Source organism: Palaemon carinicauda, unplaced genomic scaffold, assembly GCF_036898095.1.
Source record: "Palaemon carinicauda isolate YSFRI2023 unplaced genomic scaffold, ASM3689809v2 scaffold66, whole genome shotgun sequence".
NCBI lineage: Eukaryota > Metazoa > Arthropoda > Malacostraca > Decapoda > Palaemonidae > Palaemon > Palaemon carinicauda.
In genome coordinates, this window is record NW_027171938.1 from 112,501 (window position 1) to 177,500 (window position 65,000).

The 65,000-nt window shown below is 42.4% G+C and overlaps 1 pseudogene; it reads left to right on the top strand.

Moving 5' to 3' along the window:
* Window positions 1-31,083: 31,083 nt before the first annotated feature.
* On the top strand, window positions 31,084-31,202 carry LOC137637326 (5S ribosomal RNA; annotated as a pseudogene).
* The last annotated feature ends 33,798 nt before the right edge of the window (window positions 31,203-65,000 follow it).

Genomic DNA, 65,000 nt, shown 5'->3' on the forward strand with positions numbered 1-65,000 from the left:
AAATAAGGTAAAGTTGGAGATATTATTACAAATTGTTTAATCAAATCTTTATCATTTGTTAAGATACTTTTGACCTTCTTATCAAAATGAGAAAGCACACGTTCAGATAGATTTGATGTCAGTATTTACGGGGTTCCTTGCATGAACTGCATGTGTTTTTATCTCGGACAATCTGGGAAGGGACTGGACGCCAGAATTAAACAACACAAATATAGTGTGAGAACGGGACACATCTCGAATGCTTTGTTTTTACACATTAATAATTTTACTCACATGATTTATTGGGAGGGGGCAAAAGTTGTTTTATATTGTAATAATATAACTCGTAGGAATATAATTGAATCTACATTTATCAAATATCACAGTGACTTAATGAATGTAAGCCAGGGTATGTACAAACTGGACCCATTTGTTGTTAACGAGATTTGTAAGATTGTTTCTTTTTAATCTCCTGTTGAACTGTTCTGTATCTGCTGTACTAGTTTTAACTGGACTTTGAATACTTGTTTTCACTTTTTTTTTTTTTTTTTTTTTTTTTTTTTTACTTTGTTAGATGTTCTCTGTGTTTTTAGCATTATACCTCGAAAATGTGTTGAAATAACACGAAAGCGCTCGGTACGCCTTCATTTATTTTTCCTGTGGCCTTGCCTGGCTATATTGTCACGCGCTATTTAGTGACTTATAAGGATATATATATATATATATATATATATATATATATATATATATATATATATATATATATATATATATATATATATATATATATATATATATATATATATATATAATTATTGCCATATAAATGACTAGGTTTCAGAAGAACAGATACTTCAAACTTTTTTCTGTGTTACGGGCTTTGAACTTATGAGTTTTTACGCCGCGCCAGAGGAAGAAACTTTACACTCCTACTAAGCTATCAATATGTCTGATGACGACATTCAGAATTCATCAGTACAATTTGAATGTCTTTTGATAATCAATGACATATAAATGACTAGCATGAAGAAGAAAAGCAACTTGAAACCTACTTCACACTGGCGCTCCTGTCCGCTCTCGCTCGGACGCTCCAGGGACAGGGTTTAAACTTTTAAGTAATTACCTTAGTTTGAGGTAATTTGCATGGTTTCAAGGTAATTTTAAGATTCTAAGGTAATTTCGGGAGTAACTAGCTTCTAATTAAAGGAAATTGGAAAAGTTTTAAGGTAATCTAAGGTAAAAATTAGCAGCATCTAAGGTAATGGCTACATGTTCAAGTTTAAACCCTGCTATAGTCGAGTTGACCTTCTGCTTTAAAAAAAAAAAAAACATAAATGGATAATTTTAAAAAAAATACCATAAAAGGGAACATGTAAAAGATATGTTAACAATGAAAAGATATATGGCAGTGCCATAGCATCTGTACCATGGTCTTCCTCTGTCTTGGATTAGAGTTCTCTTGCTTCGGAGTACACTCGGGCACTCTTTTTCTATCTTATTTATCTTCCTCTTGGGCTTATAGCACCCAGCTTTTCCAACTAGGGTTGTAGCTTAGCAAGTAGTAATAATAATAATAATAATAATAATAATAATAATAATAATAATAATAATAATAATAATAATAATAATAATGATGATTTTGTGCTTCCAGATGATATTCTCAAAGAATTAGTAAACCAGGATTGCAGCAGCCTGGTGGTAGCGTCCTTGTCTGATGATTCCCAGACTGGGGTTCAAGTCCCGCTCAAATTCGTTAGTTCCTTTGGTTGGTGCAACCTCACCATCCTTGTGAGCTAATGTTGAGGGTTTTGAGGAAGCCTATAGATCTATCTGCTGAGTCATCAGCAGGCATTACCTGGCCCTCCTTGGTCCTAGCTTGGGTGGAGAGGGGTCTTGGGCGCTTATCATAAGTAATTATTATTATTATTATTACTATCTAAGCTACAACCCTAGTTGGAAAAGCAAGATGCTATAAGCCCAGGGGCTCCAACAGGGAAAAATAGCCCAGTGAGGAAAGGAAAAAAGGAAATAAATAAATGAAGAGAACAAATTAACAATAAATCATTCTAAAATAAGTAACAACGTCAAAACAGTTATGTCATATATAAACTATTAACAACATCAAAAACAAATATGTCATAAATAAACTATAAAAAGACTCATGTCCGCCTGGTCAACAAAAAAGCATTTGCTCCAACTTTGAACTTTTGAAGTTCTACTGATTCAACCACCCGATTAGGAAGATCATTCCACAACTTGGTAACAGCTGGAATAAAACTTCTAGAGTACTGCGTAGTATTGAGCCTCATGATGGAGAAGGCCTGGCTATTAGAATTAACTGCCTGCCTAGTATTACGAACAGGATAGAATTGTCCAGGGAGATCTGAATGTAAAGGATGGTCAGAGTTATGAAAAATCTTATGCAACATGCACAATGAACTAATTGAACGACGATGCCAGAGATTAATATCTAGATCAGGAATAAGAAATTTAATAGACCGTAAGTTTCTGTCCAACAAATTAAGATGAGAATCAGCAGCTGAAGACCAGACAGGAGAACAATACTCAAAACAAGGTAGAATGAAAGAATTAAAACACTTCTTCAGAATAGATTGATCACCGAAAATCTTGAAAGACTTTCTCAATAAGCCTATTTTTTGTGAAATTGAAGAAGACACAGACCTTATATGTTTCTCAAAAGTAAATTTACTGTCGAGAATCACACCTAAAATTTTGAAAGAGTCATACATATTTAAAGAAACATTATCAATACTGAGATCCGGATGTTGAGGAACCACCGTCCTTGACCTACTTACAATCATACTTTGAGTTTTGTTAGGATTCAACTTCATACCCCATAATTTGCACCATGCACTAATTCTAGCTAAATCTCTATTAAGGGATTCACCAATCCTAGATCTACATTCAGGGGATGGAATTGATGCAAAGAGAGTAGCATCATCTGCATATGCAACAAGCTTGTTTTCTAGGCCAAACCACATGTCATGTGTATATAGTATGAAAAGTAATGGGCCAAGAACACTACCCTGTGGAACACCGGATATCACATTCCTATAATCACTATGGTGCCCATCAACAACAACTCTTTGAGATCTATTACTTAAAAAATCAATAATAATGCTAAGAAACGACCCACCCACTCCCAACTGTTTCAGTTTGAAAACAAGGGCCTCATGATTAACACGGTCAAAGGCAGCACTAAAATCAAGGCCAATCATACGAACTTCCCGACCACAATCAAGGGATTTCTGTACAGCATTGGAGATTGTAAGAAGGGCATCACATGCTCCAAGGCCTTTACGAAAACCAAATTGCAAACTAGGGAGTAGATGATTACCTTCAGCAAACCTATTAAGACGTTTTGCCAGAAGACGTTCAAAAACTTTAGATAATATGGGAGTTATGGAAATTGGGCGGTAATCAGTGGGACTTGAGCTACCAAAAACACATTTACATAGAGGAGTAACATTACCAATTCTCCAACTAGTGCTAAAAGCTCCTCTTCTTGCTAACTTGCGCAAAATAACAGATAACTTTGGAGCTAAGAAATCTGCTGTCTTTATAAAAAACAAAGGAAAAATACCATTTGGGTCTACACCTCCATAAGCATCAAGGTCCATCAACAGAGCTTTAATCTCACGAGATCGAAAAGCTAAACTAGTTAGTTTAGCCTCAGGAAAACAGGAATGAGGAAGTTCAAGTTTTTCATTACTCTGTTTACTGTCAAAAACATCAGCCAAAAGGGTTGCCTTTTCCTTTGGACAGTGAGTGACTGAGCCATCTGGTTTAAGTAAAGGAGGAACTGTTGCATCTACACCAAAGAGTGCAGATTTAAGGGTAGACCACCATTTATGTTCCTGAGTTGTACCAGAAAGTGTTTCTTTTATGGTTAAATTGTACTCCTTTTCAGTAGAGGCATAAACTCTCTGAGCAAAAGCTCGAAGCTGAGTATAGTTGTTCCAGGTCAAATCTGATCTGTTACCCTTCCAAAGTTGATAGGCCTCCTGCTTCTCCAATAAAGCACGTCTACAATCATCATTGAACCACAAACTATAAAAATAGAAATAAAAAGAAAACTAGAGGAAGAGAAATAAGATAATAGTTTGCCCGAGTGAACCCTCAAGCAAGAGAACTCTTTAACATCTCTGCCATTAGGCCTACGGATTCTGCTGATGTGGCATAATTCTCAAGTGTCCAAAATTAAAATGAACGATTCTAATGTTTCTCAGCTTTCATCATTATCATGGCAGATGTGGTAACGTCCCTCACAGGTGAACATCAGACTGGGGTTTGAGTCCCGCTCAAACTCGTAGGTTTCTTTGGTCGCTGCAACCTCATCATCCTTGTGAGATAATGATGGGGGGTTTGGGGGAGCCTATTTGTCTAACTGCCGAGTCATCAGCAACCACTGCCTGGCTCTCCTTGGTCCTAGCTTGGGTGGAGAGGGGGCTTGAGCTCTCCCCATAATTATGTATATATGGTCAGTCTATGGGGCCTTTTCCTGCTTTGCCCCTGCCTTTCATAAGCGGCCTTTAAAACTTTAAATGCTATAAAGTATTCACAATTATAACAATACGTCAATCTATATATGAGGCACATTTATTATATTGGCACCATCTGTGTTAAGCAACTCTTCTAGGAGAAGAGCATTCTAAAATCAAACCATTATTCTCTAGTCTGGGGTAGTGCCATAGCCTCTGCACCCTGGGTCTCCTTCCATTGTCTTGGATTAGAGTTCTCTCGTTTGACTGTACACTCGTGCACACTATTCTATTTGTTTACTTATTTCCTTTCCTCACTGGGTTATTTAACCTGTTGGAGCCCTTGGGCTTTCAGCTAGGGCTGTAGCTAAGCAAGTAATAATAATAATAATAATAATAATAATAATAATAATAATAATAATAATAATAATAATAATAATAATAAAACATATAGTTACACTGTTTAACTGCTTCTTTAACTCGTTAAAGCTATTAGATGGGTAATTACATAACATTTCCTTCATTTAAAAGTAATATAGATATTTTTTAAACATAGTTAAAAAAAGCATAGGCTAATATTGGTTTATATGGAGTCTATAGCCAAACTATATCCTATATCCTAGATTTTAAGATACTAGATACTATCAGTTTATGGTGATAGTTTTAGTATTCTTAAGTAAATATTATTCATTTTATATCACACAGTTATATAAGTTATGGAAGATAATATTCCTAAAGGTATTAACTCATAAATTTGCTAAGATGGCTTTATAACGAAAAAACAGAAAAAAAAATTTGCTTTGGTGGTTAAATATATTATAGTCACCCCTAAATTGAGCTTTCTTGAAATAAAAAGTTGTATCGTTTTCTTTTCCCTCAGGCCGTTGATCTAGGGGTAGCTATCTTATACATTTCCCTTGTATATATCCCTTAAATGTTAAATTATACTCATACGAATATCTTCTGAACTCCTATTATAATTCAAATAATTTATTGGAATTATGGCTAAATATATCCTAAGCAAAATACAATAACTTTAGCTGATGGAAAGGCCATAGAACGCAGACTATGGTAGAGGTCTCTGATTGGTTGGAACAATTCTATAACAAGACGGACAATTTTGGGGAGAATTTTTAGAGGTTTCTGGGGACTTTAAGTGTGGGAATTTCCTTACGCCTGGTAATTCTAAAACACTAACTAAATACTCATTAATAATTCAGTCTTCAATAAGATTTATCATGAATGAGAATGACTTAGTTTTCCTTTGGTATGACATTCATTACAATTATAATTTGATTAATATATCTTTAAGAGCACAAACTGAAATTAAAACTTGAGTTCATCATTCAAAAACTAAATTTTACTGTTTTACAAATAACATAATTAAAATAAATACAGAATATATAATGATTATAGAAGATACAGGAGTGGGCTACATAGTACTGTATTTAGTAGGCTACAGATTTGTGTTAAAAATGCCTGGAGAAATCACTTCTGGTCTGGAGAACTTTTAGGGACCGTCTAGGGATGTTCTTGATAGTGTAAACAGTAGAAGAAGGTTTATTTCTGTCCCAGACACAGAGAGAGGAAGAAGGAGCTATAAGTCTTGTGATCCTACAAACATTGAAGGCTTTAATGGGTAAGGAGGGATGCATTTTCTCACTGTTGTTTTATTAATGAAAATACTGGAGATTCGAATATCTTGTAGGTACTGTATGTTTCCATGATTGATAGTAAACCATCGAATTTCTTTAAGGTTATTTTATTGGCGAAGAATTTTTATGAAAAGACATTTTCCAAATGCTCTTTTAGCATGTGGTGGTATATATGGTTAGTCTGTAGGGCATTGCCCTGCTTGATGTGGCAATGTCACTATCCTTTAACCCTGCCATTCATAAGCAGGGGTAAATTACTGAAAGGTTATTAGAAGATATTTTTTTCCAGATGTGGCTTTAATTTTTCAATTAACAATACGATGGTGTATAATTGTAGCTGTGTGGTTTGTGTTCCAATTGGGAACATTGTAATTGAAGTTACTATGAGAGTGAATGGGAATGTTACCAATGCCCATAGCCGTAGGCCTTGATTTTTTAATGGAAATCAAATGTCGGTAATAGCTACTTTCTATGGATTTTTTGTTTTCGTGATTATAATAGAGGTTTGTATCATCGGAAAGTCTGCTCAATGTTTAATTTGATAAAATAGAGAACTCTGTTTTAATCGCATGCTTTGATTTGATCTGGTGAGAAATTTTATTAGAGACTTTTTCACATTTTAAAAGTTGTGAATGTAATAGTGTAAGCTATTAGGAAAACTGTGTAATTTGTGCAAATTATTTGCATTACTAAAGTGTAAATAGGAAACGAGAGTTTCAGGTGATGTGTGTTGGAAAGTTATTCGATTGTTGACCAAAAATATAATTCAGTGAACAACTCAACATTCTCACAATCATTATTTTACTAATACACAAAATGAATTCTTTGTTATAACCGGTATATACATACTGTATAAATAATCTTATATCATTCATTTGAATACAAATGCATACAATCCTTGAGACAAATATATAAGCTAAAGTTATTTTGCTTTAATAAACAACCATTGTCTCACTTTACATTAGTTTGACAACTAACAGTATCAGCTACGCCTGCCAATTAGGCTACTCTCTCTCTCTCTCTCTCTCTCTCTCTCTCTCTCTCTCTCTCTCTCTCTCTCTCTCTCTCTCTCTCTCTCTCTCTCTCTCAACTAAATACTGGAAGGTAGTAAGCCTCAAATCCATTGCAATATTAAATACTCGGAAGTGTATATAAGGTAAAAATTATTGGTAAGTTTAGATTAAGTCGGCCTAATGTCAACTCAGCACATGCAATTACACAGAAGTGTTTGGTAGAATAAGAGGCTTAGTTTTGATTCTGTACCACCAATATATTGAAATCTAAGTTAAAAGAAATCAGGAAATTAGTGTGATAAAAGCTTAAGTAGGAACATGGCTTCTTATTTAGATTTTTAGAAATTATTCTTGTAAAAACCTTTATAGAGATGATTTACTTTGTATGCAACTCTTATGTTTGTTAAAGTTTTCTCATATTCCAATAATGGACGTATAATAACCTCATTAGCAATGACTAATTAACTATTACTGTAAGGTGGTGGGGGATCGTTGCATGTTTTTCGACCATCCAGACAGAAATGGTTTTTCTGCATATTTGTTCTTCGTCTAAGAGGACGGGCCTATTCGTTGTCAGTGAATTTTCAAAAAATCAGTTTTTAATCTGTAAATGGGAAGCCTTATTCAGTAATTAATACTAAGTCTTCCCTCAGTATCAAGGTAAAAAGTTGAATGTGTTTTTCATTAAATAATTTTGTTATTAAATTATGATTAGCTTTATTTGCAACAATATCTTTTTATGAAAAAATAAGTTTTCTTAATGATCCCCATCATCATTATTATTATCATTATTATTATTATTATTATTATTATTATTATTATTATTATTATTATTATTATTATTATTTTTATTAACTGCTAAGCTACAACTCTAGTGGGAAAAGCAGGATGCTATAATCCCAAGGGCCCCACCAGGGAAAATAGTCCAGTGAGGAAAGGAAACAATTGAAAATAAAATATTTAAAGAACAGTAACAACATTAAAATAAATATTTGCTAAATAAACTATAAAGACATTAACAAAAGAAGAGGAAGAGAAATAAGACAGAATAGTGTGCCCGAGTGTTTCCTCAAGCAAGAGAACTCTAACCCAAGACAGTAGAAGACCAGGGTACAGAGGCTATGACACTTCCCAAGACTAGAATAATTTTGGAGTGTCCTGCTCCTAGAGGAGCTGCTTACCATAGCTAAAGTGTCTCTTCTACCTTTACCAAGAGGAAAGTAGCCACTGAACAATTCCAGTGGAGTAGTTGACCCCTTAGGTGAAGAAGAATTGTTTGGCAATCTCAGTGTTGTCAGGGGTATGAGGACAGAGGAGAATCTGTAAAGAACAGGTCAGACTATTCAGTATATGTGTAGGCAAAGGGAAAGAACCGTAACCAGAGAGAAGGATTTAGTGTAGTACTGTGTGGCCAGTCAAAGGACCCCATAACTCTCTAGCGGTCGTTTTAACGGGCGGCTGAATGAATGAAATGGCGATGCTGTCTTTGATACTTTGTGGATTGGGCAATTCGAATCGATGGCGTGGCTGTAACTCTGTAATAAATACCAACATAAGTATTTTGACTTTAGTAGTGGTTATAAAGGATCAATTCTGTTTTGTAACCATGTTAAATGAGTGGAGATACTTCAACAATCATAATTTTAATCTAACGGCGTAACAAATTTTAATTGATTGTTTACATCTTAAATTGTGGTATAGCATGATTCAAAATTACTATATAGAATGATTCAAAATTACTATTTATGAACCGACTTCAAAAATACGTCTTTGTTAAATCATGCTTGTGTTTCCAGGAGACATAGGCAGTCTTGCATGAGTTGCTCAACTTGCTCATTATTATTATTATCATTATCATTATCATTATCATTATCATTATCATTATCATTATCATTATCATTATCATTATCATTATCATTATCATTATCATTATCATTATTATTATTATTATTATTATTATTATTATTGTTGTTGTTGTTGTTGTTGTTTTTGTTGTTACATATGTTAATAACCATGGCTTTTCCTAGAGTAATGCATAAATCTATTTAACCAACTACTGTGAATAGCTTGTCATGTAATTTGGCCCATACATGAACTTTACTTTCCATTTACTTTCCATTTACTTTACGGTCTGCTTTCATGGCCCGACAAAGTCAGTTTATCGTATACATATTCTAAGGTATTTTCCATAACACACAATTCATGTTTGTTGTCAAATGCTTTTTTTTTTAGCTTTTTTTTTAGCTTTTTTTTTTTTAGGTTTCGTATTTTTTCCTACAACTTTTAATATGTTGGTAACAACCGTAAGAAGTTATGACGAATTTCTTGTGTAATTCTGATTTTTATGAGAAAATATATTTAGGAAAGCATTTATTGATACGATTTATTGTCTATTAAGCTCCAATCAATGATGTCTTATCATTCAGTAAACTCTTAGTGTAATTAAAGAGAGAGAGAGGGGGGTGGGGGGGGGGAAATTTCCTTGTCTGTTTTTCGACCAGCCAGACAAAAGTGGTATTCTAAATATTTGCATTTTGTTACGAGGACAGGACTGCTGGTTGTCTGTGAAGTTTTAAAGAAAATCAGTTTTCTATATGAAAATAGGAAGTCTTATTTTCGTCTGATACAAAGGGAATAAGTTAATTTTATCCTACATTTATCAATTTTCAATTACTATATAAGGAGTTTTATATGGACATTTCCGGCATTAATATCCTGTTGATGATTGCTTAAAACGTCAATACTATCTGACCATTAGTGGACTAAAACTTTATTCGAAGGCCCAAAAATTTATATGTAACTTGTATCGATTTTTGTCATTGTTTTTGGTTGTGGCAAGATGAGAGAGTTTAATAAAAAAAAATATATTTTGATATAAAGGTATTTTCTGTATAAAGAAATGTGTTGTTTTAACTGATCTAGAATAACCAACCACAAAAATGTTTGACCTGTCTGGAGGTGGTTATAATGGACAATGCTTCTGTTGAGTTCTAATCCTGAAAGACTTTTTTTGAGATGTTATAATAGTTATAAATGTTAATCCATCTTTACGTACAAATTTGACAGCGTGCAGATACTGGGGTACGTTATGAACTGAATGTTCACATTTGGCAATGTGGTACAAAACTAATAAAAAAAAATGTTCTTATCTGAGTATTGGTTCCACAATAATGGAATTCTATAGTACGTGTCTATGCTGAATCACATATTTGTGGTTATACATTATGTTGGCGATCTCAGATGTGTTGCTCATCTTGCAATAATCATGGTTTTATCTAGAACCTATTCAAAAATTGCCTTTGTTTATAATAATCCTTTTGTTTGTGGTCCAGAGTGTGGTCTAGCCCGTACTGATGATTATAAATGTCCTCTTGTTTAGTTTGGTCAATAAGTGAATTTTCAATACTTTTCGTTTTGGTTATGAAACTGAAGTACAATTTACCTTTAGTACATATTCCTGTTTTATGTTCATTGGGATATTTACTATTATTTTTCAGATGTTGGTTGCAAATTCGTAGTATGTTAGCAAGAACTTCTTACCTAATTCAGATGGGTTTTCACCTGGGTATTGGGTAGACATCTATGGACCACACCAGGTAAGATTGAAGCCACACTATGATCGTTAATTGGAATTCCTATTGTTAGATAACAAAATCCATACCCCAGTTGAGTCATTATTCCATTAACATGGAATTGAAAGTAAGCACGGCGAGTTTTTTTTTTCTTTTTTAATGGTTAAATCTCTATTTTTGCTTTTTCATATCTTAAGCACAAAATGTCTTCAAATACATCATCCTCACCATCTCCTCCTAAATCTATTGACGGAAAGGGCCTCGGTTAGATTTCGTCAGTCATCTCTTATTTTGAGCTTTTATTTCAATACTTCTCCATTCATCATCTACTTCACATCCCTGACTGGTGAACGCAAGTCTGGTATTCGAGTCCCGCTTAAACTCGTTAGTTTCCTTGGTCGCTGCAACCTCACCATTCTTGTGAGCTAAGGATGGGGGTTTGGGGGAGCCTATAGGTCTATCTGCTGAGTCAGCAGCCATTGCCGGGTCCTCTTTGGTCCCAGCTTGGGTGGAGAGGGGGCTTGGGCGGAGAGGGGGCTTGGGCGCTGATCATATGTTTATATGGTCAGTCTCAAGGGAATTGTCCTGCACAATATGGCAATGTTACTGTCCCTTGCCCCTGCTATTCATGGGTGACCTTTAGACCCATGTAGGCCTGGGTCTTCCAACTCATCTAGTGCCTTGTGGAGCCCAGGTAAACTTTTGGTGAACTAATCTCTCTTGGGGAGATCATGATGAGGGGTAGATGGAGAGGGTTTGGGCATGGTCTTCAGAGACATCAGGGAAATATAATTTGCTTCATATCTTTGTTAAAGAGAGTTCATTTGTAGTAACGCTGTTTATTGATTCAAATCATAAGTGACATAAGATCAGAGTTAAATTCTGTGATGTATTATAAAGCATAGAGAAACCACGGCAAAGGGTGGAAATTTCTACTTTAGTTATACTTATTGCTTTTGAAAGCTCAGGGAAATTGTGCATCGGGAATTGTGTTATTCAGAGGATAGGGAAAAGTTATGTTTTTGAATGACGTAGAAATTTGTAAAGAATGCATTAGGAGCGTTGAACCGTCATCAAAGCTTCATCCAAGGATTCAAATGTTTTGAAAGAGAATCGATCCTAGATTACAATTCCAATGACTCGACTTTTCGGTCAATGACACTGGGAAAAGATTCAGTTATTTTGTTGATCTTGCTAAGCAGGTGACTTTGACGGCTGCTTTTCCGATCCCATACAACAAGGGAACCCTACTCTCTACAGTCATTTTATGTTGTTCGTTCAGAGTATTCAACATTTCATATCACATATTTTTCATTTACTGTGAATAATGAATTAAAATGTCCGCTGGACACTGTGAATGTGCAAGCCAATATTCTAAATCACGTCTGTGACGATATTATTGAAATGGAATTTAGATATTTTTCGGTTTCATCATCATCATCTCCTACGTCTATTGACGCAAGGGACATCAGTTATTTTTTTGCCATTCATCTCTATGTTGAGCTTTTAATTCAATACTTCTCCATTCATCATCTCCTACCTCACGCTTCATAGTCCTCACCCATGTAGGTCTGGGTCTTCCAACTCTTCTAGTGTCTTGTGGAGCCTAGCTGAACGTTTGGTAAACTAATCCCTCTTGGGGAGTGCGAAGAGCATGCCCGAACTATCTCCATCGGGATACGACCCTTTCGTCTAAAGCACTTTCGTCTAAAGAACTTTCGTCTAAAGCACTTTCGTCTAAAGGCACTTTAGTCTAAAAGCACTTTGGTCTAAAAGCACTTTAGTCTAAAAGCACTTTCGTCTAAAAGCACTTTAGTCTAAAAGCATATTCGGCTAAATAATTTTTTTGGAATTTCCTTTTACCTAATGACTAATTTGGCATAAAGGAATTTCGGGTAACAACCATTCTTCCTCGTTAAGTTTTTTTGGTATAAATACTTTCTTGGTTATTTAGTTTCAGCGTGAACCCCCAAAATGGAAACTACGTTAAAACCATGCGAGGAAAAGATAAACTATGTTACAACGGTTATTATTACACGAGGAATAACGCAACCAAAACAGTTTCTTATTGGCGATGTGAAGATCGGATGTGTCCCGGTTGCCTTATTTTAGGTAGAAATCGTGAAGTTATGAAAACCTCAGATCATAACCACGCTGGTGGTGCTGAAAAAGAGTATGCGTTGCAAGCAAAAAACAAAATTACAGAAAAGGCTAGTACAGCATCTGAAACACCGGCAGCAATTATATCTGAAGTGATTAGTCAGCTTTCTTTATTTTGTCGGAAAGTTAATGCTCTGGCCTTTCTGCCTATTGATGATGTACCGAGAGGAATGCAATGTTTAAAACAAGAAGTACCAGAAAATGCATTGCCGTTTATTGAATACATAGACAATACTTTTGTAAACGGGATGCAAAGACGAAATGGAAGACGGTCCAAGCCATTATTTTCAGTACATGAATGAAATGTGTATGAACTTAAACTCGCAGGTAACGCTCGTACGATAAATTCAGTTGAAGCATGACATAGACGATTTGGTGTATTAGTTCGATCTCATTCAAATTTATATAATGTTCTGGATGCTCTAAGAAGAGAAGAACAAGTCGTCAAAACAAGAATATCTCAACTTACCATAGGAGCAAACCCAAAGAAACCAAATACCAAAGTAGCAAGAAGAGAGCAAAGAATTTACAATGTTGTTGCTGATTACCAGAATCGTTTATTGGAAGATTACCTCAGAAGCATTGCACATAATTTGAGTTCTTTTTAAATACTGTCTCTTATTTACATTTTTATAAATTTTTACTTGTTTTTATTTCGCAATTTTTTGTATTGCATTATAAGTATTTTTAATTACTTTTCTTATCATAGTTAAGATTTTATCTTTAACCAATTTTTTGTATTGCAATTAGTATTTTTAATGACTTTTCTTGTAATAGTTAAGATTTTATCTTTAATCATATGAATTTATATCTTAATAAAACATTTTTATTACTCTTGACTTGTTATCATTTTACCTTTTTATGCATTTTATGTATTTTAGACCAAAGTGCTTTTAGACGAAAGCGCTTTTAGACGAAAGTGCTTTTAGACCAAAGTGCCTTTAGACCAAAGAGCTTTTAGACGAAAGTGCCTTTAAACCAAAGTCCTTTTAGACAAAAGTGCTTTAGACGAAAGTGCTTTAGACGAAAAGTCCTAGACCCCTCACATACCCCTTAGTGACCCCGTCCCCCTCTGCGCTGTATAAATAAATACCGTCAATTATGTTTTTTTACATTTTCCTTCAAAATATATCACAGTTCGTCGTGATTAACTTTATGAAATAACATGAGTTGGAGGGAAAAGTATTGCACTAGTATACTAGGTTTACAAAATTCTTCAGCCCAGCGAAACAAAAGCAATGACCTCATCATTGATTCATTTTATGAATGAATATTAAATTTTTACCTCCGATATAAAAAAGCTTTGTAATTTTCTAAGAATCTTGAAGAGTCGATTCATTAATCACCTGGATAAAACACCCCAATTTTACTAATTCATACATTTTAGTTTTGGATTTAATATGTCAACGAAAATCTCTTTTGATTTAAACACTCGACTGCTTCAACTTACTTAAACAGTTGTTTCTAATTTATCCTGTATTACACGGAAAATCCTCGGTGCACTGGGGGACCTACAAGATTTGTTTGTTGTGAATATTCTCAATTACTAAGAATATCATATTGCGTAATCTCCGTTGATTGTTAGATTTTAAGAATTTCAAAAAGTCTTCATCTTCTTTTGAAAGCCTTAATATCACCTGCTCTTTGGATGTAGATTGCGTACTTGGTATATAAACTTGAGAACGCATATTTGAAAGCTCAACAACTCATAAATATTCTTGTGCACATGATTTGTTACCTGCACGATGTATAATAATTATCTTATTTGTGTTGGACGTCCAGTTATGATAATTTGATGAGTCTCGTGCAATATCTTCAATTTATTCTAAGGTTAATAGGCAAGGCAGTGTTCTTTAATCAGTAGTGTGTTTTTAATCTTTCTCCTCTGTTTATTATGATCTGTTGTAGTAGATAGTTAGTGTAGACGATCCTGACAACAACTCAGTTAATCCAAGTTTCTTAGCAATGCCCTTCCAGATATTTCTGTACGAAAGCATTATTTCTAAGGTGATTTCCACTGAGAGATAAGTTACAGTCTAGTGATACACCTATGTAACGCACTCTACTGAATAGCTAAGCCAAGATGCCATTAAGCATAAAATTTATTAATATGTCACCGAAGTTTTAAAGGTTTTAAGGCCAGTCATGCATGGCAACGGAAAGTGACAATGTCTTGTTATATAATCTCACTCTCTCTCTCTCTCTCTCTCTCTCTCTCTCTCTCTCTCTCTCTCTCTCTCTCTCTCTCTCTCTCTCTCTCTCTCAATGAGAAGAACGATCATCGAATTCTGAGAAACATTTGAGATTCATTCAATCCCCAAATTCATCCCCAAATAGTTTAACTCAAAATGTATTTGCATTTAATCACAAATCCTGTAAGCATATGACAGTGTGGACGCACTGTCTCAACCCCTCCCCCCCCCCCCCCGATCAAGACGTGCAAAACATGCGTTTACGAAATTTACTTTTGAATATAAAATGGAAACATAATTATATTTTGATTTCTAACCCGTAGAAATTTTATCGAAAATATACTTAATGTGGTGAAATTGTCATTAACTACGTTTTTCTTCGTTCTGTTATTAACTGGGGCCTCACCTCTAACTCCCAGCACCCTATTACTACCTCCGCCAACGAAGTTGGAAGGAGGTTATGTTTTACCCCCATGTTTGTGTGTGTGTGTGTGTGTGTGTGTTTGTGAACAGCTTCATGGCCACAATTTTCATCGTAGAGTAATGAAACTTTCAGGGATTAACTGTTATGTAAAAAGATGGAAATAATTAAATTTTGGAAGGTCAAAGGTCAAGCAAAATGTTCAATTCCCGTCATCAGCCATAAGTTTGGACATCGTTGCCACAGAGACTTTAAAACTTGGTTCATATTTGGGTTTATGAAAATCCACTCTAATACATGTTAAGGTCAAAGGTTGAGAAATAAGCTACCGTGACGGAGTTCTGCGCTCTACTGAGTGCCCCTCTAGTTAGTTGTGCTTTAACGACTACGTAACACATGATCACGTAAGAGTGGGGAAAGTTGGTTTTAGTGCACTCCACGTGGTGTACTGTAGGCATTACTAAACAGACTTTAAAATATCACGTTGGCGCTTAGCTAAACCCACCTTTTAACTTCCTACTCTATCATCATCCCTATTTTCCAATCTCCTTCAGCCTTTGTCTCATTCAGCTTTTACCTTTCAGCTTTTACCTTTCTGTTTTTACCTTTTAGTTTTTACCTTTCAGTGTTTACCTTTCTGTTTTTACCTTTTAGTTTTTACCTTTCAGTTTTTACCTCGGAATATAACTTTCGTTTTCTCACATTTACTCAGATTTGAAGGGCCATCTCGGCCTGAGAACAGGGCCGTAAATCCCAAATTCAAAAGATGAGAGAGAGAGAGAGAGAGAGAGAGAGAGAGAGACCTGTCGAAATGAACCCTGTAAATGTTCCTTTTTTATTCGAGTAAGGAGCTGACTGACTGATATAAACTTAATCACTTTGCGAAGGTATTTTTGGTATTTTTGCAAGTTGATCCGGGGAACCAATGTTTACCTAATTCTTATTTTTCTTTGCTAAGACAAGGCAGAGATGATGATTGTCGATTCTTTTAGTGTTTTCTTTTTCTTTAGGGTAAACTATATTCAGTGAACTTCCATAACACGTTGAACATTATCCCATTTTTTTTATATATGAAATTCGTCTGAGAAAACTACCGTAACAACCAATCACGGCTGATTACGATATTATTATTATTATTATTATTATTATTATTATTATTATTATTATTATTATTATTTCTTACTAAGCTACAACCCTAGTTGGAAAAGCAGGATGCTATAAGCCCAAACGCTCCAACAGGGAAAATAGCCCAGTGAGGAGAAGTTTAAGAACAACAATAATATCAAAATCAATCTTCCCTATATAAACTATAAAAACTTGAAAATAACAAGAGGATAAAAACTTCAAAATAACTATAAGAAGAGAAACAGGACAGAATAGCTTTAATAGAAAATGCATAAACAAGAATGAAAATGATAGGCTTTGTGAGTTTTACAAAGAAACAAATAATACAACAGAACATTTGTTTAGCTGTGAAGAGTCACGAAAATAAGCTTTAGCATAGTGTTAAGGAAATTAGTTTTGCCAACTAAAGAACTTGTCCCATATATTAGTTGATGATGAAAATGCTAGAGATCACATTGCCTTACACCTTGTGACTTTAATCAGTGTTGAGGATTGAGCAACGAGGAACATGGAAGTTGGTTGTTGTAGTAAATTTAGAAGTAGTGAATATGTTGAGTCAACTGAAAAGGAACCTTGAGTTTATTTGGGGGGAAAATGAGTTTCTTTATACATTTGTTTCCCTTTTATTTGTGATAAATAGTTAAATACTAAAGCTCTCTCTCGCTTTCTCTCTCTCTTAATACTATAAATGTTGTTGTATATGAGATGATTGTATTAATAAATAAAATTACTAGAATATTAATTCATTTCCTTTTTTTTTAGAGGTTGGACACAGTCGTCAAGATGATGATGATCTTTCTAAGCAGTATCTCAAATGCCCTTCTAAAGACCACAAGACTCTATGCGAAGATAATCATCATCATCATCATTGTGCAGGTGTTCCCATATCCCAAAGAGATGGGCAATCATGGCTCTCCATTCCCTTCTCTCTTTTCGACTCTCCTCTGCAGCAACCGAGCTGCAGATATACACTGCAATAATAATAGGTATGTGGTTAACTAAATAGGATATTTTTTTTAGTATGTGAGAACATTTAAAGTGGAACAATGCTGCTTTTCACGCTGTTTAAATATCATTGAATCTTTAAATAACTTTTTATTCCCGTATTCTGTGCTCTTCCTACCAATAGGATACATCCATTTGCTTATAGTATAAAAGATGTTATTCCAACTTCATCCAGGCTTTTGTGTCTCTTCTCACGTTTTCATTCTCACGATTTCACAGACATCTCAACTAATACTTCCCAGAATATCAACACACCCACTCTTTTCACGTTTATTAACTTTATCCAAACTTTTGCCATTTTTCGGCTCTCTCAATATGTAAGTAACTCCCACAACATCCACTTGATCCCTTATATTAATTTTTAACTCTGCACATCCATTTCAACATTCATATTTTTACCAATTCCATTTTCCTATTTTGTGCCTTCTAAATCACTAGTGTGTCAGTCGCCCCAGCTCCCCCTCAGAAAAAAACCATTGCATATCTAATGTCACTTCTATAAAACATTCCTTTAACCTATGCACTGATCCCCTTCTATTTGTATAGTTAATTGTTAATTTGATTCTAGATACAAAATCCAACTTTCTTGATGTCATCCAAGCCCAGTTTCACTGTAGCATGTCTTCCTCCTTCTACCATCCATTGAATTATCTTTTTTCTTCTTATCTAATGCCTTGATCTTCACGTGCTTGGCTCCACATTTCTAGCTTAATAATAATAATAATAATAATAATAATACTAATAATAATAATAATAATAATAATAATAATAATAATAATAATAATAATAATAACAACTTACTAAGCTTTTTTACAGAACATTTAGTATGTGAAAAAAAAAAAACAAGAAATTACTTTTTGCTGGGAATATTTACCAACTTTTATTATGTTCGTTTGTTAGTTCCCGACGGTAATCTACATTTTTTTTACGATATACGGTGGCCTATCATATGATGTTTATTACCAAAGTATAGAGACCAATGAGTGTTTTACTTGGCCAATTTGGGAATAAACGCTTTTGTCCAGTTTTGCTGGAAACAGGTACGAGAGACTAGTGTTACCTGGCTGTTAACTGCACAAAGAAACTTTAGGTTATAAAGGCAATGTTCTCCGTAAGGGGCAAAGTGAGATTAGATGTTCAATTGTGAGATTAAATGTTCAAAAATTGATACGCAAATGTATTCGTGTTACCTCAGACTGTCATTTTGCGTATAGCAACTATCTTTTGGTGTGATCAGTCAGCCTACTCACATGTGTCCATTAATGTAAGGTGAGCAAATATTCAGAATTAGAAATAGCAGAATCTGTGGAAATTATGCGGTTGATTAGAAAACTGAAGAATGTACTTTGGATTTTGTCATGTATTATCTACTCGCTTGCTTGCTTGCATACCTTCCTACTTACTTACTTACTTACTTACTTACTTCACGCATAACGCAGGGACCTACAAGATAAATTTATCTCATCTTAAGTATTTTGTGTATCACACAGCATAATGGATGTTAATTGTTAAATTACCATAATTTGGTTAAAAGATTAAAAAAAACAATACTGAACATTGCTGAATTTGAAATGCTGTGATGATTGTTAAGTTTTAGATTCAATATGAAATATAAAGCTTTGAATTAATTTTTGAATGAGAATTTTTTTATTATAAATATTCTTCTTCTTCGTGGTTTGGATACCTTAGAATAATGTGTCATAAGAAGAAAGATATTTAATTGGTTTTGACATCTTAAATTAATTGTTTTGTGAATCAATGAACGTTGTCTACAGTTACATATTACTTTACTTTACTTTACTTTGATGGCTGCTTTTCCGGTCCCATACAGCAAGTGAACCCAACTCTCCACTGTCGTTTTACCTTGTTCGTTCACAGTATCTATCTTTTCAAGTCACATATTGTTCATTTACTGTTAAATCGTCTGTCAAAAGACTCATGAACCAAGAAAGTCTTCAATTTCCTCTTGAGAGCCTTAATGCCTTCAATTATTCGAATGTTTCGTGGGAGCTTATTATATAGTCTCGGGGCCGCTTATTTAAAGGCTCTGGAGCCTAAAGTAGACATAAATCTAGGGTCCAACAGTTTGAAGCCATCTGTAACTATTCTCGTGTCGACACGATTTGTTGGCTGCGCAATATGTAGCAATTCTCTTGAGTATTTTGAACGATCGGTTCTGATAACTTGGTGGGTTATTGTACATATTTCAAATTCAATTCTCGCTCTAATTGGCATCCATTGTAAATCGATTAGTATAAGGGTGATCCTTTCTCTATGTGAGACACCTTTTATCAGTCTTGCTCCTCTGTTTATTATGTTTTGTAATTTCTTATGTTGCACTTTTGGTAAATTGTAGTAGATAGAGTTGCAGTAGTCAATCCTGGTAATAACACAGTTTATCACAAGTTTCTTTACAGAATTTTCGTCCAGGTACTTTTTTTTATAAACGCAATATTTCTAAGATGATAACCAGCAGTTTTTATTAAATTATTTATATGCGCATTTAGAGACAGGTTAGAGTTAAGAAATACACCTAGATCTCGAACTTTACTAGATATCGGCACCGAGTCATTATTTATGTTCATTTGAATATCACTTAAGTTTCTCACGCTGTTTCTCTTGCTCACCACCATGAATTCAGTTTTGTTCTCATTTAATTTTAGTTGTTTAAATGTCATCCATTCTCTAACACTATCAAGGATTCGGTTTAGAGTTTCAGTAGTGTCATGCATATCATTTACAGAGAAGTAAATTTGTGTGTCAGCTGCAAATAGTTTGAACTTCACGCCATGCCTTTGTAGCATTTTCGATAGACCAATAGTATAGATGCAGAATAAGATTGGGCCAAGTACACTCCCCTGGGGTACCCCTCTGTTTAAGTGTTCATATGAAGAATAAGAGTTTCCAATTTGTACACAGTAATTTTTACCAACTAAGTAGTCTTTTAGGTATTCGAAGGCTTGATCTTCAACGCTGATGGACCGTAGATCATTTAGTAGCAGTTCATGAACCACTGTTTCAGAAGCAGCACTGAGATCGATCAGTATTAAGATACCACGTTTATTTTCATCCATCATGTCTAGCATATTTACAACAGAGCAGATGGCTGTCTTCGTAGAGTATAGTTTTCTGTAAGCGGATTGGATGTCAGGCAAAGCTTCTATTACTTCTAAGTGGCTGACTAGTTGTTCAAGAATTACATATTCAAGCACTTTTGAGACAAATGATATATTTGAAATAGGTCTATATGAGCTTAATTCCTGGTAATCCAGTGCATTTTTCAGAACTGGTGTGACTATAGCCATTTTCTCAGATTTAGGAAACTTACATTCATCAATGCTTGCATTTACTATTCTCATTATTATTTCGGCTAGACTAAAAAAGTCTCTCTCTCCAATTACTTCAGATATTGGCATAGGATCGATCGCGCAGTTTGTTTTCTTTGCTCTCTTGCTAATTCTGGTGATGCCATCTTGTGTTATGTTGTTGAATCATATTAATTTTGTCTGTGTCTGGTGTATCATTAATCTGATGTTGAGTATTTACAAATGACCTGGTTATATTTTCAATTTTGTTTTTAAAGAATACTAGAAAATTATTTGCGAACTCCTGGTCACTGTATCCATCAGGTAGCTTCTTTTCTTTTACATTTCCCATTATGCCATTCAGGAGACGATATAACTTATTTGTCTGTTGCTGCTTCGATGATCTTTCTCTTATAGTATTCACTTTTTTTCCTTCTTAGTAAGTAGTTATATTGACACCAGCAGCTTTGTATTCTACCCAAGTACTTTCAGTTTTTAACCTATTCCACTTTTTTTCTTTACATCCTTTTTCCCTCTTTTTTACCAAAGTCTCTCCATCAAACCAATGAGATTGGTCTTTTACGGTTATAGTCCTTTCCATCAGTGGGCACATGGTATCATATTCACTTTCACTCAATTTATTGTAAGAGGTCATGAGACAGTTAGCACACACAGCTCTTAACAGACGTTGGTCATCATGATCACAGGGAATGTTGATAGCATCATTTATTTTCTTTGTAACTTCTTCAATAAACACGGTAGGAGAAAAATTTTATTTATGTCTAAAGTTTATTTTCTTTACTAATGCATGTTTCTGTAGAGGTGGACTAAACGTATTAAGTTAATAGCTAAAGAAATATAGTATAATTTTTTTTCACAAGGTTTAAAGGCCACTCATGAATGGCAGAGGCAAGGGACACTGACATTGCCCTATCAAGCAAGACAAATGCCCCAAAGGTTGACCATTTATACATATGATCAACGTCCAAACCCCCTCTCCACCCAAGCTAGGACCAAGTAAAGCGAGCAATGGCTGCTGATGACTCAGCAGATAGACCTATAGGCTCCCCAAAATCCCCCATCCTTAGCTCACAAGAAAAGCGAGGTGGCAGCGACCAATGAAACTAACGAGTTTGAGCAGAACTCGAATCCCAGTCTGATAATCACCAGACAAAGACGCCACCACCAATTAAACTAAAATCTAAAGAAAACAAAATGAAAGTTACGAGTAAGGGACAAGGAAATAAAATGAAAGACGAAAGAACAAGAAAAGGAAAGGAGAGAGCATGGGGTAAATTTAGAATTAAAAGTAGAGAGAGAAAACCTTAGAAAAATGCTCATCAAAGTTTCCATTCAGAAAAAGACTTTTTGCCTCCATCTTTCGACACGAAAAGAAAATGCCAAAGATCTGTTTCGCTCTGGAAAAAACACGAGTAACTATTGAGAAAAGTTCTCTTTTTTTATATTTTCTGGCATATCTAAAAGTTTTTACACTTCGTAGACGATTTCTTTTCCTTTACTTGTTATGTATGTTTGTGTGCATTTGTTTTACAGTTGAGCACGTTTACATAAGTACTTTTATCATTAATATCACCATCAATCGTCAATTATTCATTGCAAAATGTTTCATTTATAAGAATATTCATTTGTCACAATCTCACAGTTTCCACCCTCTCTCTCTCTCTCTCTCTCTCTCTCTCTCTCTCTCTCTCTCTCTCTCTCTCTCTCTCTCTCTCTCTCTCTCTCTCGAATTAATTTTGTGATTAATTGGTGCATTTATAAAGGCAGTATTAATAGAGTTCTCTATTAATCCTGTATAAAAGGGAACTCTATGCAAAGTAGTCGTGTTGTCCATGAAGAGGGAAATCACTGGCAAATAGATTATAGTAGAGGCACTGGACTATATAATATAAATCTACCTTATAGTTATTCCCAGTCGATGTGTTATTTTCATCACGTTTTATTAATTCATAATAATGATTAAGATGTTTTAATCAATAAAAATGCACAGCATTTAATGTAAGAAATAATGAAGGAATTAGTGCTACGTGTCATTTACAGACGACTGCGCATGCGCAGAGCGGCAGAGGACGTTTCGTTTCGCTCGCTGTTTATTTTCATTTCAATTACATCCACGTAATCCGAATATAATAATTTTGTGCCGTGTGATTCATATTGATTCTATGTAAGGTTTATTCGAATGCAATTGGAATAGTCCTGTAACAAGATCATCGTGTGTTGGTAGAGATTAGTTCTAAGGTAAGTGGCTCAATAATTGTGCACTATTAATCATTGGGATGGGAGTATCATTATAGACTAGTGTAACATTATCTTTGCTTTTATAACCCAAATATTTATATACAGAATCTTACATACTAATATTGATTTCAGTTACCTTATTTTATCACCAGCCAAAGCACACAACAAATTTCTAGGCCTATAGGCTAATACAGTATACGAATGTGGTTAAAATTCACTTGTGCACCGAACATACAATCTTCATTTATCATTGATGCCACGTGTAACTAAAAACATTTCAAATCTTGTTTTGTAATGTATTTATGCTCGCAAATTATTATCAATTAAGGTAATTGCAAAGGAACCTTTGTATATCAGCGGCCAGTTTCTCCACCTAACCCACAAGCCATGGCCTTACCTACTGGAGGGGGGGGGGTCTAACGCCCTCTTGTGACCCCCTTACACTGCCATATTCTTAGTCAGCCATCATCATATGTACAGGTGGCCGCTATCATACTTACATCCCATTGTAAATTTACCCTCTTAAAGTTATACCATTTTTATGTGATTTTTGGTGTAGACGTTTAGGTTAGGTTAGGTTAGGTTGCAGATTCCAAATTGCCGATTACCTAAGTTATGTGAGGATGCAGTCTTTTTGAAGTTTTTTTTAATGATTTATTTTAATGTATTTTCATGGGGTTTGCACGATTTTGGGGTATTTTATTGACCTGGAAGAAAAGAGATTGGAAAAAAACTGGTCTGCAAAGAATATTTCTCAGAATACCTTTTTGCATATAGTTGTACCGCACGTGTTTCATACACACTCGTACACTGTAACGGTTTTGCTTTTGTATCTTATCACTCTCTCTTCCCTGTACTGTTAATAGACCAACCTGTGTGAGTTAGCTCAAGTTTGATCATGTTTGAATTTTTGTGGTATAAAAACTCAGTGATTGTTTAATAAAGTTTAGTTGCATTCACCTCTCAGTTAGCACCCAATGGCTCTTCCGCACACAGTACTTTAAAAACCTTGCATTGATGTGTGTAAGGATGCTTCTTAGGTACTCTACTGTACTTATTCCTATGGGGTGTGAAATGCTGAATGCCTTAGAATGCATACAGTAAAATGACTTGGAAGGTCCTCTAGAGAGTAGGGTTCCCCTTCAGTAAAAGTCCAGAAAAGATTCCCTTAAAGTAAAGTAAGTAAAGCAAGAATTATGTTCCATATATGAACAAGATTTTACATTTGCATCGTATAAAATTACAGAACAGACGTCAAAGGTCTTTGTACGTGGGTAAACCGCTTTTAACTACTTTTTTCTTAAACTACTCAAATGTAATTGTGATAACCCAGTGGGATTATCAGTATTTCACAATCATTAGGGTTTTGCAGGTTATGTAGGACTGCCTAATGAGCCATTAGCAGCCATTACCTGGTCCAAGCTTAGAGGGAGAGGTACTTATACACTGTTGGGTCTTTGGGGGTATTTCTACCCTGTAAATGCTTGAATAAAACCATATGAGTCATTTAACTTAATATAAACTACAAATGTTTTAGGTTACAGAAAGGTGCGAGTCTAATCGTGATTGCATAAAACGGTATTATTATACAAAAACATAGGGCAAACTTTAACTTTAGTAATAAAAAGAAAATGGGGGTATATATTGAAATTAACCGTTTTCTTCGAAAATGACCTTTATTTCCTTTAAATAAATAGGTAAGAGATATACTGTACCCTAATATATCCTACAGTAATTGGGGCCACCCAGTGGGAACCATGGGTTTTGTGTAGGGAGAATTAACTGGTGAATCAATAAATAATGGTAAAACTAACCTTTTCTTCTCTCTACATTATTTTCTGGGACGTATAATAAATCCACAAAAAAATTGCGCAAATATGGCGATCCTCATCCCCTGAAATATTTATTTCACTTTTATTTACATTTTGTATGTCAGATGGTTCTGCTCCCGTTTTATGCATTTGTGCATGGTTTTGTGCGCAATTACGAGTTTATATTTTTGCTCACAAGCCCGCCTCCTTGTTGCTCTGTGACGAGTTTATACTAATGCGCACGTCATTCTATCATGCCTACCGTATGACGAAGTTTACCATATTTGGGCATGTATATACACTGGAGTGTGACATAGGCAGTTCTGTGACATAAACCTTTTTCTCCAACAATGCTTCATTTAATTTCTAGCTGTGTTACATGTTGGATGAACCTTATGGAGCTCAAAGTAACAAAGTGTAATGGCTACTCTTTTGGCTATTTCGATGTTATAGCCAAGTTTCACGGTACTTGTGGTGGAGTGAATAATTTTTGAAAAGCTCATTGTGTTATCCCTCAAAGATCAGTTTCCCAAGTGCTTTTCTGACTTAGCTTTAAGGGAAGACCTGCACATTTCCTACTGCAACGCTTCTGTAAAGATTGTCAAGACAAAAAAAAGAGACGTAGGCGTCAATCATAAAGTAAGGATTTATTTGATTTACTTTTAGTTTGTGACCTGGGAAGGGGGTTCTTGGAGCTATCTCCTGGCTAGTGGTTGTGACCGGGGAACTACTAGGTTAGGTCGGTTTGTAAGGTTATGTACCCCTTTTACAAATGTGAAATGTGTCAACTATTCACGTTTTGTGACCTGGGAAGGGGGATCCAGGTTGGCTAGAGGTTGTGACCGGGAACTACAGTACTAGGTTATGTTAAGTGGGTTTGTTAGGTTCTTTACCCATTTAAAAATCTCAAAAGTGTTAAATAGTCATGTTTTTTCCTCTTCGCACACCCAAAATCCCAGGTTCCCATCTGTGCTTTGGGAAAGGGGGGGGGGGGGGGAGGGGTTCCATAACAGTAGAACGACTTATTTACAGTGGAAATAAAGGTCACATTCATTGAAAGCCCATCATTTACTTAATTTAAAAAAAAAATTTCTCCTAGAAATGTTGTCCCGTGTTTTTCTATCAATTTACCCATAAAATTATTTTGTTCCGTAACCGAAATACAAACCACGCTATTTACATTGGGTTTACCTTTTAGCGCAGCTGAAATGACGAGCCATTAGAATTTAATGAGGGTGTATTAACCCCGCGCTAGTTAGCGGGGGGGGGGGGGGAGTGGTAGCTAGCTACCCCTCCCCCCCTCACACACCAGTGAAGCTAACTTTCACTTTTGGCTCGGACTGGGACAGATGTCTCTGTCTTTGTCCTCGCTTGGCAGCCATTGTTTGTTTTGTCTTTACTTAATCACTTACTTTTCTTTTACTCAATATATATGTAAACAGTTTTTCATGTTTGTACAGTATATATATTTGAGTATAGAAATTAGTAAGTTTCCTTTTCAGAGTTGTGTGTGTAGTGTACGATATCTCCGTGGAGCCCTCGGCAGTTAAGGCCACCACGGTGTAATTTTATGGGTTGCTGTTGAGTTTGACTTCGGTCTTTCTCTCTCTCGCTCTTGAGGTCGTTCACCCTTTTACTACGTTTACTATGCCCCTTGTAGCTTCCTTCCCGTGTGGGGGGTTTGCTACGCCGTACGTTTTGTCTCAATTAGTTTATGAATCTAATTGTATTTGTTAATTTTTCAGCTTTGTAGAACGATTCCTTTCGGGGTTTTCGTTCTTTCTTTAGTGTTCATTCATTTTTAAATTACTTAATTACATAGTTTCATAATTATAATTGTTATAATTCTGTTTTAGTTACAGCTCTCCTTCCGTGAGTGTAAGTGGTTGTGAGGGCACGTGCCTGTTGTGTAATTCTTGTTCCTTTCCCTCGGGATTCCTCTTCGGAGCCTTCCCGGGGGAATGAATGTGTACTTATGTTTTTTGTTTTATTTTTTTTTACAGTTACCGATCTAGTTCGTTTCTGTAATATGGCAACGGTGTGAGCTGTCTTGTTGAGGCCTGGGGATTCGGCTGTTGCTGCCACCCCTTTGGATTTTCGTCAGGGGCGTGTCTCCTTCTACTGGAAGTACTCCCGTGACGATTGACAGCTCTCCAGTTCATTTTAGAACTCTCAGGAGGCTTGCCTCTTTGGGTGGGTAACTTTCCTTCCGAGGGAAGTTTTCCTGTCCAGGCTTGAGTTTTTCTCCCTTTGGGGGTTCTTCTCTTGCCTTTTTTTCGTGCGTCTATGCTCTTGGTGCTGAGCGGTCGCACCTGCAGTTTCGCTCAAGGGGCTGGGCAACTGCAGGAGGCCCTTTTCGGAGGATTGCTCCTTTTAGGTCACTGGTTGACCAGTCTCTTCTACGAAGTGTTTCTCTTTCGTTCGCGAGAGAGTACACATAGAGACTCCTCTTCGGAGAATTCTTTTGCTGCTGTTGCTGTTGGCCTCCTTCGCCGTAAGGCTCACCGTCCTTCTTCTTAATCTTCCTCCCCTGGTGCAGATGGACAGCAGTCTGACCTCGTCTTCCGACGGGCAACGGTCTTCCCGACGGACAATGGTCTTCCCGACGGACAATGGTCTTCCCGACGGACAACGGTCTTCCGACGGACAGCAGTCTCCCGGCGGACGACGGTCTTCCCGACGGACAACGGTCTTCCGACGACAGCAGTTTCCCGGCGGACAGACAATGGTCTTCCGATGGACATCAGTCTCCCGACGGACAACGATCCCTTCGGAGTAAAGGGTTGCCTCCCACGGGGGTTCTTCCCTTGCGTGTCAGGGTTCCCCTGCGCGCCCTTCTGCTCTCCTGCTCCTGCTCAGTGTTAGCGCACAGGCGCTCTCCTGCTCATCAGCGCTTTCCTGCTCATCAGCGCTTTCCTGATCGCTAGCGCTCTCCTGTTCGCCAGCGCTCCCCTGTTCGTCAGCGCTCCCCTGTTCGTCAGCGCTCTCCTGTTCGCCAGCGCTCTCCTGTTCATCAGCGCTCTCCTGCTCGTCAGCGCTCTCATGATGATCATCTCTGCTGTTCCTGTTGGTTCCTGTTACGCACCCACGTTCGCCCTCGCGATCTAGAACTTCGGTTCAGGTCTGGGTCAAGGACTCTTCTTCTACGCGCAGGCTTCCACGCGTTGCCTTCTGCTCGTCAGCGATCACCAGCTCGCCAGCGACCTTGGACGCGTCAACGTTCACTTGCTCGTCAGCGATCTCCTACGCGTCAACGATCGCCATCGATCTGCCACGCGTGTCAGTTCCCCTGACCACCATCAGTAGCGATCTAGCGCTCGCCTGCTGTGGACCACGATCTCCGGTAGCTGAGTCTTGCCGTAGATCTTCCTCTTGCTTGCCAGCGCTCACCTTTACTTCTGTCCTTCTATGCGACAGCTTTCTTCATTTGCCAGCGCACATCTGCGCGCCCTTCTTTGCCACGCAGCAATGGGCGCCAACGGTTTTCTGACCGCCTAGGATCGCCTGATTAACAGCTTGCTTCAGCGCTCACCTTCCTGATGCACCTGCGCGCTTTCTGTTAGCGCGATGCGCGCTAACGATCACTAATCTCACTCGCGTTGGCAATCGCCTACGCGCCCGCGCGATTCTTCACCTGCGCGCTGGCGTTTTGTTAACGCATCACCGCTCGCCAACGCGCCGTCGCTTGCCGACGCGCCTTCACTCTCCTACGGGCTATTGCTTGCCAGAACGCGCCATCGCTCGTCAACGCGCCATCACCCTCCTACGCGTCATCGGTCTCCCGACCGCCTGTGCTCACCCGCACGCCCGCGTGACCGCACGCCCACGTGCCTGCATGCTTAGGCTCATGCGCGACCGCGCACATGCTCTCCAATGTTCGCCCGCGCGCGAACCAACGGCCTTCCATCGCGCGGACGGACGGTGTTCTGTCGCGCAGACGGACAGTGTTCTGTCGCGCAGACGGACAGTGTTCTGTCGCGCAGACGGACAGTGTTCTGTCGCGCAGACGGACAGTGTTCTGTCGCGCAGACGGACAGTGTTCTGTCGCGCAGACGGACAGTGTTCTGTCGCGCGAACCGATGGTGTTTCGTCGCGCGAACCGACGGTGTTCCGTCGCGCGAACCGACGGTGTTCCGTCGCGCGAACCGACGGTGTTCCGTCGCGCGAACCGACGGTGTTCCGTCGCGCGAACCGACGGTGTTCCGTCGCGCGAACCGACGGTGTTCCGTCGCGCGAACCGACGGTGTTCCGTCGCGCGAACCGACGGTGTTCCGTCGCGCGAACCGACGGTGTTCCGTCGCGCGAACCGACGGTGTTTCTTCTCACGAACGTCGGCTTAATTCTTGCAGTATCCACGCTCGCTATGGTTATCGCTCGCCGACCACCAGCTCTCGCCCTTCCTCCCACGCTCGCCCTCCTTCTGCGCTCCTTCGCTCACCTTTGTTTGCGTTCCTGCATGACCGCGCATGGGGCCTTCCACGTTCGCCCACACGCAAATCATTGATTTACCATCGTGCGAGCTCCAGGGCGATTGCGACCGCGATTCCCATTGGGGTTTTCGCAGCATGGCCAGCCTGGCGAGTCTTCTGGAGCGTATTTGCAGAACACGACCTCACCCTGTAAACGCAGAGCATGGCACATGCAAGAATAAGAAGAATCTTCAGGGAGGTCTAAGCAACATTCTTCTTTCCAGAACTTGAGTTAGCCCTTCCCCGTCATTCCCTGGAAGGATTTTTGGCGGTGGGCTTTCCGTTTGAGATTTCTCCATCGGCCAAGGGGTGACTGTTTACCCCTTCCTCTTCTCCATCTCGTGAAAGGGGCTTACCAGTTCCTTTCCCTCCTCGGTTACGACCCGAGGTTTGGTTCAAGGAAGCTACAGGAAGGTCACGGGTACTTTCCTCCTCTCGGGTTCAAGCACCTTGGCGTTTCGTCGTCAAGTATCGAACTTGCGGGCAAGCTCGATTTTGGACCATCTGGACGCAATGACCGAGGGCTTCCTTTCGGGTGTCTCATCCGTGGATGTCGTCAACCTCAGACACCCTTCCATCCTTGAGAAGAGTTTGTTTGTGCCCGAGGACAGAGACATAGACAGCGGCTGTGCGGAGGAAGTCGACTTCCGTTTTCACTCCTCCAAGGCGCTTTCTTCCAGACCCTGCAGGGCTCCAGCGCCTCTTTCTTTCAGCCACATTGGCCTAAGTTATCGGACCAGTTACGACAACTGAGACAAGGTGTCCAATTGCAGTTCCCTCCTGTCAGGAACAGATGGCACGGGAGGCTCTCCCGTGGGGGGGGTCATAGACCTAGAGGGAGCGGTAGAGTTCACGAACTCTAGGATTGGCACCTCCCCCTTGCAGGTTTCACGCTGGGAGGATGCCTAAGGTTACTCATCCGGAAGACAGCTTTCCGATGCCCATTCCTGCACGATCTCTGTGATCAGCCTGCCGTCTCTGTCGGTGAATTCAGTGTCTCTGAACCTCTATGCCATAGGGTCGGCAAGAGTTTGCCCGTTTGGGCAGAATGATCCATGCCTTAGGAGAAGGTCCTCCATAGGATCATCGACGGCTTCACCCCCGGCTTCTTCAGTCGATCCTTTCTTGTAAGAAAGTATCTGAGACGGGAGTTCCGTAGTCGACCTCTCAGCCTTGATCAAGTTTGTCGAACAAACTTCGTCCAGCGTGGAATAGCAGAATCGATCAGACTGGTAACGTGGCGACAGGACTCCTTAGGCCCTGGATGGGAAGGACGGGTACTTTCAGTTTTCATTCTATCCATCTTCCAGGAAGCTCGTGGAATTCAGCCTAGACTGCAGGTATTCCTGCTTAAGATGCAGTGTGGCGATCCCGCCGTGGCATCGCAGGTTTTTTTCCCCAGAGAACTCTCCCTGCTTTCCTCATGGCCGCTCAGGTGCAGGCTTCCGCTTCCTTCACCTTTTGGAGGTCTGGTCAACTCGGTAGGTTGGGTTCGACCTTCTTCAGCACCGGGACAAGCTTACGGATGCTTACCATGAATGGGAGTTCATGGTATTTTGCTAGGAGCCTTCTCTTCTTCTGCCTCAACATCTGTAGTATCTAGCCATGATATTGAGTCAACGGCCTTACCACGTTGGAAACCCCGCTTCTCGTCCGTCCAGCGAGGTTAAGCAACGTCGGTTCTGGTCGGTACTTGGATGGGTGACCACCTGGGGACGCCAGATTCTGTTGCCACCTCCTCCGAGCCTTCCCTTCAGTTGACTGTGGCAAGGCTGAGGAGAGTCGCAGTACCTGTTCTCAGTCAAGCAGAGCTTTCAGCCATACCTTGGAACGTTTCCTAGTTCTCTTTTCCTCGTTGACCCGTCTATAGTTCCGAACGGTCGCCTCAGGATAAGTAGCCTACAGTTCTGTTTTTTTTATATTTAAAGATTCTGATATAACTTTCATATATAACATTATTTTTTATTGGTAGTTAACCCAAAATAACACATAACACACATAAACAAGAATAATCATACAGTAATGGGAAAATCAGGGTTTTAAGGCTGGTAAACACCTAAAGATATAAAGGCCATACAGGATACATCCTAACCTAATTTAGGCACATTGTCTCCTCAGAGTTTTTATAAGGGTGGAGTTGTGTCGGGCTAGCCTTCTCTATGGTGACATAAGTCATTTTACTTACTTCCATAACTAATCCCCTCCATTGCAATCCCCTAGTATTATTATGTTAAACGTATGGGTATGTGCGATTAATTAACCGGCCATTTCTTACAGAATTGAATGTCTTACGTACTGTGAAACAAAATCATGCCATAAATTATCATAAAGTTTTATTTCCTGATTGAAATCAAGAGTTAATGGCATACTAAAATTGAGTACATTATTCTAAAGATAAGTAGTTCCGTAACCGAAATACAAACCACGCCATTTACATTGGGTTTACCTTTTAGCGTAGCTGAAATGGCGAGCCATTAGAACTTAACGAGGGTGTATTACCCCCGCGCTAGTTAGCGGGGGGGGGGGGGGGGGGAGTGGTAGCTAGCTACCCCTCCCCCCTCACACACCGGTGAATGCTCACTTTCACTTTTGGCTCGGACATGGACAGACGTCTCTGTCTTTGTCCTCGCTTGGCAGCCATTGTTTGTTTTGTCTTTACTTAATCACTTACTTTTCTTTTACTCAATATATATGTAAACATTTTCTCATGTTTATGTATATATTTGAGTATAGAAATCAGTAAGTTTCCTTTTCAGAGTTTGTGCTTGTGTGTGTAGTGTACGATATCTCCGTGGAGCCCTCGGCAGTAAGGCCACCATGGTGTATTTTCATGGGTTGCGATCGAGTTTGACTTTGGTCTTTCTCTCTCTCTCTCTTGAGGTCGTTCACCGTTTTACTACGTTACTTACTACGCCTTTGTAGCCTCCTTCCCGTGTGGGGGGGGGGGGGGTTGCTACGCCATACGTTTTGTCTCAATTAGTTTATGAATCTAATTATATTTGTTGATTCTTCAGTTTTGTTGAACGATTCCTTTCGGGGTTTTCGTTCTTTCTTTAGTGTTCATTCATTTTTTTTTAATTACATATTTACATAATTACATAGTTACATAATTATAATTGTTATAATTCTGTGTTGGTTACAGCTCTCCTTCCGTGAGTGTAAGTGGTTGTGAGGGCACGTGCCTGTTGTGTAATTCTTGTTTTCCTTTCCCTCGGGATTCCTCTTCGGAGCCTTCCCGGGGGAATGAATGTTAACTAATGATTTTGTTTTATTTTTTTACAGTTACCGATCTAGTTTGTTTCTGTAATGTGACTTCGGAGTGAGCTGTCTTGTTGAGGCCTGGGGTTTCGGCTGTTGCAGCCTACCCTATAGATCTTCATCAGGGGCGTGTTCTCCTTCTTCTGGAAGTACTCCCGTGACGACTGACAGCTCTCCAGTTCATTTTAGAACTCTCAGGAGGCTTGCCTCCTTGGGTGGGTAACTTTCCTTCAGAGGGAAGTTTTTCCTGTCCAGGCTTGAGTTTTCTCCCTTTGGGGGTTCTTCTCTTGCCCTTTTTTTTTTTTCGTGCGACTATGCTCTTGGTGCTGAGCGGTCGCACCTGCAGTTACGCTCAAGGGGCTGGGCGACTGCAGGAACCCCTCTTCGGAGGATTGCTTTTTTTAGGTCACTGGTTGACCCGTCTCTTCTACGAAGTGTTTCTCTTTCGTTCGCGAGAGAGTACACTCATAGAGACTCCTCTTCGGAGGACTCTTCTGCTGTTGTTGCTGTTGGCCTCCTTCGCCGTAAGGCTCATCGTCCGCTACGTCGTAAGGGCCTCCCTTCTCCCTATAAGGGCGCCTCCTTTTGAATCTCTGTATGCAGCCTTCAACTCCTCCTTCTTGATCTTCGCCCCTGGTGCAGATGGACAGCAGTCTGACCTCGTCTTCCGACGGGCAACGTTCTTCCCGACGGACAACGGTCTTCCGACGGACAACGGTCTTCTGACGGACTACGGTCTTCCGACGAACATCGGTCTCCCGACGGACAGACAACGGTCTTCCGACGGACTTCAGTGTCCCGACGGACAACGATCCCTTCGGGGCAAAGGGTTGCCTCCCACGGGGGTTCTTCCCTTGCGTGTCAGGGTTCCCCTGCGCGCCCTTCTGCTGTGTTCTCTCCTGCTCAGTGTTAGCGCACAGGCGCTCTCCTGCCTGTGCGCCCACGTTCGCCCTCGCGATCTAGAACTTCGGTTCAGGTCTTGGACAAGGACTCTTCTTCTACGCACAGACTTCCACGTGTTGCTTTCTGCTCACCAGCGATCTCCAGCTCGCCAGCAACCATAGACGCGTCAACGTTCGCCTGCTCGTCAGCGATCTCCTACGCGTCGACGATCGCCATCGATCTGCCACTCGTGCCAGTTTCCCTGGACACCATCAGTAGCGATCTAGGGCTCGCCTGCTGTGGATCACGATCTCCGGTAGCTGAGTCCTGCCGTAGATCTTCCTTCTGCTCGCCAGCGCTCACCTTTACTTCTGTCCTTCTGTGCGACAGCTTTCTTCATTTGCCAGCGCACATCTGCGCGCCCTTCTTTGCCACGCAGCAATGGGCGCCAACGGTTTTCTGACCGTCTAGGATCGCCTGATTAACAGCTTGCCTCAGCGCTCACCTTCCTGATGCACCTGCGCGCCTTCTGATTAGCGCGATGCTAGTCTCTCTCGCGTTGGCAATCACCTACGCGCCCGCGCGATTCTTCACCTGCGCGCTGGCGTTTTGTTAACGCACCATCGCTCGCCAACGCGCCATCGCTTGCCGACGCGCCATAGCTTGCCGAAGCGCCATTGCTTGCCAACGTGCCTTCACTCGCCTACGGGTTATCGCTCGCCAGAACGCGCCATTGCTTGTCAACGCGCCATCGCCCGCCTACGCGTCATCGGTCTCCCGACCGCCTGCGCTCACCCGCGCGTCCACTCGCCCACGTGCCCGCTTGCTTACGCTCATGCGCGACCGCGCACATGCTATCCAATGTTCGCCCGCGCGCGATCCATCGGTTTTTCATCGCACGGACGTTGTTCCGTCGCGCGGTCCGACGGTGTTCCGTCGCGCGGTCCGACGGTGTTCCGTCGCGCGGTCCGACGGTGTTCCGTCGCGCGGTCCGACGGTGTTTCGTCGCGTGAACGTCGTCTTGATTCCTGCAGTATCCATTGCTCGCCTACGGGTCATCGCTCGCCGATCACCAGCTCTCGCCCTTCCTACCACGCTCGCCCTTCTTCTGCGCTCCTTCATGCACTTTCGATTGCGTTCCTGCGTGCCCGCGCACGGGCGCTTCCACGTTCGGCCATGCGCAAACCATTGATTTACCTTCACGCGAGCGCCAGGGCGATTGCGACCGCGATTCCCGTTGGGGTTTCGCAGCATTGCCAGCCTGGCGAGTCTTCTGGAGCGTATTTCCAGAACACGGCCTCACCCAGTAAACGCAGAGCAGAGCAGAGCCTCGTAGAGAGAGTGTACCTGGGGGTCTTTGGCCTTGAGTAACCAGCAAGTCCTGGCCTGGGGGACCTGATCGCGACAGCTTGGAACCTAAAGCTTCCGCTGTTCTTCCCCCCAGTCACAGACCCCGAGACTCTGGCAAGATGCATTCCGGTGATGGTGGGACAACATCGACGCCTGCGTCTTCCCGTCTTGGTTGTCTGTTGAGAATGGGTCTCAACAAGACCAGGTTGTCTGTCAACCTCTCAATGGCCCTGAGAGCTCCACTGGGACTATATGCAGAACGGTTTCCGGACCCTCTGCTTCCCCTGACGGAACTCCCGGGAGAGCTTCTCCCACGGCACAGGCTACTCAAACAACCACACTGCAACATCTTTCACGAACCGGGGCGTCGCTTCGGCTTCATGCCTGGAGACACTACGCCTCCTCCTCAAGAAGAGATAACCCGCTACAGTCGCGGGGCGGAGGTCGCGTCATCTGCGATAGTCATCCGCAGGGGTCTTCCAGGCGAAGTGGAGAGTCTTCTGTGGTTGGTGTCGTGGGAGATATACTTCTTCCCTTGAGGCCTCTTCTCCAGCAATAACGAACTTATTGCTTTACGGCGGGAGGAAACTCCTTTCCACTCTCGGCATTGTAGCCTGTCGATCAGCCTTTCCCGGACCTTCAGGCTGAAAGGAATAACTTTTTCCTTCCCGCTGGACCTTTCCTTGCTCATGCGAAGCTGCGAACGTCCCTGCCCTAGTCGGAGTGAGACCTCCACCATGGAACATGGCTCGGAATTTTTAGTCCTTTAAGAGATCTTCTCAAGACCCTTTACGTCAGGCTTCTGATCGTATTCCGTGTTGGGTCTCCTGCTCACTCTGGCCGCGGCCAGTGTGTAAGCAATCTTCTTAGTCTCGTACGACTCCGCCCTTTCTGAGGAATGGGGGGAAGGTAACATTCAGGTTCGCTCTTGAGTTGTTGGCTAGACTCAGAATCTTGGGGACCCGGCCCTTCGGTCCAATTCCTTCAAGATTTCGAGTCGCCATTCTGTAGCTGATGTCCCAAAACCTTCTCCTTCTTGCCAGTAAAGGAATCGAGAGGTTAGCTTTAGGAGCAGCTGTTGTTTGTCCTCAGTTGCAGCCGGTTTGGGAGCACAAGAAGGACACGGGGGAGAGTCACCAGTATACCTCTTCAGCTCGGACTCAAGGACATTCATCTCGACCTGAATCCAGACCCTCCCCCGTCACGTCGCCCTACAGCACGATGTCGGATACATCGCAACGTCCCTCGCCTTCGAGTAATACTACTCTGTGATGCAGGTACTGCCGGCTGGAGTCAGGAAGCATCTAATGACCTTCGCAGCCCGCTTCCTGCAGGGCGTGACCCACAGGAGTTTCGATACGTTTCTATCGCTCTGTGGTGGCTACACAACAGCTGGTCTAACCTCAGGCTCCTTTTTGACAGGTAGCAGAAGGTTGAGGGCATTGTTATCAGGTTTTAGTCTGCATGAACGAAAGAAGTATGTCTGGCCCTTACTTCTTTCTTCATCATCCCCTCTACTGGGAAGCAGCATCCTGGTCTCTGCATAGCTGACCTCGAACCTCTGCAGGTAAACCATGCTTCCTTGTGTTCCGAGTATTGAGTCAATACTGTTGCGTCCCCCATACCATGACGAGGTGGTACAGTATTGGGAACATCCTAACCCAGAGTTCCTTCTGGAACTCCAGATCAACTGCCTAGGACGGGTCACACTTCTTCCTTCACACACAAGCTATGTAGGCCACACGGTTCCTTGCGGAGCAAGGAACTTGTGAGGTGCAGGGACTCCTTTTCTCGAGTGCGACTCACTCTGATTCTGAGTCCCCGGGTAAAGCCAAAGCCAGTATGGCTGGGGACTTTCCACCCTTCCTAAGGGGTAAGTCACCCAATGTAAATAGCGTGGTTTGTATTTCGGTTACGGAACAAATGACAAACCATACAAACCTTAGCTATTTACATATATTTGCCCGCCAGCCCTGTCCCCCAAGACAAGTCCTACCTCTAAGTGAAAGTGAACATTCACCGGTGTGTGAGGGGGGGAGGGGTAGCTAGCTACCACTCCCCTACCCCCCCCCCCCCCCCGCTAACTAGCGCGGGGGTAATACACCCTCGTTAAGTTCTAATGGCTTGCCATTTCAGCTACGCTAAAAGGTAAACCCAATGTAAATAGCTAAGGTTTGTATGGTTAGGAAAAATACAAATTATCTTCGAATTTGTCATATTAACAAGTGACAGGGAACTGCCACCAAACAAAGACCAAGATGGCAAAAAACATTGCTGATAAGTCAGTTTGACAAGTGATATCACTTTGAAGATGCACAAGTATCCTACCCTTTGATCTCGGCAACAACTCAAACTATGTTGGTTGATGACTCTGGAATAAGAAACGCTCTCCAAAATGTCAGAATCTATCTGTAAATATTTGCAACAACTGTATCTCATTAATTCAAAATTTACATCAATCATCATACTTCATGTGCATATTAATGCTGAAAGCTGTGTTACTTTAATTTTTGTTTTTGAATAATTAGGAAATATATAATTGTTCCGTAAATGAAATACAAACCACGCTATTTACATGGGGTAATTACTTTGGCGTAGCTGAATGACGAGCCATGAAGTTTCAACGAGGGTTTCCTACCCCACCGCTAGTTAGCGAGGGGGGGGGGTAAGGGGGGTAGCTAGCTACCCCTCCCCCCTCACACACACCGGTGAATAGCTCACTTTACTTTTGGCTCGGATAGCGATCGGATGTCTCCGCTCCTATCCTCTCTTGACGGCCATTATTGTTTTGTCTTTTAACTTACCTTTTCTTATACTTAATATATTTAAACATTATTGATGTTTATATATATTTTTGTGTATAGAAAATAGTAAGTTTCCTTTGCTTTCGGTGTTGTGTTCGTATACGAGAGTGATCGCTGGCTTTGCAGGCCACCACGATCTTTTCTTGATCACGGCCTTTCACTCCTAGGCCACCATGGTTACCTTTGTGGAGACCGGCCCTTCTCTTGAGGTCGTTCACCTCTTATTCCGTACTACGCCTACGATAGCTTCTCAGGACCGAGTCGCTATTTCGTTTTGTGTGTCTTCGAAGCTGAGCTGTCCTGTTTTTGCCTGGGGAGTCGGCTGTCGCCGTCGTGTCTCTAGGTCATCGTTAGGGGCGTTCTCTTCTCTTAGAAGTTCCCCCGTGACTACTGCCAGCTCTTCAGTGCATCCTAGAACGATAAGGAGGTTCGCCTTCAGGGTAGTTAGTTAACTTCCCTTTTTACTTTTCCCTGATCCTTAGGCGGTTATGCTCTTGGGGCTGAGCGACCGCCCTTGCCACTTGCTCAAGGGGCTGAGCGGTTGCAAGGCTGGACCATGGTACTAGCGATTATGCTCTCGGGGCTGAGCGGTCGCTTCTGTAGCTACGCTCAAGGGGCTAAGCAGCTGCAAGATCAGGCCGGACCCCTCTCGTTCGTGAGGGAGGCCGCACTAAGGGCTCCTCTTCGGAGGATTGCTTCTTTTGTCTCTTCTACGAAGTGTCTCCTCCCGTTCGCGTGAGAAGGCACTCACAGAGACTCCCCCTCGGAGGATTGTTCCTGTTTACGTCAGCTGATCTCACGGCCCTTCGGGGCCCATCACCAGTCTCTTCTACGAAGTGCTCTCCTCTCTCGTTCGCGAGAGAGGCCACTCATTGAGACTCCTCTTCAGAGGATTATTCCTGTTGACAACTGCTTGCTGTTCAGTCACTAGCACTTCGGTGTTTAGTGACAGGGAAACTTCGGTTTCCCTTTTTTCCCTGACCCTTCGGGGTCTCGGAGCTTTAGTTACGCAGTTCCCTCGGGCTCTCGTAGCTTTAGTCACTTCTACACTTTGGTGTTTGGTGACAGGGAAACTTCGGTTTCTCGTTGCGCTGACCCTTCGGGGTCTTGCAACTAATCTCCTCGGGGCCTCGCTTCTCAGGCTACGTTAGACCTTTGGTCTCTCGTACCCTCAGTGGACCTGCTGCCTGCTGTATCCGTTCCTGACTGCTGACGCGCCTTGGGCGCCCACGCCCCCGTTATTTAACGGGCTCCTCCCTTCGGGGCAGGAGAGACTTAATCACACCTTGAGTAAGTCCCTTAAGTGCCAGTTATCCCTTGCGCGCCAATTTTCCCTTGCGCGCTAGCGCTCGACTGCTGTTCCTGCTGTTCCTGATACTGCCTTCCAGAGACACCCTGTTCCAGTTATTCATTTAGGCTGCTACTAACATTCCCTGCGCATTTGCGCACATCGTTGGGGTTCCTGAGATAGCGCCCAGGTGCTCACCAGCGATTCAGCCTACGGTGTCTCTAAGTCTCTTCTACGAAGGACACCTCTCCCGTTCGCGGGAAAGGTACCTCTCATAGACCACTCCTCGGAGTATTTAGCAGTCCCTCAGTTGATCGTCGGCACTGAAGTAGACATCCTGGTCCTCTTCAGGGGATGCCCTCCCTTTTAGGGACACATCCCAGTTCCCGATCTACGAGTTAGCCGATCCTTCAACCAAGCGCGCGTACGCGCTCTCCGACGATCTTCTGTTGCACAGGGGCCTACGATCTTCACTCGCGCATAGCGCTGAACACCGCCCACGCGCGATCTCGCGATCGTCGAGGATCGTTAGCCGACGATCTTCTGATACGCGCTAACGCGTAAGTGCTGAAGATCGCCCCCGCGCGCGATCTTCAAGGCCCTTCCGCTCGCAGTTCTTCCGCACGCGATCGTCGAAGATCGTTTGCCCGGCGACGGTCGTTAGCCGGCGATCTTTGGATCCAGCGCTAGGCGTGCAAGCGCTGATGAATTTCTTGGTGCGAGTAAGCGCTGAAGATCGGTCTGTGCGCGGGATGGTTTCCCGCGCGGTTCTCGCTTGCGATCATCGACGGCCGTTAGCCGGCGATCTTCGGATCCAGCGCTAAGCGCGCAAGCGCCGACGCTGGCGATCTTCGGATCCGGCGCTAAGCGCGCAAGCGCCGACAATTTTCATAGTACGCATAAGCTCCGATGATCGTTCTGTGCGCGGGATGGTTTTCCGCACACAACAACGAGGCCATCCGCGAGCGGTTCTCCGCATGCGTTCGTCGACGGCCGTTAGCTGCCGATCTTCGGATTAGGCGCTAGGCGCGCGCGAGCACCGACGATCTTCACAGTACGCGTAAGCGCCGAAGATCGTTCCGTGCGCGGGATGGTGTCCCGCGCGCGACCATTGAGGCTCACGCATTCATCGCACGGCTCGTCCGCGCGCGGTTTCCCGCTCGCGATCGTCGTAGATCGTCCGCGCGCGGGCACCGAGGTTTTCCCGCTCGCGATCGCTGACTATCTTCTCTCGTGCGCGAGCGCCGACAATCTTCGCACACACCTGAGCGTCGAAGATCGTCCGTGCTCGCGCGAATCGCCGACGATCGTCTTACATAGTTGGAGATCATACGCACGCAGGCACCATGGTTTCCCGCTCACTGTCTCCTACGATCTTCTCTCGCGCTAGCGCCGACGATCTTCGTACTTGCGCAAGCGCCGAAGATCCTGTTTCCCTCCAAGGAGGGATCTTAAGGCCCAGTCTTCCGCAAGGATCCGACAGGATCCAGTTGGACCCTTGTGGCATGTCTAGGAGTCTCCCCAGGAAGAGCCTCCAGGGATGGGAGACCTCGCTGCCAGTCCATCAGGAGGAGGAGCTCCAGGGGTCGGAACTTGCGTTCTGGCAGGTTCTGGCCCTCAGGAGAAACCTCAAGGGGATCCCAGATTCAGGGATTCCTCTTCGGTAAGGGAGGTATACGGTCCTGGACCGAGTCTACTCACCCAAGGACTCCCTTACGCCAGTGCAGCTTGCCCTGGTCTCAGGGAATGGAGAACGCCAGAGACTAGGCCGAGGGCCAGCTCTCCGAGCTTGTCTCCTTCAACAGTCCCGGTTGGTATCGAGCCCCTCCCTCCTCCCTGGGTAGGGATCGGTGAGGGGACGGGCCCTCAGGGCGGAAATCCAGTCCATGTCGGAGATACGCTCCCTCCAAGAGGTGGCCGACGGGTTCCGAGGCCTCCTTAATCGTCTCCTTCCCTTCTCGACTCTGTACAGGGTTGTCAAACAGTCTCCGTTCAGCATAAAGACAGCAGACGCGGTCAGCTTTGCGGTGAGACCACAGGTCTTCATGTGTACACTGGTCTGGTAGGTCTCGTACTTCCGGTCCCGATTCACCCATCTTCAAGGAAGTACTTTTGAGTTTGCCTGGTAGGCGGATATACCAGTTCAAGGGCTGTGCTTCGGCATCTCCACAGCACCTCAACAGTTCACCGATACTTCCACTCTGATCTCTTCACGGGCTCTCAGGATCGGCATCCGTCCACTCCGTTTCCTGGGTGACTGGCCGATCCTAGCAGACTCGAAGGCATCCCTTCTTCGTCATTGGGACAAGCTCCTCGGACTTTGCCAAGTTCTAAAGATCATGGTGGTCCTCGAGGAGTCCTCCCCGCAGCCCTCTCAGAGTCTGGTATACCGAGCCTGGTCTTAGGTTCCTATCTCCCGAAGCCTTCCCTTCAGGCAACAGGGTACCAAGGCAGAGGAAGGTCGCGAGACCTTTCCCCACACGAGAAGACCCTCTAACCCAAGGTTGTTACGTCTCTCCTCCCTGGCCCGTCTGGTTTCCACAGTCGCCTCAGGATGAGTTCTCTCCAGTGGCGACTCGGGGCGCGGGGGAGTCGGGGCCACGTCTCCCCAGACACCGAGACCCCTAGGGGACAACCGGTACAGACGGACCCATAGGGGTGGGAAGCAGACGAGGATCTACAATAGGGAGTAGTCCTTCTCGTCCTTCCCCCTAACTTGATGCTGTCTTCGGACGCGTCAAAGAAAGGGGGGTGGGGGGCCCACGTTCTGATCCACGGGTCCTCAGGCCGGTCGTCAGAACCAGGAAGAACCTTCTCTAGACCTACTAGAGATGGAAACCCTGTTTCTGGCACTTCAGTAGCTCCACCTAGCCTGGCGGACTATTCTGTGGTTATGAGGATCAACAACACCACAGTGATGGTTTTCTGGCTCAGACAAGGAGGTACTTTTCAGTACAACCATCCCATCCGGCGGTAGAGGTACCGGGATGGTCCGAGTCCCCCTCGGTCTCCTAAGCAGCTCGCTTGATTCCAGGCAAAGGAATGGGCTCGCCGACAGTCTGAGCAGTGTGACACGGACACCACATTCCAAGTAGTCTTTGGATCCTCAAGTAGCCTACAAGTCCTGACTCGGTGGGGCTCCCTCTGTGGACCGGTTCACTACAGCACTGAGCTGTAAGCTCCCGCTGTACTGCTCCCCGGTCACGGATCCCAAGGCCCCCTGGTAGGATGCCTTCCAGCAGCGGTGGGACACCATCAATGTGTTTGCCTCCGTAGCTTGCTCCTCTTCCCGCCGGGAGTCTATCCAGCATCTCCTCAGAGAGAGAGGATTTTTGCAACAAGTGGCGAAAAGGAAGCCTGGACACCTGCGCAAGTCTTCCGCAGTAGTCTCCCAGGCAAAAGAGTGAGTTTCTGTGGCCGGTGTTGGGGAGAGGGCATCCCTCCACACGATGCTGCTTCCAGCAATAGCGGAGCCCCTAGTGGGATTGCGGGATAAATGTGCCTTTCAGTGTCGACTGTGAAAGGCTATCCCTCAGCCTTAAGTCTTGCCTCCAGGCTCTAGGGACAAACATTTCTCCCCCGCTGGAACTCTTCCTTCGCATACGAAGCCTTGTCCTCTCCTGCCCTCAGTCGAAGGTGAGACCTCCTCCTTGGGACGTGGTTCGAGTCCTCAAGTCTCTAAAGAGACCCCCTGACGAACCACTACGTAAGTCCCCAGATCACCACCTTTCTGGGTAGACAGTGTTCCTGCTAGCCTATCTTCAGCCAAGCGAGTCACATGGTCTCTCATACGACTTCGCCCATTCAGGGGGTTATGGGGAGGCAACATTTAGGTTCGTCCCTGAGGTTTGTTGCCGAGACTCAGAATCCGGGAGTGCCGGACCCGCTGTTCGGCTCCTTCCAAGGTTCGAGTCTCCGTCCTGTAGCAGATGACCCAGACCATCTCCTACCTTGCCTGTAGGGAGTCTGAGGTGGCGTCTTCAGAGAACGGCTGCAGTTCATCTCCAGGCTCAAGCCTCGTTCGTGGATCCTGGGTAACGAAGAGAAGGGTCTCCAGGAGTACCATCTCGGCCCGGATTCGCAGGGTGTTACACCCGGCCTTGAATCCTGACCCGTCTCCGTTGCAACGCCCTAGAGTCCATGATGTCAGGGGCGTAGCTACGTCCCTGCCCTTCATGGAGCATCGTTCAGTGACGCAGGTCCTGCAAGCGGGGATGTTGAAGCATCAGACCTTCTTCTCAGCCCCTTACCTGCAAGACATGACCCACAGGAGGCTCGATATGTTTCTATCGGCCCTGTGGTGGCTTCACAACTGCTGGTCTAAACCTCAGGCTCCTTGATGGACAAGTAGCAGAAGGTTGAGGGCATTGTTACCTGGTGTTAGTGTGCATGAATGAAAAGATCTGTCTGGCCCTTATTCTTTTCTTCATCCTCTCCTCCCACGGAGAAAGCAGCATCCTGGGTTCTCTGCGCAGCTGACCTCAAACCACTGCAGGTTGACCATGCTTCTTTGTGTTCCTAGTATTAAGTGTAATACTGTCATGTCCCCATACCCTAACGAGGTAGTATTGGGAGAGTCCTAGCCTGGATTTCCTTCTGAGGGACTCCAGGGCAACTGCCTGGGACAAGTCACTTTTCACCTTCGCATACACTTTACGTAGGCCGCGGCAGTTTCACAACCTCCAGCGAGGAGCAGGGATTCCCTATTGTCCGAGTACTTGATCGCTCGAATATGGAATCCCCGGGCAAGCCAAAGCCAGTATGGCCGGAACTTACCACCCTTCCTAAGGGTTAAGTCACCCCATGTAAATAGCGTGGTTTGTATTTGTTACGGAACAAATGACAAATTCGTAGATAATTTGTATTTTTCCTAACTATACAAACCTTAGCTATTTACAGTAACGTGCCCGCCAGCCCTGTCCCCCAAGATAAGTCCTACCTCTAAGTAAAGTGAGCTATTCACCAGTGTGTGTGAGGGGGAAGGGGTAGCTAGCTACCCCTCCCTACCCCCCCCCCCCCCCCGCTAACTAGCGGTGGGGTAGGAAACCCTCGTTAAAACTTTATGGCTCGTCATTTAGCTACGCCGAAGTAATTACCCCATGTAAATAGCTAAGGTTTGTATAGTTAGGAAAAATACAAATTATATACGAATTTGTCATTTTTCAATATTTCATGATATGTTGCTCCATGACATAGCACCCACTCAGTGTAAAGAGGTTAGGTAAAGATACTTCTGTGTATTTGACTTTTGTAATCTATGGTGCTATAGGTGTCTGTAGACAAGTAGGACTGTATTAAGGATTATGTAAGTGTATTCATTGGAAATGAATGTAAGAAGTCAAAATGACTTGTAAGATTATCAGTAACAGAAACTTACCAAACAGAACTTAAATACATTATTCGCTACTTATAAAATTGCATATATGGGTCACAGTTTATGGCAATGTTACCTAAATTAGGTCTTCTGATGTTATCTAGGTGGGTCTTTAGTCTCAATTTACTCCCAATCCATTAACATTAACTGAAAAATTGGAGAGTGGTATTTACGGGGCTGCTTACGAACTTAACCTAACAGGTAATGACAAGGTTACAGCCTACCCTGATCTGACTTTAGGTGAAGGTAGATGACCTTTTCCCCCCCATGTGATCCCTTGGTCACCATTCACGTATTGTTGTATAGAGTCAGCCCTTGATATTTGCGGGGATTAGTTAACAGAGATAGGTGTGAAAAGCGAGAATCCGTGAATACTTGCTGCTCTAGGGTGGGTCAACTCTCTGTCCATTGCCTAGGTAAACGATGAGACTACGTTACACACACTTTTACGCAAATAATGTACAAGAAAACACAGTTGTTCCTATCTAATAACGCTTGCTGATACTGTAGTATATATTACTGTAACATATGTACAGTACTATCACTACATTATAGCATACAGTAGTTATACAAGGTAACACTCGTAAGTTTTCGCTGTTGTCGGCAGGTCAACTGTCTACATTACTACTGTAAACTAAACTACGTCATTTTATATACAGTATTATACAACAGTTAATATAAAGCTGACACTAATACACAATGAATACGCTAACACAATAAAAATTAAAAGAAGAAGTATCAGAATAACATCACTAACCATTTACGTACAAAGTTTTACGCAGCCATCGACTGGCGTGTTCGTTAGCGTACTGTACGAATCGCACTTTATACTAAAATCCCTATAAACACATAGGTTGAGTACAAGTTTTTAACATCACTTCTTTTTGCATTACAATGTGATTCTCCTCTAAAATGACTGAACGGGAGGGATGTACATGCGAGGAAAAACGATGTGAAACTGAGGCCGAGTTAGTGAGTGATGGGGTGTTTTGCTGTGTGGAGAGAAAAGTGTCGTGAGGCATGCCAGGTGCTAAGGAGCGTTGTCGGTTTGAAAACCGCTCAATATGTGATATTTCATCTAATTAAGTACGTTATGTGGTTCTCTGTACTGCACAATATTGCGAATGACCACTTCTGCAATGATAGAACTTGCAAATATTGAATGCTGACTGTACATGTATCCTTTTACATAACAGTAGTTCATCAGTAGGAGAGGCTTACATACTGTTATTCTTGCAATAGGCTTTTTTCAGTTGGGTTAAAGTTTGGTACCTTTCTAGAAAGTGCGATGATGTTTCTTCCTCCTTTGCATTTTTCCAAAGAGGTTCCCTTGAAATCAGTTATGGAACCACTACATGCATGATTTTAAAACCTAAAAATTCCTTCAGTGAGCCACTGTAAGCATCCCTTCCGAATGATTCATATGCTTGATTTACTGCACTTAAGATTTGTTTTCAACTAGGGGTATCTAGCCACAGGTTAGGTAGGACATGGTTTTCTAGGTTAGTTAACATTAGAGAAGGATAATTCAAAGTGCAACCTTGTATTTCTAATAACCACTTGTTTTTTTTTCCCTACCCAAAGTGATATCCGAGTGCTGTACTACTTTATTTTTACTCATACGTGTGAGTTTTAGGGGTCAAGTATTTCAAATGAAAATCGATGGTAAATTCAATAAATTTTACTGGAAACCATCCAGAAATAAAATTTCGACTCTGAACTCGATTATGGGCAATTTGCAAGATTATACTAAAAAGTAAATAAACTTTGTGTAATCATATAACAACATAACCCAAAAATACCTCAAGTACACAGTTCTTTCCAAATATACCTGAATAGATACAAGGTGGTAGCTGATTTTGCTAAACTACAGAAGCAGGCAAATAGCCTAAGTTAGGTTACTCCAAAATTGTGGCCCAGCCATGTTTAGCCTAAGCAATCTTACACAAAGGTAATACTCACTGCTGGAATCCATAGAAATGAGAACTATATATCCTGCAAGTGTCTCTTGAAAATAAAATACACATTTGTGGCATAAAAGACACAGTAAAGTATTCAAGACCTATTTTGATAGCCTACTGAAATTCAAAATTGATCATTGAAAGAATTTTACAGTATAGTACTGTTTTATCAATGTGAGGGCATGTAATGAGAAGCAGCTGAGAACTGACTTTTTTTATTATTCGGGACATTCTCTTTATATGCAGTTGGGGCGAACAACATTTGTCACGCAAATGTCAAATCTGACAGGGCATATGTGTTTCTTACACAAGGTTACATACAAACTGTGGAGCATGAAATACATGAAATGGCATAATATATACATTGGCTGAAAGGTTAGAAATATCTACATTCATTGGTATGTACAAGCAGGCCGTAGCAAGTACGGTTAATAAATGATAATAAGTACAAAACTCTGATTCAGCGAACTGAAAGCTGAAAGAATGAAGTCTCTACAAATACTATCCCCCCTTCCAGACAAGGATTATTTTACAATAATTATTGTTGACAATGTGACATTTTCAATCCTGGTATTTTTGAGGAGGGCGGAGGCACCCCCATGCTCTTGATATCTGCGGAGGCTGACACCTCTGATGTGTCGTCCAACAGGATGCCTTTTCGGACGGGGTTCCCGGGAAGTTCTACGGTCTGTCGCCGGGGCTGGATGCACTGAGTGGGAGGAGGCTTGTTTTGGAATGGCACTCGGGAATGCCACTTTTTGGTATTCGCAACATTGTTGTCCACCGTCAGGAATGCGGGTTCCAGCCTGTCGACCTTGACCCAATCTTCTTGGCCGTGGATCATGAAGCAGTATGCCTTGGGGGCGGTCTTCACGACACGGTATGGACCCTGGTATGGCCACATCATATGTCGATGCGCGTCGTTCCTCACGAAGACGTAACTGCAGGTGTCCAGGTCCTTCGGTTTGAAACGCTTGGTCCTATCGGTGAAGGTTCTCAGACATGGCGTGAATTTCCCAGCGACCTCATTAAGCCTTGCGATCGGCGTGTCCTGGTTGGTGTTGCTTGTTGTATGGCCAGTGTCTCGTCTTACACTTTCTCCGCCTAGGTTTCTCTGGGGGTGGTCCAGAGGCCGAGGAGGACCCACGGTAGTTGTGATTTCCAGTTTTCATTGGTGCAGTAGGCCATAAGGGAAGCTTTCAGTGAACAGTGGACCTTCTTTACTATGCCGTTGGCAGGGGGGTTTGACGCCGTCGTGATGTGAAGGGATGTTCCTAGTAGGCGAGCCAGGGAGGCCCACAGCTAGGACAGGAACGCTACCCCGCGGTCAGTCGTGATGTCGTCGAGTACAGTACTCTGAAACGGCTGATCCAACTTGACAGGATGGCTTCTGTGCAAGCGCTGGTTGTGGCTTCCGTAATGGAGCTGGCTTCTAGCCACCTGGTGGATTTGTCTCTGATTGTAAGGAGGTACCTGGCATCTTCGTACTGTGGGAGGGGACCCAGGATGTCGACGTGTGTGCCCGAAGCTGCACCTCGGTTGAGGGAAGTCCCCAACGCCTTATTCCATGTGACGACTGATCTTGCTGGTCTGGCATGCCATGCACGTCCTAGCCCATTCGCACGAATCCTTTTTTATGCCGTGCCAGATGAATTTTCTAGTCGTCAGCTGTGCCATTGTTTGTTCTGAGGGATGCAATAGTCCGCGGATGATCTCCAACCCCTGATTTTGCCGGGAGGCGGGTACCCAGGGATGAGGGCGACTGGTGCTGGTATTGCAGAGGAGTGATGTGCCCGTCGGGTCCAATGGGATGTCTTCGAATTTCAGGGAGGTAGGCGTCGTGCGGTACGCTAATGTCTCTGTGTCGGTGGCTTGTTCTTGGGCAAGGTCTGCTTAGTCCACCCCCAAGTGGATGGAGTTGATTTCTACTTGTGACAGCATCAGCCATGGGGTTCTTCTCTCCTAGATGGTAGTGGACGGTACACCTGAACTGAGTGATGCTGCCCAGGTACCGTAGTTGTCTCACCGACCATGCATCGCCAACCTTCGTGAAGGTGTGGACCAGCGGTTGGTGGTCTGTTTGGATGGTGAAGGAGATCCCTTCCAAGAGGTACCTGAAATGCTGAACAGCCTGGTAGACAGACAGTAATTCCTGGTCGTACATACTGTAACGTGTTTCAGGTAGCTTGAGTTTGCGGTTGAAAAACGCCAGCGGCTGGAACGATCTGTTCACAATCTGCTGCAACACCGCCCCGCAGGCAACGATGCTGGCGTTGGTGGTGAGTCTGAGGGGGACCTCTGGGTACTGATAGACTAGCATGGCGGCATCGCCTAGGGCATCCTTCGTCTGATCGAATGCCTGCTGCTGTGGCGTTTTCCACTTCATCTTCTTTGCGTTCCCCTTCAGGATGTCATTCAGCAGGTACACGATGCGAGCGATGTCTGGTATGAAATGCCGATAATAATGGACCATGCCAATGAATTCCTGCTGGGCCTTGATTGTCGTAGGCATGGAAAAGGTCCTTATTGCATCTACATTGGAGGTCATGGGGCTTACTCCCGTTGAGGAAACCTCGTGTCCCAGGAAATCCACCCTTTCTGCGCTGAACGTGCATTTGTCGAAGCGGACAACCAACCTGTTCTCATTCAGACATTTTAGGACTGCCTGGATGTGGTCCTTGTGCTTTTCCCGCGATCTGGAGAATATCAGGTTGTTGTCCATGTAGAAGCAGGGTATATCGCCTTGGATGCTGTCCATCTGGGGCTGGAAGGTGGCCCCCGCATTTCTGAGGCCGAAGGTGGAGAAATCAATTGTGTAACTCCTGAAGGACGTGATGATGGCCGTGTTTTGGATGTCGTCCTGGTGGACGGGGACCTGGAAGTACGATTTGAGGAAGTACATCTTCGTAAACATCTCCCCATGCAGGCGCTGGTGAGATCCTGCATGTTCGGCCGTGGGTGATGATCGAGTGTTGTGATTAGGTTGAGGCGGCGATAGTCCCCACAAGGTCTTCAGGTGCCGTCGTGTTTCTTTACCGTGTTGAAGGGGGGAGAGGCCCCTGGACTTGCCGCCCACTTGCAGATCCCACTCCGCTCCATGACGGAGAACTCCTCTGGTGCAGTGATCAGTGAAACGGCATGCTTGGCGGGTCCCATATTTGAAATGGGGTGTTATACGCTGTGTTTGGCTGGTGAACCAGCTGACTGGCGGAGTTCTGGATTCAATACACCGGGAAACTCTTGCAGGAGGTCGGCGTAGCATTCAGGGGTAAGGGAGCACACGGTTGGTATGCCCAAGCTGGTGGTGAGAGGTCAGTAACGGCATCTTCCTGTGTCTAGGAGGCGCTTCGGGGCAACATCCACCAGTAGTCCGTGGTGGGCCAGTAAATCTGCTCTCAGCAGAGGGCGATTGACTTTGGCGATGACGAAGGGTAAGGTATAGGAGCGTCCCATGATGTAGATCTCCAATGTCCTGGTTCCGTAACAGCGGATGGGGTTACCTTTGGCGGCCACCAACTGTGTGGTGGCGTCGGTGGGGTTATTGGGGTTCTCCTTCGTCGGCGGTAATGTTGATAGCAGCCACGGTCGATGTTGTGGGTGGTCGCCGTCCTAGTTTTTTTTGGAATGAGCAAGGGAGCCTGCACTTCATGGCTTCTTTTCCGAAGGTCTAGTGAAAATAACACCAGGATGGGTTAGCTTTCTTCGTCTGCCAGGGCCGTGTTCTTCTCCGATGCACTGCGTTATCCTCTCGCCCGTCCATTTCGTCCAACCAATCTGCATCGTCTTTTTTTCCCTTGACCATGTGGACAAACGTTGGCAATGCAGCATGCCTAGAGGCTCAAGAGTTTCTGGGCCTATTGGAAGCGTGTCCGCATAGGCGAGTTGGGCTCTGACATCCAGGTTGGCAATGCTGGAAGATCTGCCTAGATAAGGCGATCTCTTTCATCCATCTGCGTAGACTTCCGGGAGCATCAGGAGGCCCACCAGTTCGTCCCAGACGTCCACGGGTGAGTGGGCCCTTAGAGGTTGGTTTATCATGTCCAGGACTTGCTGGGCCCTCAGGGGAATGGAGAGAGAGAGTATGTAGCGATGAGTTTCTTTTGCAGGTCGTCGTCATCCACCTGACCTGACTGTGTGTCCAGCCTGGAAGAGATCCTGTCGAACATGTCGTATGGTACAGATGACAGGACGATGTCGGCCTTGGCTCCCACTTCCATCATTCATGCCACCCTGAAGAGCACATCTGCCCGAAGGAACCATGATGCTGCGTTCCTTCGTAAGAATAGCGGCAGCTTCACGCTTGGGTTGGGCGACGATTGTGTCCTAGCGGCGTCTAGTAGCGTTTGTGTCGCGGACGTAGTGTTGGGTCGGGATCGGTTGAGCTCTGTATCTCAGTGCTCATTGTGCTGTCCTACACCAAAATGCGGTATGCGCCGTATTTAGTCCTTTAATGGTGTCAGGTTCTCATGTGATCGTAGATACGTAAATGGCTGGGACAAACCACTCGTGAAAATGCCAGAACGCAAGATTTTTGCGCTGTATTGAATCTGTTTGTGGCGTTTGTCTATGACAACCCGGGAGAGGAACTTTAAGAAAATCTAAGGTGTCGTAAGGTTCCGTTAAAAGTTTATTGAAGGTAATGCAGCCGTAGTGAGTCCGGTAATGGCGTAACCAAAACTGCAAAGTTACCGTCCAATCCGGGAGTTCACCAGTTGTGAAGGTATGTAATGAGAAGGAGCTGAGAACGGACTTGTTTATTATTCGGGACATTCTGTTTACTGTATATACAGGTGTGCGGACGGAAAGGAAGTGCCTGAGTCTGGGCGAACGACTTTTGTCACGCAAAGGTCAAATCTGACCGGGCATTTGTGTTTCTTACACAAGATTACATACAAACTGTGGAGCATCAAATACATGAAATGGCATACTGTATACATGAAAAATCTACATTCATTGTTAATACAAGCAGGTCGTAGTAAGTACGGTTAAAAAAAGATGTGTACAAAACTCTAATTCGGCGAATTGAAATCCGTTCTCTCCCTCGACCATGTGGACAAATGTTGGCAATGTGGCATGCCTAGAGGCCCGAGAGGCCTCGTGCAGTTTCTTGGCCTTGGAAGCGCATCCGCATCGGTGAGTTGGGCTCTTGACATCCTGTGGTAGGCGAAGCAGGAAGATCTGCCTGGATAAGCTGATCTCTTTCCATCGTCCATCTGCGTTGACTTCCGGGAGCATCAGGAGGCCCACCAGTTCGTTCCAGGCATCCATGGGCGAGTGGTCCCCCAGAGGTTGGTTTATCAGGTCCAGGACTTGCTGGGCCCTCAGGGGAATGGAGAGAGAGAGTATGTAGCAATGAGTTTCTTTCGCAGGTCGTCATAGTCCACCCGCCCGACCTTGTGTCCATTCAGGAGATCTGGTTGAACACGTCCTCAGATACAGATGACAGGACAATGTCGGCCTTGGCTCCCCCGTCTGTCATATCTGCCTGAAGGAAAAGTGATGCTCTGTTCCTCCGTAAGAACGGCAGCAGCTTCAGGCTTGGACCAGACGACGATTGTTTCCTAGCGGCATCTAGTAGTGTTTGTGTCACAGACGTAGTGTCGGGCGCGGGATGGGTTGAACTCTGTATCTCAGTGCTCATCGTGCTGTCTCACACCAAAACGCGGTATGCGCCGTATTTAGTCCGTTAATGGTGTCGGGTTCCAGTGTGATTGTAGATATGTAAATGGAAGGGCCAAACCACTTGGGAAAACGCCAGAACATAAGAGTTTTGTGCCGTATTGAATTCGTTAGTGGCATTTATTTATGTCGACCCGGGAGAGGAACTTTCAGAAACCCTAACAAAGGCGTCGTAAAGTTCTGTTAAAGTTTTTTTTTTTTTTTTTTAAGGTAACGCAGCCGTAGTGAGTCCGTTACTGGCGTAGCCAAAACTTCAAAGTTACCGTCCAATCCGGGAGTTCACCAGTTGTGAAGGTACTTAATGAGGAGCTGAGAACTCACTTGTTCATTATTCGGGACATTCTGTTTATATACAGGTGTGCGGACAGAAAGGAAGTGTTTGGGTCGGGGCGAACGACATTTGTCACGCAAAGGTTAAATCTGGCATTGGCTTAAAGGCCGAAAAAATCTACATTCATTGTTATATACAAGCAGGCCGTAGCAAGTACGGTTAAGAAGTGATAAGTAAAAAACTTGGATTTGGAGAACCGAAATCCGAAAGAATTATGTCTTTACATCACTAAATCAATTAATAAGTATTTCTAACGTATGATTTCACTGTATGTTATACAGTCAGCCCTCCTTATTCGGGGCGCTAGGTACCAGAGACAGGCGCAAAAATTGAGAATCTCCAAATGCTTGCTGCCCCAACTCATAACCTACCATCTCACTGGCCATTGCCCTCGAGCGGTCGACTAACACACCAGGTAACCCACCGTAATGCGCTAAATTTTTTTTACATGGTTTATATCACAGTATAATTATTGTGTTACTGTATGAACGCACTTCAATAACTAAACACAATTGTACTGTGGGTATCATACGTACAGTAAATGATAAAACTACACACAATACGAGTCATTGCCTAAATACTGTAGCAAAAAACACTGGTGTTTATATCTAACGACACACACTGATATTGCCTGTAGTGTATATGACTATGATATATGTACTGTACAGTACTGTCACTACAGTACCCTACAGTTTAATTAGCTAAGGTAATACTCTTAAGTGAGCGCTGTTTTCAGCAAGGCAACTCACTCCATTCAAACTTAATGTAGCCTACATGTAGCCTATGTCTACATTACTACTGTAAAGTATGGAATTTTGTAGACACTACTGTACTGTTGTTATTATGAAAATAATACTAATACACAATGAATACAAAAACGTCGAGAACCTCTCCTTAAACTAATGTAATCTCTCGTCCATTCTCCTACCTGTGATTATCTTAATAGGCTGAACCATCTTTTTAAGTAGAGATGGTTAGGTATAAAAGAAATTTTCGAAAACCTTTTTTTTTTTTTATACTTTCCTTTTCAAGGTAATATGCAGAACCGTCAATTAGAGTGGTTGTTGGTAAGATTAGTTAGGTCAGTTTTAATTGGAATTGTTCCGTTGGTTTGAAAAGGTGTTTTTAAGAACCTTTCTGAATATTTGAATTATTTGTTGATTCTTACCAATCCACATTCCATCCAACCCTTTCCATTCCAGTTCCTTAACTCCTTGTTCCTACTTTCTCTCTCTCTCTCTCTCTCTCTCTCTCTCTCATGATGAATCACTTTTCTTGCCTGCCCTATTGTTCGTCAATTAAAGTTTTAAATAAGTTGAATGTTTCTTTTTTAAAGAAGGAGTTTTGACGACTAATGATGAAAGGTAGACGATAAGTCCACTAGAATGTCATTAATGACTAGGTATATATACAGTTAATTCTAAAAAAATTCTCCATCTTGGTGCTCTTGAATACACAGTATTCTAGAAGTTTTATTCCACCTGTGACCAAGTTGTGGAATGATCTTTCTAATCGGGTAGTTCGATCGTCGGAACTTCAAAAGTTCAAATTTCCAGCGAATGTTTTCATGTTGAACAGGCTAACATAAGTCTCTTTTCATAGTTTATATATGATAGATCTGATTTAATGTTGTTTTTGTTCTTAAGATATTTTATTTTGATTGTTCATTACTAAATAAGAGCTTGGTCCATTTATTCAAATGTCTTTATTATTGAACAATGACCACGGTCAATCTGAAATGAACATAAAACATATTTAGAATAAATGATGAACAATGTATATAACTCAAATGAACATAAAACATATTAAGAATAAATAATGAACAATGTATATAACTCAATGTTTATAACCCTCTATCTCCCCCCAAGTTTTTAAACGGCCTTTTAAAATGTCTCTCGTGGAGGTCGGTTTAAAACTGATGTCAAAACATTGGGTGGCAATTAAACGTCCAAATTATAGGTTCACGAACACTAAACTCCTGTTAGCAAGTGAAGGAACGGAAACTTGAAAAACAATTATTGTCATGTGTTGATCATGATGACACTATAGCTAGTTCATCTCGAAATCACCGTGCCATGCTGGCGGTCGACGGGTACGACTGGACTTGTGTTGCTCCAAATTTGGCATGGCAGGAGTTAATTGCGATGGAGAGTTTGTGCTATCATTGGGAGGCGGAATCTCTGCTTGATGATTCGCAGTGTTACCGATGTCGTTGGGATAGCATTCCGGAGCAGCAACATCAAAATGAATGTTAGGGGTAGTACCACTTGGTAACGGCAAAGTGGTCAATGGAAGAGTACCATGTGTGTCCGGATTTTGGGTTGTCGGAATGGTGTCCTTCACAATGGTCTCAGACGTTTTAGTGGTCGAAGGATTGGCAATAGGTACAATCGGATTCCGATTATAGTCATCTCTAATTGTACGGACTTCTAGAATACTCCTGACAGGCACGTATTGTCTCAAAAACTTCCGGTTCCTTAGCGTGACCCTACCAGAGCCATCAACTCTGACGACGTATTGGTCGAATTGGCGGACTTCTATGATGACAACGGTTTTGTCCCATTTCAGGGGGTGATTTCCTGTTTGATTTTGGATGCGAACCCGGTCACCTACGGACAGTGGGGGTAGTCTCTTAGTGTGCTCTGATAAGCGCTCTCCCTGTTTAAGGTGTCGATGTCTTAGGGCCTCCTCTCTTGCATCGAGTGTTTCCTTCCACGTGTCGTGGGGACGGTACCTGCCGGGCGGGACAGGTATGAAGTACGACCAAATACACATATTGCAGGAGATAACTTGGTATCTCTGTCAGGTGTGTTCCTGTATTGGAGCATCGCACGTTGGAATTCATCAGTGTTGAGATCACCGTTACTGCCCGTGTTGTCCGCTATAAGACGCTTGACAGTTTTGACGCCTATTTCGGCTCTGCAATTACTATGTGGGAAGGCCACAGAGGAAAGGCGGTGATGGACTCCCCAGTCCTTTAAAAATGGCCTAGTTGCCGTCGCTGTAAATTCAGGTCCACCATCAGATGTCAATTCATCCGGAATCCCAAATGTAACAAATGTTCGGCGTAGTGAAGTTATAAGACCCTCTGCACCGTTCGAAGATCGTTCAACTATGGGCCAATTCGAGTATCGATCAACTATAACTAAATATCCAACTCCTCGGTAGTGAAAGTAATCTGCACAAACACATTGGAACGGGTAGTCTGGAGATATAAGGGGTGTAGGCGGAGCACTAGGATTCGAAGGCGCGATGCGATTGCAGTGGTTGCATCCAGCTTGAAGTGCTGTTATAGCGGTTGTTATCCCTGGCCAAAACACAGATGACTCTGCTTGCGATACCATAGAGGTAATTCCTTGATGTGGTGAATGAAGAGATGTGAAAATTTCCTGACGAAGGGCTGGAGGAATAACTATACGCTCCTTGTATAGTATCACACCATCAACAGTGTAGAGATGCTTGCGGAATTGAAAATACTCTCGAAGATGTACAGGAAATTCTTGGCGAGACTCTGGTACTCCGCATTCTATAAGGCTGAGCAGTTCATGCATGTTATCGTCACTACTTGTGGCAGTGCGAACTCTGTCCCAGGTGACTGCTCTAACGTTAAGTGAGTCAAGTGAGCATACTGCTGATGCGGTGATACAAGTATCAATATCATTGTCAGTGGAAACAGAATATGCTGATGGCAATTTGTGTTGGGGAACATTTCTCACGGAAGGTACACTGTCAACTGATGCAATGTCATCTTGAAGCGATAGCTTTTCGGATTTTCCAGTTGGGTGGCGCGATACTCCATCTGCAGCGAGATGCTTGACCCCTGGGATATGAATCATGCGAAATCGATAGCGGAGGGACTTTTCCTTCAAGTTTCTGAGACGTGAATTTGATATGTCCTCCAATGATCTGTCACCAAATATTTTCAACGGGTTTATGGTCAACTGCGACCACAAGATCTTCACAGCCAAGAACAAGATATCTTGCCTTATCAAGAGCATCGACGACTGCCAACGCTTCACCTTCAACTGGTGCATATCGAGACTCAGCTGCATGTGTGAACCTACTTCCGACAAGTGTGATCTTCCAACCAGTGCGACAACAAAACGGTCGGTAGTCTGGACAGTCGCAATGTTTCTGGAACAGCCAGAATCCAATTCCTGATTTTGACCAATCGGTGGCGAGACAGGTAGGTTTTGTCTTGTCAAAGATTCGCACGCCTTCTTCAATTTCGTTGATAATGGCAGTTTTAGACTCCTCAAAGAGTGCATTAATATTGTCATTCTAGGTAAATGGTGTTCCTGGTTTCAATAACTGTCTGAATGGTAGCATTTTGTCGGTCATGCTGAAAGCATACGATACTTGGTTTACTAAACCTAACCAAGATCTGACATCGGTGATATTTCTTGGGGTTGGAAAGTCCATAATTGCACTAAGATATCTTGCACATGGGCGAACTGTGTCTGGGGTTATTTCGAATCCAGCGAATTCAGCTGTGTCTTCTGCGAAACGAAATTTGTCAGGGTTGAGTGTTATGCCGTGGCTTCCACATGTCGAGCCATTGTACAGCTTGGAAAAAAACTCGCCTCTATTGAGTCAGACCAAAGAAGAACACCGTCGACACATTTAGTTTTGTTGGGTATCTCGGCAACTATTTCATCATACCGTCGAGTATATCCGTCGCCAGAAGCAATATACCCTTGAGGGGCTGTTTTATAATGATAGCGTCCCCAAGGAGTGGTAAACGTAGTTAAGTGTCGGTCAGATTCCTGAATCGGTACACTGTGGTATCCGTTCCAGGCATCAAAGACAGTTTTCTTTTTTCCTTGTGGTACTGACCTTGCTTGGTGAAATGGACAAGACGTATGATGTGTTTCTCTCTTAGCGTGCACATTGAGAGGCTGAAAATCAACTGTTCGTCGAGGTGTGCCATTTTTCTTAGCACATACAACCATCCGATGGCACCAAGTTACTGGTTCTCCAATTGGGACAGGTTCAAGGACACCAAGGCGGACGTCCTGGTCAAGTCCAGCTTTAACTTCCTCTTGCCAGTGTAACGGCACTGGCACTGGTGTGTGACGAGCAACAGAATCAGCATTCAGATCGATCATCAGCTTCATTGGGGGTCCATCCATTAGTGGTAACGGTTGGTGGTCACATACATTGAATGTACTTGATTCGTAGTACTTCAAGAGGTAGTCCTTTAGTTTAGACCAGTTGGACTCGGTTGCACTGAACGGTAATTCTGTAGGCGGCAGAGGTGGTAGTTGACGTTTTGGGCAGTCACACTGATTGGCTAGTCCACTAACGCTTCCTACTCCATTGTTGGTGGCATCCGGAGTTTCCGATTGTGTGTCATAGATTTCACCAATAGTCGGAAAACTGTCCGATATCATGCCAAGGGCGATGCAGGCTTCCCTACTGATGAAGAGCTTATCCGAGTTGTCGGTGACATATGTCATTTGTCTAGTCTCAACAAGGTTCCCCTGCTCATCTGTTCCTGATATACAAAGGATTGTGGCACCGAGGATTTTAATGCCCGTGTTATTTGCAGCGTGCATTTTCATAGTTACAGGAATGAGGTCACTTTGCTTGAAGCCAAGTTTGTGGATGACCTTGATACCTGCGAGACAGCTTTGGCATCCAGTGTCTGCCATTGCAGATATACAAACAGCATGTGTACCAGCTTGAAGGTGGAAACCAAAGGCTTCGTAATCCTTAGGTGACGTTCTGATTGTCAGATTTATGAAAGGTTGAGATTTGGAAGGTCTCTTTATCCAAGTATCAGATAAGTTGTCATACAGATGGTGGTCCAAAGCCAATGTCTTGTTGGTGTGTCGTTTAGAGATTGATGATACGCTGCACAAGGTGTTGAACACCGCATTCTCGTAGTCATTGGCATTGTGAGCACTGGGTTTCACTTTGGGTTTGCCCTTACTACGGCAAACACTCTCGAAGTGATTTTCTCGGTTGCAGTGTTCACATCTATGACCGTAAGCTAGACATTCTGATTTTCTTGCACGTGCAGGAGTGTTTTTACCATGTCCTTTCTTGTCACAGTATGAGCAAACTTCGTTTTTATCTTTGACAGCGGTTTGTTTTGCCTTTCTGTATGAACTACTGGCCGCTGCTTGGACCTCATGAGAGTCTAATGGTCGGGAGGCAGATCGTTTACCAGTTTCTTTAGCTTCGACAAACTGTGCAACTTCTTCCAATGACATGTCCTGATTCTTATCACCAAGTAGATCTAATTGTATTTCAGGGTCACATATGCCGCGTGCTAATACATCTCTCACTATTGTGTCAGTATAATTTACATCAACGTTGCATCCTAGACATTTTATCAGGAATTTGCAAACACTAGCCTGTCCTATAAGTCGTGCGCAGAAACGTCGTACAGGCTCATCACGGTCTTGATGCATGTTGTGTAGAGTCACTCGAGCTACCATGGTGTTTTCCTCTCGAACTGCCAGTTTTTTTATTGCTCCCATCACTTCTACTTCAGTCTTGTTAGTAAGACTGCCACCAGCTGATCGTGTTAAGTCTTTTCGAAGTTGTTCTTCGCAGCATTCTAGAAGCTGTACCACACGATCACGGCCCTCAATTTTAGTTGCGTCTACATAGTCAGACCATCGTGATTGAAAATATGCCCATTCTTCACTTGTTCCCGCTGTCGATATTGTGTGTCTTTTAACTTTCTACTTTGGCAGCTTGTCCAGGAGCATGTGTGGTGCAGTGAGCAGTTATGAGTGCAGCGACGATGGCGGCCTCAAGGTCGTCCGTGACGTAATCACAGCCTGGTATTGGACATCCTACTGCTGGCATTTTGATTAGTTCTTAGGATTTAGTCATTCACAATATCTGTTATCCTGAATCCATCTCTGGCCGTGGTCATAGATGAGAGCTTGGTCCATTTATTCAAATGTCTTTATTATTGAACAATGACCACGGTCAATCTGAAATGAACATAAAACATATTTAGAATAAATGATGAACAATGTATATAACTCAAATGAACATAAAACATATTAAGAATAAATGATGAACAATGTATATAACTCAATGTTTATAACCCTCTAATTACTTCTCTTGTAGTTTGTTTATTTCCTTGTTTCCTTTCCTCACTGGGCTATTTTTCCCTGTGATGGAGTCCTTGGGCTTATAGCATCCTGTTTTTTCTATTAGGGTTGTAGCTTAGCTGTTAGTATTTTAATCATAATGATAATGATGATAATAATAATAATAATAATAATAATAATAATAATAATAGTAATAATAATAATAATAGTAATAATAATAATTATAGTAATAACAATAATAATGATAGTAATAACAATAATAATGATAGTAATAATAATAATAATGGTGATGGTTGAATACAGTAATGATTGTGATAGGTTTGATGATAACGCTGAAGTTAAGATGAAGTACTACACCCCATAGCTTAGTTGACATATCTTTGAACGAGGGACATATTTACTGTGAACGATATTCTTGACTTGAGTGTTATGGCAATAGCAACGAAAGTAAGAAATATTGAAGAATAATTTATATAGATGAAGGTGTAAGTTTGTCAGTGGGTTGAATTCAAGAAAGGAAGATCAACACTATTATATATAACTGATAAAGAATAGATAAACAAGATAGGTCGACGAGGATTTGGATGGTTCTCAAGGAATGGTTTGATGTAGAAGAGGAAATGCCATTACAGAATTAAGATAAGAGAGGGAAAGGTATCAGGAACAGCTTATGATGATAAATTAAAGAAATAGAAGATGAATGATTTTATTCACTTTCCTCTAGGTAAGGATAGAAGAGCTCTTCAGTTATGGTAAGCAGCTTTTCTAGGAGGACACTCCGAAATCAAACCATTGTTTTCTAGTCTTGAGTTGTGCCATAGCCTCTATACCGGGGTCTTCCATTGTCTTGGGTTAGAGTTCTCTTGCTTGAGGGTACACATTCGGGTACACTATTCTATCTTATTTCTCTCCCTGTTGTCCTTGTTAAAGTTTTTATAGTATTATTTATATTTTAATGTTAATGTTCTTGAAATATTTTATTTTTCCTTGTTTCCCTTTCTCACTGGGCTATTTTCCCTATTGGAGCCCCTAGGCTTATAGCATCCTGGTTTTCCAACTAGGGTTGTAGCTTATCAAGTAATAATGATAATAATAATAATAATAATAATAATAATAATAATAATAATAATAATAATAATATTGGCCTGCCAGGTTATATATATTGCTTGCCAGGCTTTCCAAGTTGTTATTGTTACCTTATCCGATATCATTTCATTTGTGTTGTGGCCCTGGCTGGGCTTATTCTGAGAGCAATGACGCTTACCTCCGAGCAATATCCGGATTCTTGTATCGATTCACAAACGAAAGTAGTTTGATGATGACCGAAGAAATTTTCGCTATAAACTTGGTGGCGATGATTTTGAAAATACTAACGTATTTTTGTGGTTTTGATTAATATTTAATCTTTTATGGTGATGTATTATTTTTTTTTAACCTTCGCCAACTTCGTTGCGACGAAGGTTATGGTTTGATAGGCGTGTATTTTTTATGTCTGTCTGTGTGTTTCTGATTCGCATAACTCAAAAACTATCGGACTGAATTTCATGAAATTTGGTAGAATGATTGGCCATGATCCAAGGACAATTTAATTAGTTTTTGGGAGGGATTGGGTCAAAGGTCAAGGTAGCGAAAAGGTCAAAAACGTCTTTTTGTTATCGTGGTCAATTTTTATCCGATTTGCATGAAACTAGTACCAAAATATGCATAATTCAATTGCCTATTTTGTGATTTCAGAGTGATTGGGTCAAAGGTTAAGGGCAAAAGCGTCTTTTTGCTAAATCGTGGTCAATTTTTATCCGATTTGCATGAAGAAAGTGTCAAAATGTACATAATTCAATTGCTGATCATATGATATGCAACTTGATCAAGGTCAAGGTCGCAGAGAGGTCAAAAAGGTCTTTTTGCTCTATAGTGGGAAAATATGAAATTGGGTGGGATAACTAGCCATGGTTCTAGGATAATTTTATTAGATTTTGTGAGTGATTTTTTTTATTTCGTGGTCAATTTTTTTTTTCGATTTGCATGAAACTAGTGCCAAAATGTGCATTATTTCAATATCCTATCTTATGTTGTGTTGGTGCAGGTATGCACTCTACCGAGTGCCCAAACTAGTAAGAAAAGGAGATAAGATGAGAGAGTTTAAGAAAAGGGTTTTGGAGGTTATTGATATCCTCGAGGAATTGAAGATGTTCAAGAATGGTGGACACGAAATGCAGCAGTAATGAGAAGGCATGGAAAGGAGCTGCTAGGAGAGACATCTGGTATCTTATGGGAAGAAAAGGAGAGTTGGTGGTGGAGTGAAGAAATTGAGAAAGTTGTAAAAGATAAGAAGGAGGCAAAGAAGAGATGGGAAGAGTCACAGTCAGGGGAAGACAGAGAGAGGTTCAAAGAGAAAAACAAGGTGGTGAAGAAGGTAGTAGCCCAAGCTAAAGCTAAGGCATATGATGATGTGTATAATGAGCTGGGGACAAAGGAAGGATTAAACAAGATGATCAAGCTATCGAAGACTAGAACTAAGAGCACCAAAGATATTACACACATCAAACAAATAAAAGATCAAGATGGTGTAGTACTTAGAAAGGAGGAAGACATTGTAAAGAGATGGAAAGAATATTTTGAACAGCTGTTGAATGAAGAAAATGATAGATTATTAAGAGAGGATGGACTGGTGAATTTTGGCATGGTAATAAGTTTCTCTAGGCAAGAGGTAATAAATGCATTGAGGAAGATGAAGAATGGGAAGGCAACTGAACCAGACATGATTCCTGTGGAGGCATGGAAAGCCTTAGGAGATGAAGGAGTGGATATACTGTACGATCTCATGATAAAGGTTTTTGAGCAGGAAAAGATACCAGATGAGTGGCGTGGGAGTATAATGATCCCAATCTTCAAAGGGAAAGGGGATGTCCAAGAGTGTGGGAATTACAGAGGTATTAAATTGATGTCCCACACTTTGAAGATACTGGAAAGGATGATAGATGCTAGACTAAGAGAAGAAGTAGAAATAGGTAAAGAGCAGATGAGATTCATGAAGGGGAGGGGAACAACAGATGGTGTATTTTGTCTGAGGCAACTAATGGAGAAATTCCGGGAAAAGCAAAGAGACCTGCATGTGGTATTCATTGACCTTGAAAAGGCTTATGACCGAGTCCCAAGACAAGAGGTATGGAGGAGTTTGAGGGAGAGCAGTGTGCCAGAGAAGTACGTTCGACTGATACAAGAGATGTACCGTAATGTATTTACTAGAGTGAGGAGCAGTGCTGGGGAGACAGAGGGTTTTGAGGTGAGAGTAGGATTACACCAAGGGTCAGCTCTGAGCCCATTTATCTTTAACATAGTGATGGACGTTTTAATAGAAGAGGTAAGGGAGGCAGTACCATGGAACATATTGTATGCAGATGATATTGTTCTGTGCGCAGAGAGCAATGAAGATCTGGAAATGAAATTGGAAAGGTGGAGACAAGTACTGGAGGACAGAGGAATGAGAATAAGTAGATCTAAGACAGAATATATGTGTACCACCAGTGAGGGGGATGATAGAGAAAGTATTCATCTTAGGGGAGAACAGTTAAAGAGAGTTGATAAGTTTAAGTATTTGGAATCCTTTGTTAACGCTGGAGGAGGTATGGAAGATGAAGTTAAACATCGGGTACAGGCAGGCTGGAACAACTGGAGAGCAGCCTCAGGAGTTCTTTGTGACAAAAGAATACCACTGAGGTCGAAAGAAAAATTTCATAACACAGTGGTAAGTACAGCAATGCTGTATGGAACGGAAACAGCAAGCATGAGGAAGACAGAGGAGAAGAAGATGGATGTGGCAGAAATGAGAATGCTTAGGTGGATGTCTGGGGTGACGAGAGGATCGGATAAAAAATGACTACATAAGGGGGTCGACAAAGGTGGTGGAAATATCAAAGAAAGTGCAGGAAGGGAGGCTGAGATGGTATGGACACCTGATGAGGAGAGATGAGGACCACGTTGGGAGACATACTATGGAGATGGAGGTTCAAGGAAGAAGAAGAAGAGGGAGACCAAGAAAGAGATGGAGGGACTGTGTGAAAGGAGACTTGCAGGAGAAGGGGATTGATGAGGCAGAAGCGCAGAATAGAAAAAGATGGAAACGGCTCATTCGCAACGGCGACCCCATATAAAAATGGGAACCAGCTGGGAAGAAGATAATGATTTGTATTCATATGCTTTGCATATATGTACTGAAAAAAAGAGCAATTGCATTGCTCTCAGTGTAGATTCTGCTATAAGTAATTACTTGAACTTTTTTTTTATAGAATCTGTATATTTACGTTTTCTAAGACATTTGCACAATTAGTGAATTTTCTAAACTTCAAAAGTATGTTGATTGACAAATTTTGAACTGTTTAGTTGTGCACAATATCTCTTATATTTTTTTTTTCTTCCATAAAATGTATGAATATAACGTAGATCAAAGCCCGTATAGAGGAAGACGCAATTGTATTTGTGGGTGTTGCTATTATTGTGATTTTGATTTTAGGTCTTCTACGTACAATTGTGATTGAATGAAACGGTTGAGAAGTCACTAGATGAATTATGTGTGCAGTTGTTGAAAAGGCATCATCTCATCGCTCATCTAAGACGGTGCTATCAAACATATTCTTATCATGTTCGAGTGTTTTAGGACTTGATTCAGGTTTGCTAGGTCCATCAATCTTTCTGAACCTACCTCCTATCAGCCCACCAACATGCTAACGGTTATCAGATTCCGTAGGGTCACAAGCACCGATCCTTAGGGCCCTAATTCAGTGTATTATATATATATATATATATATATATGTATATATATATATATATATATATATATATATATGTATATGTGTGTGTGTATATGTATGTGTGTGTGTTTTGTGGGAGGCTTCCTGCAATTTCTGCCCAAATTCACGTCAGTTTTAAGCCCTTTCTCTATGTAAGTTGGCTTGACATTCTTGCTTCATCCGTATCTATTACATTTCTGACTTAACCTTTCCCTTCTCTTCAAATGATTAAGCCATCTTAGTCTGAGAAACACACACATACACATATACAGTATATATATATATATATATATATATTATATATATATATATATATATATATATATATATATATATTTACTCTTAGTCTGAGAAACACACACACACACGCACACTCACACACACACACACACACATATATATATATATATATATATATATATATATATATATATATATATGCATATATTTATTTATTTATCCAGCTACTTTCCTTCACAATATCTACTTTCATTGACAGAAAAACAATAGCTCAGCCAATGCCACATCAATACTTAACTGCTGCATCGTGGATGGATTCACGAGTATTAAACTTTCTCATCATTGGCTACTTCATACACCATCAGAGAAAGCTCACCTGATTTGATTAATGGATTAAAAGTTATTCGAATTTTCGAGATGGAATTGCTTAAAAAAGACAGATATTTCCAATTTCCAGAATGAAGTTGCGAGCCCTATACCCAATATCTCGACCCATAGGCAC